The sequence below is a fragment of the Tachypleus tridentatus genome, chromosome 12, assembly GCF_004210375.1.
Source record: "Tachypleus tridentatus isolate NWPU-2018 chromosome 12, ASM421037v1, whole genome shotgun sequence".
In the NCBI taxonomy this organism is placed as follows: Eukaryota; Metazoa; Arthropoda; class Merostomata; order Xiphosura; family Limulidae; genus Tachypleus; species Tachypleus tridentatus.
The window spans coordinates 13623367-13682986 of record NC_134836.1 but is presented as its reverse complement, the minus strand read 5'-3'; the positions used below and the strand labels follow the sequence as shown (position 1 = coordinate 13682986).

Sequence of the window (59620 nt, the reverse complement as noted above, 5' to 3'; positions counted from 1 at the left end):
TAATTATTTTTTATTTTAACACAAAATGATTTAATGATATATTGTAATACGTTTTAAATGTTTGATGATCCATAGTTTTTTTGTTGTTGTTTTTTTTGTTACTTAAGTGATTTCAAGATTTTAGCTCAAGATGTCAAGATAAATTTTATTCCTGTAAGATATAGCAAATGATAATGATAAATCTGTAGAAGATGATATACGAAACTATGATATACAAAAAAATAATGCTCATAACTTTCATAATAAATCTTTTAATTAATAGACTCGTAGGCCCGGCATGGCCAAGCGTGTTAAGGCGTTCGACTCGTAATCCGAGGGTCGTGGGCTCGAATGCCGGTCGCACCAAACATGCTCGCCCTTTCAGCCGTGGGGGCATTATAATGTTACGATCAATCCCACTATTCGTTGGTAAAAGAGTAGCTCAAGATTTGGCGGTGGATGGTGATGACTAGCTGCCTTCCCTCTAGTCTTACACTACTAAATTAGGGACGGCTAGCACAGATAGCCCTCGTGTGGCTTTTGGCGAAATTCAAAAACAAACGAAACAAATACATCAAACTATATTTGTGTTTAAAAAAGGAAATTGTTTTGTCCAACATTGTTGGCAAATATAAATTTGATATATATCGACATTCAGGTCCTCCAATGGCACAACGGCATGTCTGGGAACTTACACTGCTAAAAACCGGGTTTCGATAGCCATAATGGGCAGAACACAAATAGTCCATTTGTGTAGCTTTGTGCATAATTCTAAAGAAACAAACAAATCGACATTCAGTTAACTTCTAAATTAAAGTTGAAATTGTAGCATGTAACCGTTTGTTTGTTTTTGAATTTCGCACAAAGCTACACGAGGGCTATCTGCGCTATCCATCCCTAATTTAGCAGTATAAGGTAGCTAGTCATCACTACCCACCGCCGACTTTTGAGCTACTCTTTTACCAACGATTAATGGGATTGACCGTCACATTATAACGCCCCCGCGGCTGAAAGGGCGAGCATGTTGGGTGTGAGCGGGATTCGAATCCGCGACCCTCAGATTACGAGTCGAACGCCTTAACCCACCTGGCTATGCCTGGCAGCGTGTAACGTACATAACATAATAAGTTAGAGACATGACCGAGATGAATTATAATATGCAACATAATAAGCTGGGGGCTTGTTTCCGAGACCTGAATCATTTAAAATACAAATTTTAATTAAATTTTCATTTATCAGTGCTAACAAAATGTTTTCATGTCTGATTATCAAAGATTCTTTATATCACTTTCCCTCGAACAACTAGAAAAATATAGCAAAAGTGAATTGCTAAAATTTTACGCTTACATGTTAATAAATCGATGAGGACAAATGAGCTAAAAATGTGTATTATTGAAAAACTAGTCGATGACGAATTGTTGACTGAGGAAGCATTAAGGAAATACTCTAGTGTTTCCACTATCGAATCAAAATTGAGTGATAAAGATAAGTTAGAAATCCAGCTACAACTCAAACAAATCGAGCTCGAACAAACCCGCATTAAAGCAAAAAAGAGAAAGAACAAGCCCGTATGGAAGCTGAGAAAGAAATAGAAATTAGACTCAATTCCGATCGACTACAGCAAAATTACATCTTTGAACTCAATCAATATATTAAAATAACACCATTTAATGAAATTGAAGTTGATAAGTATTTCCAACACTTTGAGAAGGTTGCCCAACAATCGATGGAACGGTATACTGAGAAATGGTCATTCGGTATACTGAGAAATGGTCATTATTGTTATTACAAAGTGTTTTTACTGGTAAAGCACATGAAGCTTATGCTGCTCTCTCTCTCTATGAGACTGTATAGATTATCATAATGTTAAAGAAGCTCTTCTCAAAACTTACGAGTTTGCACTGGAGCCTCATCACCAAACGTTTTGAGATTATCTTAAGCAAGATAGGCTCGGCATGGCCAGGTGGGTTAAAGTGTTCGACTCGTAATCTGAGGGTCGCGAGTTCGAATCGGTCGCGCCAAACATCCTCGCCCTCCCAGCCGTGGGGGTGTTATAATGTGACGGTCAATCCTACTATTCGTTTGTAAAAGAGTAGCCCAAGAGTTGGCGGTGGGTGGTGATGACTAACTGCCTTCCCTCTAGTCTTACACTGCTAAATTAGAGATGGCTAGCGCAGATAGCCCTCGTGTAGCTTTGCGCGAAATTCAAAACAAACACATAAAACCACTTTCAATGAAAAGAAATTCTTGTCATCTCAGCAAAAGCCTGTACCCGTTCAATCTACTAAAGTTGCGGATTCTTATAAAACATACAGTTTCTTCAATCCAAAATTTTCATAAAATTTGGATAAACTTCAGTCATACCTTCTGTCTGCTATTTTTGTAAAAAAGCTTGGTCATGTTATGTCTGATTTTTAGTGTTTGAAAACGAAAAGGAGGCAACACTGCAGTGCGTATATGTCCACATACGAACGTTGTTTCACCAGATCACCCAGTCCTCGATGATGAGAAACCCACTTGAAATAAAAATGTATCTCAAAACGGCTGGTATGGGTATTAACACTTTTATTAATAAGCAGAGAACAACTTTTTGAGCTTTCTAGGCCATCGTCAGGTTAACCTGAAATGTTTTTCCTCAGAGCACTAACGGTGGCTTTGTTAATGTTTCTTTTTGTAATATTTATTTACCATCAAATCTTGTTTCGGACCAATTCTGGTTAGAGTAAAACCTTTTCTGTCAGTTAAGGCTGTGTCATTATTGTTGGAAAACGATTTTGCTAGGTGAAAAGTTCTTACTGCACCCAGGAGAATTAGTGCGCTGATCTCTGTTTCATCTAAGATGTTGTTGTTGAGGAGAATCCATACGTTTTTTTCTGAGTGTTGTATAGTCTTCTTTACTTGTCTGTCGATTTCGATATTATTATATGCTCTTTATAACATGGTTTGTTTTATGTTGTCATTTTCATATCAGCATATTTTCTTTATTCTAAGAGCTTGAATGTATGTGATGTTTTATTTCTTTTTTTTTAACCATTTCTAAAGCAAGATGCCCCTGACATATTTTACATAAAGTTCCCGTCGCCGAGCACATTGAGGATAAACTCTTTCAATTGTCGCATAAGTTTTCGTAGTTATTGGAACTAGCAATGATTTCATATAATGAACGTCCAGCTTATCTGTAAACTCATCAAGATAATCCCCTAACGATGGATTATTATATTAATTTGAAATGTATCATAATACAATAAAAGCAAACCTAACCTTCTATATGACATAATTTCAGAAGAACGTGTGCTATTGTGAAAGTCGCCAGAAAGATGACTAATCTTTTTCGTGCTTATATTTCCAATAAGGAGCCTCTACTTCATCGTTAACTAGTGTAACATCTGTTATGTTATGTAGGTAAGTTGTGGTTTGTCCTCAGACGTAACCTCACATCCCTAAAAAGAATTAAGACATAATTTTGCAACTGTCATTTATTCTGGATTAAAGGCTATGTTCTTTGAGGTCAGTTCCACACCCTCATTTTGTTATACTGGGCAACATAATCTTGCTTTGCTTTCAATGTTACACAGTGAGAGGGCCAATCACAACTTTCACTTTTGAATTTAAGAAACATATCAGAAAAATTCTTAAAACGATCTGCAAACGTAACAGGAAACTGATAAATCTTGTATTTTTTATTACATGGTGCCCACACTCGACTGCTTTTTTAATTTTTTGGTAAAGAAACTGTCTTATCATTGCAGTGATTACATGGTGGTGGTACTCTGAATTCTACACATGATACACATAAAGGATAAGTTGTTTATCATTATTTCTAAATAGTAAAATTGGGTGACAGGGTTTTACATTTTATTAATCCAAAATATTTTTTTATTCAGAGAAATGTGTTGTTGTGGTGGCATTTACTTGTCCATGGATGTAGCAATGAAAAGTCCATGTACTTGATCTTTACTTCTTTATAATATTTATATTATATAAAAGCCTTATTGCATTGACTTTCTCTCCATAGAAGGCATCTTGTCTCGTACATCCAGACGATAAATTACTGTATATATGTATGAATCATCAAATTTCATTTTCTTAAAATTATGTTCCCATATTGTATGACCACGTACCCTAGTGCTTCTAGTTGGTGTTGTCTTTCTAATGTACACTTTCTAACAAACCACATGAATTTATTTAGAACTACATTCTGTGTACCATAGTAATAACATATAATGTACCCATAGTAGTTGGATCTTGACCCCCCTCAAATTACTGTATGTGGTTCAAGTATTGAATACTTACTAGTCTGTAATTGTTGGTCGAAAATAATTGTGGTTAGACACAAGAGCTATCAATCGTAGTGATAGAAACTTACGTATTTATACAGCCACGCATACAGAAAGAATGATCCTACACCTGAAAGGATCTATGTCACAGAATGCAAAAAACCTTCCTAAAATGTCTTATGTCTCATCGGCAGTATCTAAGTTTGGTTTCTTTTGAATTTTGCGCAAAGATACACGAGAGCTATCTGCGGTAGCCGTCCCTAATTTAGCAGTGTAAGACTAGAAGGAAGGCAGCTAGTCATCACCACTCACCGCCAACTCTTTGGCTATTCTTTTACCAACGAATATTTGGATTGACCGTCACATTATAACGCCCCCACGGATGAAAGGGCGAGCATGCTTGGTGTGACAAGGATTCGAACCCGCGACCCTCGGATTACTAGTCGCGTGCCTTAATTACATAGCCATGCTGGGCCGAATCATAAATAAATATAATTTAAACAAAACAAACAAAAATTTAAATAATAGTCAACAACAATAGTGTTATTTTCCTTACTTGTACATCTCTTCTTGAAAGTCGTTGGTTGTTTTGGAATTTCGCACAAAGCTACTCGAGGGCTATCTGTGCTAGCCGTCCCTAATTTTGCAGTGTAAGACTAGAGGGAAGGCAGCTAGTCATCACCACCCACCGCCAACTCTTGGGCTACTCTTTTACCAACGAATAGTGGGATTGACCGTCACGTTATAACACCCCCACGGCTGGGAGGGCGAGCATGTTTTGCGCGACTCGGGCGCGAACCCGCGACCCTCAGATTACGAAGCGCACGCCTTAACGCGCTAGGCCATGCCAGGTCTTGAAAGTCATAAATGTACTTTTTCTCTCGTTACTGACGGCGCCAATCCAGGAACTTTTGTCTTATGTTGTTGACGGTAGAGTAAAATCTGGCATCCAGTATATGTCCTCAATACTTTTGATTTTATTTTAAGATGAAAAATGCGGAAAGGGGTTGAGGGAACAATGATAATGCCATGGATATGAAATTATAACCGTCGATTATTCTAATGTCTAGACTTGTTTGTCATAACCATATTTTTCTACCATGTACAATAGTGTTAGACTTGATCCCTTAGCAAATAAGATAATGAAAGATAAATTGACAGTTAAAACCTTTCATGTTACGTACTATAGCTGTATAATTTTTATTCTCTTTTCAAAAATATAATTTAAAATCATTTATTATGTAAACTGTAACCTTTGAAAGCTGTATTCTTACCATTAAAATCATGTATCAAATCGTAGTTTACCTTATAAATTGTGGTTCTGAAGAAATCAGAAAAGGTTATTTGAAAATTAATGACTTACATTAGCTTGTAAACTCTGGTTTACTTTTCTTTGTCAGTAATGACAAAACGTTTTCTACTGTGGCAGAATCTTTCACATGAAGATACTGTTTGTTTTCCCTTCTTTGTTTTTGTCTGTTATAAAATTTTGCCGATTTACAAAACTTGATACATTTGGTACAAATTATGGATTCACCTTTTGAATACTCATTACTATAACAAAGTTACAATACCCTGAACGATGGTGTTGAAATGCCTTGTCGAACTCTGAACAATAAATAACAATTTACTCCTTTCATTGACGTACTAACGTCAAAATGATTATCATGGTATCATAAGAAAGTATTTTCAGGAGTTGAAGAGCTTTTACAAAATATGTGGTTGAAATTATCTGAAAAACACTACAATATGTACTTAGACGTTCAAATTTAGAAATTTCTTAAACTTCATTAAATGAGACACATAAGTCGTCTTACATATAAGAAGGGGTTGTTGTTGATTGCTCATACTATTATATTTTAAATCATTTCTAAATGGTGCTAAAGTTATTACCATTGCAAAGGTCAGCATTATTTTTCATATAAATATTTGACCGTTTTTAGGATTGATCAATATGAATGTTCGATAAAGCTTAGTTACTGGAGCTGCCTACAAATAATTCCAATGTAGTAACATCAGTTTTGAAAGACACATCTAAAGGTATGCCCATCTTACTTAGACTAACTTTTTAGATCTTGGTTAAGATCATTTCAGGAGGAAAGTTCATTTTGTAAATAAGTTCTTATATGTTTGTCCAAATGAGTTGAATAAATACATACGCAAACTTTATCTTTGTTGTTTAGTCCAGTATTTTTTAATGTTTTATTTGATTTGTACGTAATGTTTGTAAGTTCGTATGATTTAGGATTAAATGATATGTTTACATTGTAGCAGTTCTATTATACTTCTTAAGATTCTTATGCTCTGAGTTTCAAACAATAAAATGTCCATCTTTTTTGCGGGGATATCTGACAGATACCTGTAAAATGTGACGGATTAACCACCATTATATATATCTTTTAATATAGATACTTGTTTAAGTTAAATTTATATTAAGGAATGTACATAACTTATACTTTATTGCGAAATTCCTGCCTATTCACTAAAGTTGTATAATGTTCTAGAATGTGAGAATCAACAATATACGCATGTACGTAAACATAGTGTATTGTCAATGTTGTTGTGCAGGCTGAAAGTTTACGCTCCTTACGCCTACAAATATTACCAACGCGACGCGCCAAGAGAGAGTATATATACATTAGTGGTTTGCGACATTTGGTATACTATAAACCTTTGAAACTATAACAGTGCTTAACGCTTACTGATCGGAAACTTCAAATATTTGATCAAGAACGTTTATAAATTTCGAACAATACAAATAGTTAACTTCAACGAATTCACATCGGACATTACTATTTTTACGAAGACGTTATATAACCTCAGCGACGAAAAACTCGAGTGGGATCAGCAAGAAACACAAAGATAGCAAGATCCCTGCTTAGTGAATTGTACTTACATCAAATCGAAACCAGTTCACTCATCGTGAACCTTCGATAAAGCATTAAGGAAGTTCCAGACTAGAAAGAAGACTTCATATTGTTTGTAAGTTTGTACAACTTTTGAACACAGATCATTATTTCTAATAACTATTATTGTTGATGTTTATTATTAAGCACAAAGTTACTCAAAGGGTTATCCATGCTCTGCCCACTACAGGTATTGAAACCCAGTATCTAACAGTATAAGTTTGCGGACATATCAATGTGCCACTGGGGGGGGCAACTGTTATTTTAGATAGTAGTATTGTTTGCATAGTAAAATATATTTTATTAAAAAGAAACTGTGTGTATCAATCTTGTTGGCAAATATAATAAATTGTATGCATATCGACACTTAATTAACTTCTAAATTTAAATTATATTTTAACACAGTTTCAGGCTATTTCAAATTGAGGACTCGTGTTTCAGGTCTGAATGAGAGACAAAATTCGATCTAAATTCAAGTCATTATTTAATTTTTATTTATGACAAGATTTGATATTCCCTGATTCTCAAGATTTTCTTCCCTCAAATAGCTAGAAAGGTATAACAAAGTAAATTGTTCAAAACTGCCGAATTTTTAGAAAGAAAGGTTAAGAAATTAATGAGAAAAAATTAACTAAAAAGTGTATTATTGAAATGCTTGTAAAAAGTGATGTATTGTCTGAGAAAGGATCAGAAGAATGAATATTCTTATGTCTTCACTAGCCAATCTGGGTTGGGTAATAATGATAACGTAAGGATTCAGTCAAAACCTAAAGAAATTGACCATGAACAAGCTTGTCTTAAAGCCTAGAATGAACGAGCTTGTATCGAAGCTGAGAAAAAACAAGTACAGAAAATAGACATATCGATACTGAAAATGGTCACATTGAAGTTTAAAAGGAAAGTAAACTGAAAGAAATAGAAATTAGACAAAACTCCGATTGACAAAGCAAAATATGAAACTTAAACTTAATCAATATGTTAAACAACTACTATTCAATGAAAATGAAGTTCATAAATATTCCAACAAAGATTTCTCAAACCATGAAATGGCCCATCAAGAAATGGTCGTTATTATTACAAAGTGTTTGAACTGGTAAAGCACATGAATCTTATTCAATTCTCTCTCTAGAAGATTGTACGAATTCTGATGAGGTTAAAGCGACTATTCTCACTGCATACGAGCTAGTAGCAGAGGTTTATCGTCAAAGTTTCCAGTTTATCGGAAGCAAGATAATCAAACTTATAAGGGATTTGCCCAGGAAAAATATGTTTATTTTGATCTATGGTGTAATTCTAGTCATATTAGCAATAGTTTCAACAGATTATGTCTAATTAAGGAGTGCAAACTTTGTACACTTGACGACCTCAAATTTACTTGGACGAAAGTAAAGTTGAAACACTATAAGAAGCAACTGTTATTTCTGATGATTAAACTTCAACGCATAAAACCACTTTCCACAGGAAGATATTTCTACCATCTCATCAAAAACCTGTATTTTTTCAATCTACCAAAGTTGAGGATCCTTCTTAAAACTTCAGTTTTTCTAGTTCAAAATCTTCTGACAGTCTGGATAAAGCTTCACTAAACCATCAAGGCCTGTCTGTCATTTTTGTGAAAAATACCTGGTCATGTCATAGCCGATTGTTAGTGTTTGAAATAGAAAAAAAGAAAAGAAAACAACATCCATTGCATTTGTGTCCACATTTGGATGTAGTTTCACGAGGTCATCTGATGTTATTAATTCAGCCACTAATATAAAGTAGTTAGAGAGGAATTTAGCCCCTTTGTGTCTGTTGGTTCTGTGTCTGACAAATAACACTGCTGATCCTGTACCTATTTATATTATATGTGATACTGGGGTGGCTCAATCATTGTTGTTAAAGGTTATATTACTTTTAGATTTGAGTTCTGCCACTGATGAGTCTGTTACTGCTCAGGGCATTGAGGGTGGCTTTGTTAATGTTCCTCTTCATGACCTTTATTTAGTATCAGACTTAGTTTCGGGACCAGTTGGAGCTAGAGTAAGACCTACTTTGCTAATTAAGGCAAAGTTCATTAGTGTTGGGAAGCAGATTGGCTGAGGGAAGTCGTTGCTGAGTGAAAAATGTTTATTCACTGTTACTTTCATTTCTCAACACTAGTAATAATTTGACTTTGACAACAGACAATATTAACTCTTAGACGATTCAATATATTACTAACTTTAAAAGGCTGACAACAGCCCACGACGACAATCAAGACACAAATGAATGAATAATACAATACTACTTTAATAAAAATACACCAATTTAGAATTTAGATATATTACATTTAGTATTCATGTTTCACATACATACATCTTTCAACATTCCATATTATTCAATAGCAAACTGTAAGCAGAATATATATCAAAGAAAATGGTAATAATTTCGCAAAAATATAATAAGAATATCCATGTGACGTATCTGATTGGTTTAAAAAATATATATATTATTTATCATAATTTCCCTACATAGGGTGTCCAATCACATTAAGCAACAGAATATTATGAGACAGAGACCTTATAACTAGCATTCTTTGTTACTCTTCGCCATAATAAATAAACATACCATGAAGATTTTATGTGCTCCTTGAAATAAACTTTTATTATTTAATAAAGTTTCATGTAAATTGCTTTTGACGATGGTAATGTTAGCTAAGATTAGGTTTGTCAGTCTGCTCAGCTGTATTAAACGTCTTTCTCACTATAACCAATTATGTTATTGCCACCATTAACACAGTCCTCTCTCCCGCATCACACATTCGCCTTTCAACAGCAAAAAGGCGGGTGCTAGGCAAAAATGAAGAAAGGCTTAACCAATCAGTTTATTGCTCTAAATCCGACCACATACCCACATAGCGTTCACATCAGCCACGCGAACCTAGTTTATTAGGTGTCTATATGTCACAGAAGGAAATCAGCACGAGCTTTTGTATGATTTATGGCGATATAGCAAGAAAGCCACATATTCGTGATGGTTAAATATAATCAGAACATATTTAAGGCTTAAAGAAAATACCAATCGAATTCTTCACGATTTCAAAATACCATAAATATAAACCTGAATGTCATTCTAAAGAAAGAGCAGCATGTATGCCAGTATTCTAAACCATCCTGTCTACCCCACCTTACTGCGGTGTCCAATCGCAAGTGGGCCTTTGTCAGTCTCCATACATCCTCGATCTTTTTTCTCACCGACTTCAAATACTTCGTTCTTGGTTGAAAACCTTCTGCGAGACAGAGCCGTCATTGCCGCTGCCGAAGGCCGCCACGGGTCGTTCTTTGCTCGACCACTGCCGCACTCTCCTCGTACGGAAACGAAAGCAGAATTCTGCTCAACGTGTTCAGACTACATCGCGTGCGCACCTACTGCTATAGATGCTCTATCATCGCCAGAAAACATGCACAACACTCCGCAACAGCTAAAGTTTGGTGTTAGCGCTATCTTGTCTTCCTCTACGGGGAAACTTGCGGCCAATCGGTCCATACTCTCAACAGGTAGGCCGTTGAATATGATTGCAAAAGGTGTTCTACAATGTAAACAAAATAAGTATGGAAGAGAGGGAGAACGAATAAGGGATTAAAAGCTCCAAATATTTATAAAGCTGAAGCTATCCTGAAACAAATCTCAGTTGTTATACTTTTAATGTCTCATTTTAAAACGAAAGCTTTATTTTCCACATTTTTCTACTTAGTTAAGAAATGTGTTTTGTAACATTGTTATTTCATTTTTAAAGAAATGTGCTCAAGATAAGTTAAAGGAATACAATTATAGGGTAAGCATTTGTCTCAAATGGATAAACGTTCAGTAAATCAGTTACAATAACATTTATGGTAATAAGTAACCCAATGTGGTGTAAGTTTATATTTGAAAATAGCACGGAGAGTTGGTTAGGGCGCTTTGATCACAATATGAAATTCGTGGGTTCGAAATCCCGTATCACCAAACATCCTCGCCCTGTAAGCTGTGGTGGCATTATAATGCGACAGTCAATCCCACTCACTATTTGTTGGTAAAAGAGGAGCCCAACTACTATAATGCTATTATAATCTACAATAACAATCACTGTTGTAGTTACCCTTAGATAAATACTTTATGTTGTGAGAGTCCGAGGTTAATAATCAATGATGAGATCTTTATACAGACGAGGTGATGGTCAGCTGTTTCCTCTCTAGTCTTTCACCGCTAAGTTAGGGACGGCTAAGACGGATTACCCTCGTTTAACAACATAGTTTGTTTTCCATTTGTAAGTTTATGTTCCGTAAGTCATCTATAACAACGAAAACTAATATTTAATAGACACAATAGTGAAATAATGTATGTGAAGCCGAACAAGTTACATAGATCGAGATAATAACATTTTCAAAAATTTACTAATTTGATTGGTCCAATAGATGCTACTGATTCGGCAATTTCACTGTGTAATGGCCCGGCATGGCCAGGTAGTTAAGGTTCTCGACTCGTAATCTCAGGGTCGTGGGTTCGAATCTCTATCACACCAAACATATTAATCCTTTTAGCCGTGGGGTGTTATAATGGAACGGTCAATCCCATTATTCCGCATTATTCGTTAGTAAAAGAGTAGCCCAAAATTTGGCGGTGAGTGGTGATTACTAGCTACCGTTTCTCTAGTCTTATACTGCTAAATTAGGGATAGCTAGCGCAGATAGCCCTCGTGTAGCTTTGCGCGAAATTCCAAACAAACAGATTCTCTGTATTGATGTTGAATGCTCATAATTTCAATCTTCCTTTTTTACAATGTACGAAAACAACCATGAAGCATAAATTCCTAAATTGTTTGTAGATTTATTATTTTAAACTAAATTTTAAGGTAAATATATATGAATATTCGATGTATCCACTTTTCGTTGGTTAAATTACACTTTAAAAGTTTTAATTTTTCTTCCTTAAATAACATCTTAAAATGTTTTAAAGTAGATGATTTTTGTGTTTTGAAATTGTCACTGTTTAAAGTGATTTTGAATTTTAAATAGACAATATCAAAATTTTATAGAAATTGATTTGAAGTTTTACAGATGAGTTTACAATAAGCTGCATGTCCTTTTTATAAGATCACGAATTGTTCTTGAAGCTAGTAGACATGTTTGGTGTTACTCTCTCAATCTTTTATACATTAGTTTCTCATAAGTCAGTGGACTACCTGTATCAAAGTGCATAATGGTCCATTTATTAATGTGTTCAAGGTAGATAATGTTTTTAATTTTTTAAGAAAAGTGTAGCTTAGTTATCATTAAACTCTAAGAAAATGAAGAATTAATTTACACGAACAACACTAAGTTGTGATTATACCCCTAAATTATTGATAAAATACCCCTAAAATTATTGATAAAACAAACATTAAAGTTGACTAGGAAATATTTCTTTAAAACAAAGCATGTGTTACAAGAAATATTATAATCGATACTGTAGTTACCCTTATATAAGTTACAACAGCTGAGATGTTAACCACCACTGAAAGAATTACAAAAGGTGAGATTTGAATCACCATTCTTATCCTTACAACAGGTGAGATCGAAACAACTTTTGCACAAGTTACAAAAGAGAAAAGCGCAATGATATCTAAAACAATTACAATATAAATTTGATGAAATTATATTAATTTTTACAAGCGTTGATACAGATGAGACAATAATAACCTTTACATGAGTTGAAACAGATGAGATCATAACAACCTTTAAAAGGGTTGAAACAGATGAGATCATAACAACCTTTACAAGAGTTGAAACAGATGAGATCATAAAAATATTTACAGGAGTTTGAACATACGATATAAGAATAACCCTTACACGAGTTAAAACAGAAGAGATCATAACAACCTTCACAAATCAAAATTTAGACAACAGCTTTCGTTTCGATAAATGCTGACAAACACACAAGCGGCACTTGCCGTACTTTATGGTTGTAAGTCCATGTTTGACAGTTGTTTTTGTCGCATGTTCTTATGTTGAAGTTATGTGTAGGTAGTTTTAATTGACCAAACTATTCTCCTTTTTTCATCTCGATCAAAATTAATACAGTCTCAGTGGTTTCATATTGTCAATATACAGTTGTTTTTCTGCAGGTTCAGATGGTTGACCACTAGCAAACTCGCTTCCAAGCATTTTTCGCGTCCATAAATCTTTTATGAATATCGAATAAATTTTTGGTATTCATAACTCGTTTGATATCTGTTATGATTTTTCTGGTCTGAACAATTTCTAAAATTTACCAGAATTTTGCAAAGGCAAAAAACATGTATAGTGTGAGATAAGGCACTACCAAAACGTATTTCAATTCGTCAATCTCACTGTTTCACCAAGATCAAGCGTGACTCTCCAGTACATAGATCAAGTGTAAGATCAAAGGGAAACACTGTAAATCCTCCCGAGTATTCATCATATCATATATCAATTCCTCGATCTTGAAATAATGTTTCAAAGCTTCTTATGACTCGCCCGGCATGGCCAGGTGGGTTAAGGCGATCGACTCGTAATCTGTGGGTTGCGGGTTCGAATCCCCGTCGCACCAAATATGCTCGCTCTGTCAGCCGTGGGGGCGTTATAATATTACGGTCAATCCCATTATTCGTTGATAAAAGAATAGTCCAAGAGTTGGCGGTGGGTGGTGATGACTAGCTGCCTTTCCTCTAGGAACGGCTATCGCAGATAATCCTGGTGTAGCTTTGCGCGAAATTCTAAAAAACAAACAAAAAATCTTATGATTCGATGATTCCATATTCATTTTAATGGGTTATACATGAAAAGTCTTATGACGTAATTGCAACAGAATTATCATCTTTACTTTGGTTGGTTGGTTGGCTTGCGTTCATTGCCGCAAAGCAACTGAGTTATCTGCGTAAGTAAATGTAAAATCGTTATAAAATTCAAACATTAATGAAGGTAAAAACTAAAGAAACTTAAAAAAGCAAAAAAAAACAACAAACTTAAATAGAATTAGAAAGGCTAATGGCTCTTAAGAATTTTAAAATTATTATCATTAATGACACTTTCCAGCGTCAGGGATAGACCCATGAAAAAATCGTGTCTAAAATGACGTCGTTCAAAGTCGTAACGACGACACGACAGTAAAATTCAGACTGTCGTGTTACAAAGGGCATACATTGGTGCATCAGTCACAGATAAAAGACATAATGACATACGTACGATAGCTGGATCAATTTCCAAGAGATTTGTGAATGAGGACCAGATGAACTGGTCCAATTTCTATCGAGGCACATGAGTTGAGTACCATCGCCTACTACCAATCTCCCTCAAAATGATAGGAAAATGACCACTACCCCATTTATCACTGTCAACCCTCCAATAAAAGTGAAAAGGAGCAGATAGAGAAACCAATAGCAGTAAAATACTCACTATGTGCATGAAAATAAGTATAAGAACTAGTATTGAAGAAACAAAGGTTGTGAAAGCATACACTCTATGGAACAACTCTTCCAATCAATATCAGGACATCCTGGAGGGGATTACGTCCATTAAAGTTCACCAAGGTTACAAAGGGAGACGGAAACTCTTTAATGACAGCATCAAGGTCTGATTAATCATAAGTATCTCCAGGAGGCTGGTAGTGAAAACAAACAGTGATGGTATGACCCAAGGAAACATGGATGGCTATGGTCTACTAGGAAGTATCGTGTAGTAAAGAAAGGATGAGCATATTCTGGTCGACCAGTAGTGCCACCCCTCTAATCACTTGTCTATTACACCACCTGTTATTACAGTATAAATATAACTGCCTAAAGGGGTGACTGTATCATAAGGTTTTAGAAACGTTTTCTGGAAGGAATAACACACAAGATGATAGGAATCAGGTCAAGGCTCTAATATCATTCAGATTAGAATGGAAACTTCGACAGTTACACTGCATCAGTCTGGTCATTTTTATTTTGGTGGAAAATGACTGGGTGGAAGAACGCTTTGGTTTATAACTACATTGTTTTCCTTTGTTAAAAGAAAGTGTTTCGACATCCAGGGATTTTGCTGTGGCGTGAGAGGGCAGGTCTCTGTCAATAGATGTAGATTCCAGTGACTGAGGACAAGAATGGATAGTCGTTCTACATTTCAAGGGCAAAGAAAATGAATCTGAGGATTCGCCAGAATCTAAAGCCGAAGGAAGTGAACCCAAGCCGTCACTGGAAGAAATGGTGGAAACAGAGAAAGGAGTAGACGTCGACTTGTTAACATTTTTATCTGAGGACTCTGCATATGGTTGGAGAACAATTCTATTGGAGGCATGGAAATATCTGTCTATACTCCCATTGAAGCAGTGGAATGTAGTGCAGCAACATATGTCCAAGATGGAGGTGAGGACAATAACTTCAGAGCCTTGGGGTAAGAAATAGTGTGAATCATTTTCAAACGCTATATCTCTTTCTCCTCCTCCCACCTGGGTCAAGAATTAAAGAAAAAGCAGTGAGGGTTACTGCAATTTAACACAATGATGGTTCAATTTGCATTTGTAGGCTTCATGGTCTTTACAACCACAATAAGCACATGTTAAATAATCCTGACATGATGTTTTTGAGTGGCCATACTGTTGACACTGAAGGGTTAGAAATATATAGCCATACTTTACAGTTCAGGTAACCCACCAGGAGTATGTGGACGTGGTGACATAAACGTGAAAATCAAAACATTGGTAGATAGCATAATTTCGTTCTTGTGAGAGGAAATACGCCTCACTGCGGGAACTCCTTGGGTGGAGAAACTAGCGAAGGCCTCTGACACTGGAATGTTCTTCAAATACCTCTGGACAATAACTTCTCGTGAGGAATTCAAAGCAGCATGGGGCGGAACCTCAGTGAGTATATCCCCAATGACCTTTGAATGCAAGAGGAGTTTATTGTGTTTTGGGGCAGATGTTTCCACCAAGATGTCCCCAAAACATAGCTTCTTGACTGACTTAGGAGAACCAGCAAGCCCGTATAGTCTCTTCTGAATACAAAAGAGAGGCATGTGCTCTAAAGATTTGTCTGACAAAGAATGTAGTAGGAGAAATTGAGGTACAGGTGTAGAAGAGGGTGAAGACTGCTGTTCAGAGTGTTGAAGGTGTGGTCATTTACCAATGAGTGGTTTTTATTTCTATTTTAATTGAAATGAGGGATCCATAATGAGAAAAGAAATATTCAATGCCAACCGAACCCACACACCATGGAGCCTTACGAGGGAGTGTTTTATAATGTCAAACAAGGTCACTGCAGTAACGTCAAGGTTTCATGAGCGCTATATCCAAACATCAGTATCAGATACAAGGTTCCTAACACCTCTTGAGAACATCCAACACTGATACTCTTTTGACTCTAGCCCAACAGGACCAGCTGATCGAACCTGGGATGGCCGTCTTAAGGCCATCCGTCTGTGGGAATTCAAACCCTGACTGACTCAACCACCAGAATCTTTTCCTTCACCTTTATGAGTCACAATGCACGGCAAGTATGTGAGTGGATGTTTAGATCCCAGAGAAAGTAAACTGAAAGTTCAGAACTTTCTCTGGGAAGTCTTTTCACCACGTATAGGAATTCACATCAAGGGGATCTTTGTTGTTTACAGGTAACTTATTTTGTAAAAAAAATCATATCATTAGCTAAAGAGTTTAATACCTTATGTACTGGTCTTTCATAAACTTTGGGTTGATAAAGCGAGTGTACCAAATCTTCAAAAACATAAATTATACACATTTTGTTTCATATTTCAACTTTCTTTTCAATATTTGCAAAACGAAATGGCATGCTGTCAGTGAGGTAACTGATGAAATCCACGGTGATTTCATCCCAACTATGAGGGGCTGCGAGTTGCAGATAATGTAGCTGGTTTAAAGTCACGGTTAGCAATGTTCTACCCGACAATTCTTAGTGGGATTACATTATGGAAACTTTATTGGCCATAAAGATATTGTAACATTCCTTGACTTACAATGCTAGATATCGATAACCGTGGTAGTCATAGCACAGATAGTCTTTTGTGTACCTTTGTGCCTAATTGTAATTCAAAAAACGTTTTCCTGAGTTAAAATAATCCTGTACACAATACATGCACTATGAACAGTAGCACTGCCTTCCTGGGACAGAAATTTATCGCCAAAATGTACCCTAGCAAATGGCAAAAACGTCATCTGCATGTTATGTCTGTAATATGCACTATTTATGTTTACCTGAAGGATATGAAAAGCACTTTTCCGTCATGATGAACAGCTGGCCAAGCATATACTAATCCACTTCCTGTGTGTTCCTCGTGGGAAAAACAGTTTTTCCTCATCAATTCTCTTGGCAATGGACGAACACAAATCCTACCATCAGCTTTATCAGGCCGGAAACAGGACTTATCTGAAAAAAAAAATGGTATGTCACCGTTTTTCTACCTATAAACTGTCATACTGTCTTGTTCAAGTAAGACATTCACAGTGATGAATTCTAATTATTATCGATTTGAAGATAGCCCTTCTTCCGAAATGACCTTGTTTTGGCAGTCTCATATTCACTGTTTTTCTGGATATCCTGAAATATTCCCGTCGTAAGGTGTTGCAAAACTTCTTTCGATCTTGACGTTTTAACCTGGTCAAAACATGGTTATCTTGGGCAGTAGATTTTCGGCGTCTACTTGTAGACTCTTTTTGAAACGTTTCCTCTAATCCGTCCCCCAGTAGTACAGCGGTATGTCTGCGAACTTACAACAATAGAAACCGGGTTTCGATGCTCGTGATTCGCAGAGCACCGGTAGCCCATTGTGTAGTTTTGTGCTTAATTCAAAACAACAGTCCTCTAATCCGGTAACGTTTCAGGATTTTGGACGCAGCAAACTGGAAGTACCTTACTGTTCTGGCAATGACCATTTGTTTCGTACCATTTATATACAATCGAACAATTTGACAACCATAACCCAGAGCAAGTTACGAAACATGGGTATACACGAAGTACAGAGAAATTCTCTGAACAGCGTGTTGATTTGTTTCGAAAAAAATTATACCAAAAGCACACCCTTTTATACAAAACACGTGTGTGTGTGTGTTTTAACGAATAAGTAATGAAACTTACACAGACCACAATAATAACTCGTACATCTTTGTCCGATCATATGCTACCTTCTCTGTTGCTACTTGAGCATTTACTCAATAGATATTTTATGTATAAAACAACATCAATATAAAAAAGTATACAAACATTTTTTACAAAACTTTATTGAAAATAAAAAGCCAAGCTTCAGATGAAGTAAGATAAGAACAATCAATAACAGAATTTTATAATCTAGTAATTAAAAAAATGAATCTAAAGTTATCCCTCTAGAAGAATAATTAAAAGCATTAGAGTGTGTGCTTTCTTAGAGGAAAGCTACAGCGGACTATCTGCTGAGTCCAGCGAGGGGAATCGAACCGCTGATATTAGTGTTGTAACTCCGTAGACTTAGCACTGTAACAGCGGGGTACGAAAGCATTATATTTTGTAATGTATAATATCTAATTATTTCTAGGTTTGAGTTGAATGAAGATTGTTTTTCAATTTTAGAACAACAGTAGCTTGTATTCCTCTCCAAATCAATTAATGAATCAGTTTTAATTTAATACATAATTGAAAAAGAGAAATAGTAAATAAAACTTTATGTTGTAAAAAGTTAAAAGAAATTTTAAAACTGAGAAACAAAAAAAGAATAAATATCCAGGAGGAAGTGAATCACTCAAAATATAGAAACCAAAATTAGAAGATAAAAAGTCGAATGAAGAGGCAATAAATCATTTAAATTATGTATATCAAAAAATTAAATGTCTTGAGCGGAACACCTGAAGTTATTAAAATAACTGGTAAAGAATTATTCGATGAATAAGCGAACCTGATTGATAAGGAAGAATTAGACAACAAAAGTAAAACGTTACGTAATGAAACTGTAGATACACTAGACGCATTATACAAAAAGTAGTAATAACAGTTTGGTTTGGTTTGTATTTCATGCAAAGCTACACAAGAACTATCTGCGCTAGCCGCCCCTAATTTTTGGACTACTCTTTTACCAACAAATAGTGGGATTGACCGTCACATTATAACACCCCCACAGATGAAAGGGCGAGCATGTTTGGTGTGACGGGGATTCGAACCCGCAACCCTCAGATTACAAGTCGAACGCCATAACAGAGGATTAAATTGGAGAATTTTTCGGAAATTTTTAAAGTTCAACAAATGTCCATCGGCGGGACAGCGGTAAGTCCAAGACATTTTAACGCTAAAATCCGAGGTTCGATTCTTCAGAGTGGACAAAGCAAAGCAGAAAAGTATATAATAATGTGTTATATACTTACAATGATGTGTTTTTTAGTGACGGGTAAAAGTTTAAATTGGAAGCATCGTAGAAAAATCAGGAAACTGTTTCACTTCAAATATATAAAACTAAAAAGTCTAATCATCATATGTTTGAACAAAAACATAACTTAAATAAATTACAAAAGAAAAAAATATCGCAACATCTAAGACACAATTAAAACAAAATGGAGGATTTGTACTATTTATGGTTCGACGCTTGGGGTAAAACCATATTCTGGATAAGGTCAGCGGATATAGAGCTAAATGAATGTAAAATCCGTTGAAAGTGTAATTGTTAACTTAGATAAAAGTGAAGGGCCAAATACTCCTTGGTCATTGTTATTAGTATGATCCAAAATATAGTTTTGTTGAATATTTCAGTTCTTATGGATTAAACGCGGATATTATTCTATATAAAAAAGAAACACCAATCGTAGTCCATATGAAGTGTTACATACATTTATTCCAACTGAGAGTGATATTAAAGAGATCTATATTTTAATAAATCACAAGACTAACAGTTTGAGGCCCTAAAGATAGTGAACACGTAGAAGACTTTACAATATACCCTAAAACTCATATCAGTTTTTGTAACGGAAATTATTCTTTAGCTTTACAATCTACAGCAATTTGGGTATAATGAAAAACACTGACAAATAATTTAATAACAAAACTTTAAAAAATAACAATTTAAGTAATTGGAAAAGATGAAGAATACAGGTCAAAACGATCATCTAATTAACTTGAATAAACAGCGACTTCTATATAGATTACATTTAAACAATAATAATAGAGGAATTATAAGAAACATAATTGATTTGTAAAAGCCAAAAATATTATAGAAAATGTATTTTTCTGATATTTTAAACAAACCAAAAAATAAAACTCTAAAATTGTTGGTACAAAAACAGAACAATTCATATTAAGTAAAATGAGTAATATATTAAGGAAACCTACTGGTTTATACAAGAAGCTTTCAAAGTAATAAGGAACTGGATCTAAAATATTTTAATTCTAAATACATCGAAATAGTCTTGGATCTAGCGAATGAACTTAATTATTATCAAAACTTTACAAAACGTTCTGAATGCAATCAACGTTGCGAAGATAAATATATCAATGAAAAAATAATATGAAATATTCTACATTAAAAACAACATATTATATTCTAATGGTTATATTTCTTTGTAGTTACAAATTATGCAGCAAGATATTTCCTCAACTGGAGCAGGTAATGTACCATTCGTCAACACAAGAAATATTATTTCAAAAGCTAAATCACATATTGGCAAATTTTTGATTGACGAAATTGACTTATCCTGTTTCATTAACAAAGTTTAATAAATTTCATAAATGGTAATATCACAAGCGAAGCAGAGCTAGATTAAGGCTGGTGGAGCTATAGCTCTGGGCCTACCACGCTCGAAAGAAAAACAAAGACATGCATTACAAAATATACGCATTTCCACATCAATAGTGAACTTTAGCGTTTAATAGATAAGGTCTGCAAACACAGGCGGATCCAGTAATTTGTGACAAGCCTATATTTTTTATAAAAAAAAACGTATCTCTAACACATACACAATTTAAGATGATCCTTTAATAGAATATCATTGAGCCACTACAACTGCTCGTGACACGAGATACGCGGTCTATTTAAATATTACTGTAAAGTTATCATAAATTTTATAACTGTACTTACCAGTTTGACATCTAGTTTTAATTTAATTTACTTAGGTCACACACGCAATCCTTTTTCACTCAAACCTTTGTTTTTCACGCATAATGTGTTTTGGATTATATATCAAGACACTTTTTTTTTTCCCAACAAATCACAGCAAGTGAAAAAGTGACACTCGATAGTAACTAATATTAACTTTATGATCGCAACTTTTTTATTTAGAGCAGACTCAAGCAGATTCTTCAAAATGCATGTGGTAGTTTTCCAATCCAAAGTGCTGTCAATAAGTTCCTCTAACTAGATTACTAATAACTAATAACAATATTAACAGTTTCTTGTCATCACCCGCACGTACTCGGTACAGACTATTCAAACATCATTTTCCCACTGATATAACGTGATAATAAACGCTCTTTAATTAGTAAAACTTCATACGATTTAGCTCATTTGTGCTTAAGAATTGGTAATGAATAATAATTGTCTGCCACCTGTGATTGATTTATTATTATATATCTGTTTTAAAGTCGATGGTTCTTTCAGTCAAATATATATATTTAGATATACTAATAACTTGTTAAATGTGTAACACGAAATTCCCGCCTTTTTACTAAACTTATAGAAGATTTTCGATTGTGAAAATGAGCAATGTACTATGTTACGTTTTACGATTTCAAATAGCCGGACATTCTAATTTTAATTTAGATTTGCTTGTTTTCGTTGTTTTGAATTTCGTGCAAAGCTACATGAGGACTATCTGCGCTAATTGTCCCTAATTTAGCAGTATGAGATTAGAGAGAAGGCAGCTAGTCATCATCACCCTCCGCCAACTTTTGAGCTACTCTTTTACCAACGAATAATGAATTAACTCTCACATTATAATGCTCCCACGGCTTAAAGGACGAGCATGTTTGGTGTAACGAGAATTCGAATTCAAAACCTTCAGATTACGAGTCGAGCGCCCATGCGACCTGGCCATGTCAGGACTTACTGTAATGGATTCACTAATGTATAATTATTCTAAAATCGATCTTGTTTTAGTTTAATGTATATTTAGAAATGCATACGCGTATTGCAAAGGTCTCGCATGTTCTCTAACTTTGTAGAAGGTTCTTGAGCGTAAGAATCAACAATGTGCATATCTACCTTAAATATTAGTATTGTTGAGCGCAACTGCACTTTCGAGAACTTCACCTAAGGATTATAAATTGACGCACCAACAGATAGTTTTTATACTATTGTTGGTCTACTACTATAAACCTCAGACCTCATGATTGTAATAAACGTTTAATATTCGGAAAACGACAAATCTTTGACCAGGAACTTGTGTAGATTTTGGACATTACAAACACTTTAACGTGTAAATCAGACGTTAGTATTTCTACAAGGACATTAGATATCTTCGTCGGAGAAAAGTCAGCTTGTAAACACTGTGAGGCTAGCCATTAAGCAAAATGTAACAATATCAATATATAATTCACTCCTCGTGAACAATCTATAAAATATTCAGTTCCAAACCAGATAGAAGACTCAGTATAACATTCATTTAGTATTAGACCAAGTTTTGGGACCAGTTGTGGCTGGAGTAAGACCTCCTCTGCCAATCAAAGATGTAACATTATTGTTGGTAAATGATTTGGCTGGGGAAAAAATGTTACTGCACCCAAGACATTCAGGGAATCGATTACTGTTTCATCTAAGGATGATGTTTGAAGAATCCAGACGTGTTTCTCTCGTGTGCTCTGACTCGAACTCAGGCCAAGAAATTAAGCCAAAAACAAATAATAGAAACGCATTCAGAGGACATTATCTATACGTCTTATGTATATTTCTAGACCTGACAGGGAGCTTTTGAATAATTGTTCTACTGAAAATTCCTCAGTGAGTGACGATGATGGACGTAAGGGATCCGGCTAAGTTGGTGAAGCTCCTTTCGCTAGAAGTAAACTGATTGCTGAGCAAGAAAAGGATCCACACGTCTCTTTACTATTTAAATATACTCTTCAAAAAAAGAAACTCAAAAGGCAAAATTTGAGACATATCGTTTACAAGTTTATTCCGGGTCGTTCTGTATGACATGTGTGAAACTTTGCACATTCACTGCTGAACATCCAAAGTCTGCAAAGGCGAAGTCCACGCTCACTAGTTGAAGTTTAACGTCACTCAACGTCAATAACGAGTATGCCCCCCGTGAGCATCAATAACTGCTTGGCATCTCCTGCCCATGGAAGTGATGAGATGACGATTCACATCCTGTGGAATGGCTGTCCACTCAGCCTGCAAAGCTGCTGCAAGCTGAGGTAGAGTCTGCGGTTGAGGTTGTCACCGTCGCAGACGTCGGTCCAACTCGTCCCAAAGATGTTCGATGGGGTTTAAATATGGTGATCTGGAGGGCCAGGGAAGAACGTTTATGTTGTGGTGTCTCAAGAAGACAGTGGTGAGTCGGGCTGTGTGAGGACTGGCGTTGTCATGTTGAAAAACGTCGTTGACGTTCACCATGATGGGTTGCACATGGGGCCTAAGAATCTCGTAGACGGTTGCGTACGGTCTGATCGGAAATCCTACGCAGCCCTGGTATGGTTGAGGCAGTAGACATCGCAGTGGTGGTCCTATCTCGAAGGTGACATAACCGGATGTAGCGATCTTGTGCGGGCGTGGTCGCACGAGGTCTGCCAGATCGTGGACGGTCACAAGTTAATCCATGTTGTTGGTGACGATTCCATAGCCTTGTGATGGTGCTTGGGTGGACGTTCACAGCTCTGGCAACATCTGATCGAGATTCGCCTGCTTCCAAGTGACCAATGGCGTTGTGCTTCAGTCAGTCTTGGCGTAACTGTATTGCGTGTCGGTGGCTTAACACTGAGCTATGGAAACCGAGAACCCGTCACTTTTATAGGGGATTTTGCACATGTTGCACTTGCAGAACATGCAGATCTCTCAAACAAATTTATTGGACACGAATGCGTTTTGGCGAAAAATCCGATGTTTTCCTCCGTTTTCAAAGTGCACAACTTTTATTGTCATTTTGGTCTGACAATCAGAGCCTCAACACGTGTAACATCACATACTCTGAGCTTGAAACGTTATTACACATATTTCTCTTTAAAATAACAAAAATATCCCTTTTGCGTTTCTTTTTTTGAAGAGTATATGTTTCAGATATTACTCAGATTTGTCAGTCGTTGGGTTAAATAATAGCAGTACGGAAATTGAATGTTTGGTAAATTATGCCAATTAAAAAATATTGTATCCAGTATTTTGTTTCGGCTGAGTACTTATACCCCACTAAAATCATGTATAGATTATATTTTATTTTAGTTATAAACAGAAAGGAATAATGAATGTTTATAACAAAAGTTTTGAAACTGTGATAATTCTTTAATAATTATAAGTTCGTTTTTTGGTTTCCATAATGTAATCTATATATAGAAACATCTAATGGTCGTGTAGGTCCACCTTAAGATATTTTTGAATTAACTGATGATGATAATTATAATATTGAAAATAAGCAATTAAAAATAATTGATAATATTAATAAGTTATTACAAATGCTTAGAAAAACTAGAACTTATGACAAATCTGTGAATAGTGTTTTCATTGCCAATAACAATTAGTATCGAATGGATTGTTATTAGTCTTTGGTAATTTTGATTGTTATAAGAAAAATATAAAACATTGTGAATGAACAGATAGAATAAACTGATGCACTCAATAAAACTATATCAATGAAATAGATAAAACGTATTATCAAATTAAATAGTTTACATTCTATGCTATTGAACAGTTAATAATGTATTTTATTTAATAAAATGACTAATTACAATTGTGTTAATGAGTAATATCTGAATTCCAATTCTTTTTACCTAAAATATTTAATGACAAATTAACTGATAAAGATATTAAGGAAATTAATTTACTTTCAAGGGGATGGTAGATTGTACAAATAACTACAAACTCATAAATAAAACATAAAAAATATAATATTATATGCCGCTAGGGAGAAAAAATGGAGGTAAGACAACGAAGACGTTTCAATGATTTTAATTTTCGATGGGTTTTTTTAGGATTATAACTTATTTTGTAACGACCTTTGCTATATTTAATTATTTTTAATGGATTTTGGTTACTTTTTATTGTACTTAGCTTATCAACTAATGCTTCAGTAGTAGACAGAGCATAGGTAGCTGTTTATGTAACTCTTTGCTTAATAAAGAAAAACAACAACAACAAAATAGAGAAAACAGTTTTATATAAAGTTCGATATGAATGTAGTCATGCACAAATTTATCAGACTAGAAGAAACTTAAAGTTTAGAATAAATGAATATAAGAGAAATGTCAAAACAAATGTTAAAACTGTGTATTAGCTAAACATGTAGATTATACTGGACATATCATCTACTGGGGAAAAAAAAAACGGTTCTTTTGGTTCAACCGAATAATATGACTGCTATAAATATTAGATAAATCATTGAAATAAAACACGACAAAAACAATTTAAATTAAAATGGAAAGCTAAAGAAATCAGAAAATATGTAGGTGATATGATCTTCGTTTCTAAACTGTAATCTAATAGTCACATAACCATGGCTTTTATTCTTACATATCGCAGAGTAACTGTTTTTCACAGCCCGAAGATAGTGTGAAACCACAATGAAACATGTAGAGTGACTTTTACAATCGTTGATCGGTTTTAAAAAAATTTTAATTGTGCATTATAAAACATTGTTTGTTTGTGAATTTCATATTTTACGTAGGAGAACTGTTTATACAATTATGAACTATCCTTACTTATGAAATCATCACTTCTGTCAGTCTGTGTAGCTTTCTTTCTTAACATTTAGTTATAGCTTATTACATTTAGTAAAACAATCTAAACACTTATGAACTTTAACATTTTTTTATTAATTACCAGTTTTCTCAGTGTATGTGTAACTTTTTGAACAACGTGTACATAATACAACTTGTCAACTAAAACCTTAGTAATTAAGTATTAACTCTGTCGTTCTGGGTAATTTTTTAAACACTTAGTGTTTGTCATTTCTACCTGGTAAAACTGTTTAAACACTTGACAACTTTATCTTTACTTATTAATTACTATTTCTGTCATTATGTATTGCTCTATGAACATCTAGGGTTGTTCTTGTATATCTAGCAAAAACTGATTAATTAGTTATTAACTCTATGATTACTTATTAATTACCAGCGCTGCCAATCTTTATATCTGAACCCTTTGTTTGGTCTTGTTTAAACAATTATGTACACCATCCGCGCTTATTAACTACTAGAACTGCCAGTTTGAGAAACTTTCCGAACACATAGTAATGATCTTATATACATACTAGAGTTGTTTAAAGACTTATTGATTTTATACTTAGTTATTAACGATGTTAGTGTGTGTAACTTTCTGAACACCAAGTGTTGGTATTGCATATATAGTAAAACTGTTTAAACAATTATCAATTTTAACCGTACTTATTAATGACTATCTTTGTAACTTCCTGAACTTTGAAAACTAATCTCGCATATTCATAGAAACTGTTTAAACACTTGTCAAATCTCAACTTAGTCATTAATATTAACTACGTCAGCCTATGTAACATTTGAACAACTACCGTTATACTAACTGTCTCGTGAAACTTTAGACACTTATAATATCTGTATTTTCTTATTACTTACTATCTATGTCAGCCTGTGTGGATTTTGAAATATTTGGTATTGGTCTTTTTTATTTATTAATGGTTTAAACGCTTATGATCTATAAAATTGCACAGTAATTACCAGTTCTCTCAATCTGTTTATCTATTTAAACATTTAATTTTCTTCCGGTATATTCAGTCAAACTACATAAGCACTTATCAACTAGATTTTTTCTTATTAGCTACCAGATTTTTCAGTCTGCGTAACTTTCTAAACACTTACTGTTGGTCCTCTATATCTAGTAAATTGTTAATACAGTTATCAACTATAGACTTACTTACTTATTACCAACTCCGCCAGTCTCTTCCTGAACACTTACTGTCGGTTTTGTATACCTGTTTTGTTTTTGGAATTTCGCACAAAGCTACTCGAGGGCTATCTGTGCTAGCCGTCCCTAATTTAGCAGTGTAAGACTAGAGGGAAGGCAGCTAGTCATCACCACCCACCGCCAACTCTTGGGTTGCTCTTTTACCAACGAATAGTGGGATTGACCGTCACATTATAACGCCCCCACGGCTGGGAGGGCGAGCATGTTTGGCGCGACGCGGGCGCGAACCCGCTTCCCTCGGTTTATGAGCCATGCCAGGCCGCTGTTTTGTATACTTCGTAAAACTGTTTAAAATGCTTACCAACTATAACCATACTTATTAATTACCAGGTCGGTCATTCTTTGAAGTGTTTAGAACACTTGGTTTGGTCTTTTATATTTAGTAAACCTCTTTAAATAGTCATGAAAACTAACTTATTAATTACCAGGTTGGTCATTCTTTGAAGTGTTTAGAACACTTGGTTTGGTCTTTTATATTTAGTAAACTTGTTTAAATAGTCATAAAAACTAACTTATTAATTACCAGCTCTGTCAATCATTTTTGCTTTTTCAAAACTTATTGTTGGTCCAATGAGCCTATTTTTAGTGCTTAAACAAATATGATTTTTTATTTTACTTATACGTTTATCAACTATAAGCTTGTGTATTAATTTACTTATTAATTGTTAGTTTCAGCTGTGGCACAGCGGCATATCTGCGGACATGCATCGCTAAAAACCAGGTTTCGATACCCGTGGTTGGCAGAGCACAGATAGCCCATTGTGTAGCTTTGTGCTTAATTCTAAATAAACAAACAAACTATTTAGACAGTTGTATGATCAATTAATCTTGGTCTTTTTTATCAGTAGAACTGTTGAAAAATTTACAATCTCTATCTTTATTTATTAAGCACGTACTATTAGACTGTCCAGAAATAAATGTCAGAATTCTCACGATAAATTTTAGAAGCTAAATATTGAGTAACTTATCATTCGTTGGTTGTTTCATCTAACGTTTGTCCCTTACAAGGTGTCCTAATTATCTGCTGTTCCATCTCTACTCAGAGTAAGTTTCATAATCCCTAAGGTAGCATGGACAAAAAGGACATTCGTCTGATTCTCCTCTACGACTTCAAACTTGGACAAAAAATCTACCAAAACTACACGGAACATCAACCAGGCATTCGGTCATGGATCTGTCACTGAATGTACAGTTCAGCGTTGGTTCCAAAGGTTTCGACTTGAAGATCAAAGTCTTGAAGACCACGAAGGAAGCCATCCTTAGATGAAAACACATTAAAGGAAGCACTTGAGACAGACCCTCGCACAACAGCACGTGAGCTTGCACAACAACCAGGCACAAGCAAATCAAGTATTGCCAACCACCTGAGTGCGATTGGAAAACGAAAAAGCTAGATAAGTGGGTTCAGCATAATCTGACTGAAGATCAACAAAATCGACGTTATGAGACCTGTCAAGGATAATGCTCCAAAAATTGAACGAATTGGGAATCAAGGTCCTGCCTCATCCAACTTATTCCCCAGACCTTTTCCCGACGGATTTTCACTTTTTCAAGCAATTTGACAACATTTTTTAACAATAATCTCTTTCAAAAGCAGGCAGCTGCAGAAAAAGTTTTCAGGGAATTCATTGACCATAGAAACTCTTATTTCTACAGTAGGGATTAAACAGCATCATTATATGTTGGCAAAAGTGTGTTGAAGCAAATGGTGCTTACTTTCATTAAAGCATGTTTTACAACACTGGTTTATACTTTGCCAAACCTTGCAGTTCAAAAACTACATTTTCTTCTGAACAACCTAATACAATCTTGACCCAAATGTTTGCATGCTCTTCTATATTGATGTTATTTTAAACGTCCTTGGCACTTGTGTAAGATTCAATGTTTAAAACCTCACGATTATTTAAAACAACGACTATTTAATACAAACATTTAAAAATAAGACAGTTACCAGTCTCAAGAGTACAATAAAATACAATAACTTATTATACAAGATTAAAACAAAACTTCCATGAGAATGTTTAGTACTATCGTTTAACCAGGCTTAACCTGTCTAAAAATAATAAAAAACAAATTAAAATGTTATTTTTTCGATATAAAAACTGATAAATAAAGCTAAACAAATTCTTAATACAGTTAAAGATAAAATTGATTTAATGGAAAAAAATGTATATATAAAATATCACGTGGATTTAAAATAGGATAGACTAGAAGATATTTAAAATTCAGAATTAATCAACACAAAAGAAATGTTAAAAACAATAATATCACTGTTTCAGCTTTAGTAGAACACATTAGTAAAACCAAATGTATACAGTTCAATGGTAAAAATCTGTTATTTTAGCATAATCTGGAAATTTAATTAGTATGAATACACGTGAATTTATTGAGCTAATTAAAATTAAAAATATAAAAATAAGGATGATAGACCTTATGGAAATGTGGCCAGTAGATAGCTTGAAATTCTTTAATATGTTAATTAATCTTCTGGAAATTGTATGAATACAGGGTTACATTTTGCAAAACATCTTACTCCTGAAGATGACGTATTGATACGTTGAACCATGTAGAGTGTATAAGACTGTTTCTAGTTTAATGGCTTTGTGTGTTTTCTTATTGCAAAGCCACATCGGGCTATCTGCTCAGCCCATCGAGGGAATGGAGCTCCTGATTTTAGCGTTGTAAATCCGTAGACATACCACTGTCCTAGCAGGGGGATCATGGTTTTGTTTTTGATTTTAATCTCATATAGTAAGTTATTGGTATTTTATTGTACTTTTGAAACTGAAAACTGTTTTCTATATTTAAAGTTATGTATTGAATAATCGTTGTTTTAAAATAATCGTGAGTATTTGAACACTGATTTTATTGTGCACATGGAGTTGTTATTGAGTAAATGCCCGAGTAGTAACAGAGAAGATAGCGTATATCGGACAAACATGCACGATTTGTTATTCTACTCTGTATAAGTTGTTTTGATCATTTATTAATTAAAATATGCAAACACATCTGTTTTATATGATGATCTATGGTTCTGGTATCATCTTTTTTTGAAACAGATCAACACTTTGTTCAGAATATTTCTCTGTACTTCGTGTAGAATGTGTGTGTGTGTTTTTCTTTTAGCAAAGCCACTTCGAGCTATCTGCTGTCTCCACGAGGGGAATCGAACCCCTGATTTTAGAGTTGTAAATCTGTAGACTGTACCAATGGGGAAATCGTGTAGAGACATACCTTCTTATGTGTCAGAAGTTATAGGACGCCAAATTGTTCGATTGTTGGGAAATGGCATAAAGCAAATGGACATTACCATAACAGTAGGGTACCCTAGTATACTATATCCAGAATAATGAAACGTCATTGAACTACAGGAAACATTGTCCAACCAGGATTGTCTATTGATGTATGCTGAAAACCTACTGTTCGAGATCACCGTTTTTTGAGTAGGTTAACACATCAAGATCGAAAGAAGTTTTGCAATACCTTACGACAGAAATTAAATGAACACGTTCATTTCAGGATATCCAGAAGAAAAGTGAATAAGATACTAGTCAAACAAGGCTATTTTTTAAAGTTATCTGGCTTGTTCATGCTTATGGTAGGACTTGTATTCGTCGTTTCCCAAGAGAACAGATGACGGAAGAGTTTGTTTCCACAGGAACACATAGGAAACGGTTTAAAGTATGCTTTGGCAGCTGTTAAACATGGTGGAAACCCCTCTTCACTTCCTCCAGGAAAACGTCAATGACATCTCCTTCAGGCATCACATGGAGGTGACATCTGTGCCATATGCTAGGGCAACGTTTGACATTAAACTTTTGTTCCAGGAAAACAACGCTACTGCTCACAATTTTTATTTTGTATAGGATTATCTTGATCAAGAAGACGTTAGAAGAATTCCATAGCCAGGAATGTTTCCAGATTGTAATTCCATTTAGAACTGTTGGACAGAACTGAAGTCAAAAATAGTAAACCACGATCCTAAAACACCTACTGTATGTGCATTGTAGCACCTTCTAGTGACAAGTTGGGATGAAATCATGGTAGGTTACATCAATAACTGAACCAATAGAATGCCATGTCACCTTTCGGAAATTATTAGAATACGAGGAGAACTAACTAAGTACTGAATGTTTAATATGAAGTAATTTATCGTTGTAAACGCTGTTTACAGTGCCTTTCCTCCTTGCAATGTTTCCGTATGTTGTTGGTGTCTGAGCTTCTAACCACAAAACTTTCAAGTGGGATTTTATGTTTCGAATCTACACAATCTACTCCAAATTGTAAAAGTTAGAGAACGCTGGTATTATGTAAATACATTAAGTTTTAAAACAAAGTTATAGTTTTACAAGTGTATACGCATTCAGCCCCTTTGCTTATAGCAACTGTTAATCAGTTCTGGTGCAAAATATTATTTTGAAAGGTCACAAAATTGGCGTAACTGTTTCTGTTTGTGAGTAATCAAAGTGTTTTAATCTGACTTCAGAGCAAATGCACCTGTTAAAGGCACAAATCACATAGTGATACAACAAACCAGTCATGGAGGCCAAGGAGCTTTCGAAACATTTCGCAAATAAAGAGGTAGAGAAGCACAGAGCAGAGAAGGTTACAAGAAAATTTCAAAGTTGCTGATTATCCTTTTGAATACGGTAAAGTCCATCATTAAGAAGTAGAATGTGCTCATACCAACAAGTTACTACCCAGATCAGCCTGCTATTCCAAACTAAGCACCTGAGCAAGTAGAAAACTGGTTAGGGATGACAGTGTGAAACCAACAGTGATTTTGATAGATTTGCAAAGTTCCATGTCTGCAATAGGAATCAGTGTTCGTACATCGACAGTACCCTGTTCCCTACACAAAACTGGTCTGTATATGCGAGTGGCAAGAGATAATCCATTACTGAATAAAACAATAGCAAGTCATCTTCAATCTTGTATGGATTTGCAACAAAACATGTAAATGATAATGCAGAAATGTGCAGAAGGTTTTGTGGAGACACGAGACAAAAGTTTGCCGTTTTAGTTTAAATTAAAAGCGTTACGTCTGATACAAGCCCAATACAGCATATCATCTAGTCAACACCATATCAACTGTCAAGCATGGAAATGCAACATTATATTACGGGGATGCTTCTAATTAGCAGGGACTGGAAAGTTGGTCAGGATTGAGAGAAAAATGGATGATGCAAAATACAGGCAATCCCAGATGAAAACCTGCTTGAGTCAGCCAAGAATTTAAAACCGGGTCGAAAATTTACATTTAAGTTGCGCAAAGACACACAAGAATAGTTTTAATAGACGAAAGTGAATGTCGTAGAGTGGTCCAGTTAACGTCCTGATGGTATTCAATAGAAAGCTTATGGCGAGACTTGAAGATTGCAGTCCATCAACGATCCATAGCAATTCTGCAGGGAAGAATGAACAAAGGTTATTCCATTCCATTGTGCAAAGCTGGTAGAGACCTATCCCAAATGATGACAGCTGTAAGTGCTGTCAAAGGTGCTTTTATTAAGTACTGGCTTAGTCGGCAGAATATCTGTATAATTAACTTCTCGGTGGTCTGACCTACAACATTTTTTCTTTAATACCTTACTTAATGTCAATAACAGTATTGAGCTAAAAAGGTTTAGTAAACACTAGACTTGCTGATATTATTCTATTGCTACATATTCCTTGCTACATTAATTGATGTTTTTCTTTCTCCTTAGGTTCCTACACAACATCCTTTTCTGGTTATAATTTCACATCACCAATAGCAAAGCCAGCGCCACGATCGTTTATGGAGTCGCCCTTACAGTCGCTAATTGCATGCAGAACTCCATACATCACAGGTGAGTTACTTGCAAGTTTTTACTGCTATGTCATTTTCTTCACATCACAGCAGCACGCGTATTAAACGTACGAAATAGTGTGAAATGTTTTCCAATCAATTGAAAACATAAGATATTAGATAATGTTATTCTGACTGCATAAAACTTTACTCATAGCAATATATATTCAATGGTTTTATCAGCTGATGATATGCATGTTGCATTTATGGCTATTTTGATTTATACGCACAAAACTTCTTTTTGAACGTTAAATCAGTGTAGAAGGTAACTTATTACATCTAAGCCCATCCTGAAGAAAAACATCAAGAAACAGATGTTGCAAAGCTGAAAAAAATAAAGCACAGGAGTATTTTCTCTTCGATGTTTATGGCTACTTAAGCAAGTGATATATTAGGGTCTTTGAAATTTGATAAACCAGGTTTGTAAACATTAAATAAAACACTGCATTACATTCTACATCTGCTTTTTTAAAATCAAAATCGCAGTGTTATAGATTTTGAGTGTAGATGACCAATGGGCTTTCTGGATAATGCTTATTTTTATTACGACTAACATGATCAAGCTGAATTTAAAAAGCTTTCGGAAAAAGGTGTATATATATATATATATATTTTCTAAATTGATATAACATATGCATATATGGCGTTATTAAATTCTTCAGCTAAAGAAGAACAATGTTATATTCAGGTAAGTTTTACCCTATGCTGTGAGAAAAAAGTTAATGTTGTCAACGATATAACAGCATCACAAATTACAATAGGCTTATTTCCTTTCACGCTTTTTTTGTAATACTCAACAATATACATTGTCGCTTAGCAACAAAACTATAATCGGATTGATTTTAGGCCAATTATAGTATTTATGTTGAATGCACAATATTCATGTTGTTTGGTTAGAAAAGTTTGTTTTTATTCTATGCTATTTGATAACAACAGTAATATAACAGAAAAATGGTTTAATTCAGAAGTTTTATAACAATGAATTGTAGCCAAAAGCAAAATAAAATTTACCAAGTAGTGTTTCAGCTAAGTCTTACGTTACGTTTATGTACTAGATCTAATGCCTAAATTAGACTACAGATAGGCCTACTATTACTAACATTAAATATTAAAATAATAAATAAATAATACTGAGTTTATAGAGTTAGTGTTTTAAAGGTTTTTGGTATTTTAACACGTATATTATCTACTTGGCCTTAAAACATAAAGAAAGTTAGACGTTTTTCCATTGTAAGGTCGAAAAATTTAAATTTGTATCAGAATGTCCTCACTATGTTTTCTACTGCCTGACCTAGAACACAGTGAAAAGGTTAAAGAGTGGTATTTAAGTCTCTTTCAGAGTGCACACAGTAACATTTCATTTATCTCCGTAGTTTTTACTAAAATGTTATAATTGAAGAATTACTTCGTGACTGTAAAAATAATAAAGAGTAGATGCATTTTGTAGGTACAAACTCATTCTAATTAAATTTTATAATTTGCGTTAATAATTCAACAATGGTTCCCATCATTTGTTTTTATTCGGCTATTATACTGGTTAAAGATAAAAACGCTACTCTGCCACTCTGAGTAACAATTTAATATACACCTGAAGATAATATGTGCTGTTAACCCAACAATATAAAACTATAAAGGTAACAAAATTTTCTAAACCAATAATGTGAGACAATGAAGAAATTAGTGTCTCAAAATTGTTTGAGTATTTGTTTGCTTGTTTTTTTTTTAATTTTGCGCAAAACTACACGAGAGCTATTTGCGCTAGCCATTCCTAACTTATCAGTGTAAGATTAGAGGGAAGGCAGCTAGTCATCACCACCCACCGCCAACTCTTGGAATACTCTTTTACCAACTGTCCCATGGCTCAAAAGACGAGCATGTTTGATGTAACGAGGATTCGAATCCGCGACCTTCAGATTACGAATCGAACGCCTTAACGACCTAGCCATGCCAGGCCTATTTGTTTTTTGAATTTCGCGCAAAGCTACGCAATGGCTATCTGCACTAGCCATCCCTAAGTTAGTAGTGTAAAACTAAAGGGAAGGCAGCTAGTCATCACCACCCACCGCCGACTCTTGAACTACTCTTTTACCAACGAATAGTGGTATTGACCGTCACATTATTACGGACCCATGGCTTTAAAGGCGAGCATGTTTGGTGTAACGAAGATTCGAATCCCCAACCCTCAGATTACGAGTCGAACGCCTTAACACACCATGCCTAGCCTGTTGTTTGAGTAACCCACCCAGATTATCTCGTGTCTGACACCATAACTACAATGTCTCAACGTTATCTGTGTAACCCATAACCACAATGATTTAACATTGTTTGTTTACACATCACACAGCTTAACCCTTCTCTTTGTTAGTCTGAAGATGACCTATAAAGGTCGAAATGTTGTCCTGTACTTTATTTTAATTAAGGTTGTAATACTCATACCAGCCGTCTTTAGAATACATTTTTAGTTGAAGTGGGTTTTCGTCATCATGAATGGAGGTGAAAAATATTTCTAAATCACTAATGTGAGACATTGCAAACAAAATATCTTTAAATCAACAACGCTAAACCAGACCGTCCATTATGTAGCTTTGAGCTTAACAACAGAACAATCAAATAAACAAACTCACTAGGCTATCAATTTAAAACTATAGACGACTATGCACTGATAGCCCTATACATAGCTATGCACAAAAATTCTAAACGAAAGAAACGACAAATTAATCCAATCTTCGAGTTTATTAGCCAGTGGATGTAACCTTCCGAGTTCAGCGGCACTATTTCCAGCATGCATCTTTATATAATTATCTAAGTCACTTGAACATTTTTTATAATTGGACATATAATGACGTTTGGACTACTTTATGTGTGCAAGTATAATTAATATGATCTTCTGAATGTTAGTTAAATTAAAACAATTTCATCAATATCAGTGCTCATTTCGAAAGTAAGAAAGAATGGAGGTTGTAAATTATCAGCTTTTCAAATTTGTAACACGTTATTGATGTGACCTGAAGTAATTTGCAGGCCATTGTACCGTAAATTGACTCGTCTTTTTCACATTTTCTTTTCTTTCTGTTACAATAGTTTTTTTTTTACATTGCTAGCTTTTTAACACTAAAATATGTTTAAATCATCTAAAATAATTTCTAGTTATAATCAAATTTTAACTCAAGGTGTCGCAACTGTCAACGGAGTCAGTGGTCTCCATACCATCAATGGTGTCACTGGTTACTCCTCTGGGCCTGAAGTTAACTTTCCACTGTCGACGGCATTTCCTTGGGTTACAGCGCGTGGGAAACCCCGCCGAGGGATGATGAGACGAACGGTATTCTCGGATGCTCAGCGTCAGGGATTGGAAAAACGTTTCCAGATTCAGAAATATATAAGCAAACCTGACAGGAAAAAACTAGCTGAGAAATTGGGACTCAAAGATTCTCAGGTAACATGTATATGTTTAGATATTTTAGGAATAGGTTCAATGAATTTCAGAAAAACTGTATAAACTCAAATCTCAGATGAAGTGTGTAGAGTTAAATATTCTCAGGTAACGGGTATACACTCGAAAATTCCTTGCTAATGCGTAAACGTTTTATTAATAACTTTTAGTCTGTTTGTCTATATTACTTACATTAAAATGAGTTTATTGAGAAATGAAATAGATCTTAAGTTTCCAAATAATTAAAGTTTGCAGTATAAACTTAAAGAGCGGAGCCATTCTCATGGTAAAAAAATTAGGCCAGTGTTCTGGTTTGGCTACTTCATTATATGCGTTGTATTAAGAATTTGTAGGATCTATACAATTGTAACTCTATATTTTTTATTTTTAAGTCATCGACTTTGTTATATTTTATTGATTTCCTGAACAATAATTTTATTTTTTTGAAAAAAAGATTTTGTAATGCACTCGCCAATATTTTCAGGGGTAAATCTGCAACTTACGACACTAATCAATGAGTATTTTTGTGTTTAAAAACAACCAGTCGAATTATATGAAATTCTTCATTTTCATTTTAGCATGACAACTTGTTTTCTTCTCTGATAAGTATAACCTCATTATCAGTAACATTATCTATACTAACAGAAAAGGCCTAGCATGGCCTTTTTTTGTTAAAGTACCACCATTTAATGAAAATGAAGTTCATAAACATTTCCAACATTTTGAAATGGTTGGCAAACCAGAGAATGGCCCACCGAAAGATGATCATTATTATTAGAATGTATTTTAACAGCTAAAGCACATGAAGCTTACGCCATTCTCTGTCTCTCTCTCTCTCGGGGCCCTGCATGGCCAAGCGTATTAAGGCACTCGACTCCTAATCCTAGGGTCGCAGGTTCGAATTTCCGTCACACCAAACTTGCTCGCCTTTCAGCCATAAAGGCGTTATAATGTGATGATCAATCCCACTATTCGTTGGTAAAAGAGTAGCCCAAGAGTTGGTGGGGGTGGTGATGACTAGCTGCCTTCTCTCAAGTCTTACACTGCTAAATTATTGACGGCTAGCGTAGATATTCCTCGTGTAGCTTTGCTCGAAATTTTAAAAACAAACAAACCATCATAAAATCAAAGAATATTTAAGTTATGTGAAGTTGCAGCTGTAAAGAACTTCACTGTTACTGTAATAACCTCTGTACGAGTGTTCTGGTTACCTCCCTGGTACAGAGGTAAGTCTACGGATTCACAACGCTAAAGTCAGGGGCTCGATTCCCCTCGGTGGACTCAGCAGGTAGTCCGATGTGGTTTTGCTATAAGAAAACACACGAGTGTTCTGTGAGTGTAACGGTTTATTACGTTATTCTGTACATGTGTTCTGTAAGTATAATGGTTTATAACGTTTGTGCGAGTGTTTTGTGTCTCTAATGCAGTGGTTCTCAACCTTTTCTGACTTGCGTCACACTACGACAATCTAAAAATTTTCGCGGCACACCTGGAAAGCCTTAACGATTTTTTTAGGTACACGCTATACGGCAAGCGTTAAAAGCCTTAGAACGAAAATCACGGCCAAAGCAAGCGATAATAATGTCATTGTGCATCACGTTTAGATACACATAACACAGAAGCGTTAACTTAAAAGCCTTAGAACGAAAATCACGGCCAATCACGGTGATATTAATGTCATCTGCACATTGAAAATACTATCGCTTGCTTTGGCCGTGAGTGTCGTTCTAAGGCTTTTTAACGATTTTGTGGTATAGCAGAAAAATCAAAACTTTTTATTTTTAGATATGTTTTCAATGTGACGCTTGTGCCTGCTTCCGAGAGCAAATCAAATTAAAGCGAGGCTCTAACGTAGACAAACAAGCTCGCATTTCATCATCGACTGTAAGAAGCCTCTCTCTGTTTCTGGCTTTAATTTCAGTCAATGCTGAAAATCCAATTTCGCAAAACCACGAAGATGCAAATGAAAGCAGAACTTCAACTGCTTTTGAACTGATTGCAGGATATGAATTTTTAATGGAGAACCAAAGCTCATCCAAGCTCTTTTCGGGAAACAATGACTGATAAAATTTGTCGTTTTGTAAATCAATGAGCTGTTCTTCTTCCTCAGTTGTAAAATTTGTTATCTCGTTGATTCTGAATAGATAGGTCACCCAGTTATGTTCGTCGACAGCAAGTGACGGGAAGTAATGTTTAGTGCGGACTGTAGGTCGCTTAATGTGTTCAAAATATGAGGGACAATTTTCTTCTTTGACGGACAATCGTTAACAGAAGAAAAACAATCAAGGACTCCTTTCGAGATCTTATTTTTCCACAGCGTCACCTTTTCATCGAAGGCCTTCAGTTTGTACGTTGCAGTAATAATGTTTTCAGATGGTCCTTAGAGACTTAAGTTCAGCGATTTTAATTTGTCAAACAAGTCGGAAAGACATTGAACCTTCAGTCACCAGATCTCATCATGAAAAGAAAATTCAAAACCTGCTTCCTCAACCTCCAAGAAAGAAATTAGTTCAGTTTTTAGTTGGACAAGATGCTTTAACACTTTTTCTTTCAAAAGCCATCAAACTTCAGTATGATACAGTAGCTTTTCGTAGTCTGAATCCATCGCCTCACAGAGAAGAGAGAAAAGTCGAGATTGAAGTGGCCGAGTCTTGATGAAATTCACCACTTGAATAACTTGATTCATAACAGACTGCAAATCTTTCGGCAAAGATTTGGAGGCGAGCGCCTCTCTGTGAATCATGCAGTGAACAATCCTAATGTTTGGATTATGTTGGCGCACCAGAGTGACGAATCCCTTTTTTTTTTTCTTGCATTGAAGGACAGCCCTCGGTGCGATCGCTGACACAGTTATTCCAATGTAATTTGAAGAGCAAAATCTTTTCATTCACCAACTCGAAAATGTATTGCCCTTTTGCTGTACTTTTTAAATCTTTGCAAAATAAGTATTCGTTTACGATTTTTCCATCTTTTATGAATCGAACAAAAACCAGAACTTGAACTTTTCCACTAACGTCAGTAGATTCATCAACTTGAAGAGAGTATAGCAGAGACAATTCATCTTCAGGCGCTTCGAAGAGTTCGCAAACATGATCCTTCAAATCCAACGACAAGTTTACAATTCTGCGCGAAATTGTGTCATTGGACAGTGGAACTTGCTTAACCTTTTGGGCGGCATCTATTCCAAGCCCCCTCGGTGTGGATTCCTGTACGTGGTGAGGGGACTCCCCAGGGAAGGTTCTGTTCTATCTGGTTACCTTTTCTGGGATCTAAACATCCACCCACGTGTTTGCCGTGCGTGGCGACCCGTGAAGGAGAGGAGAGGATCCTGGTGGTTGAGGGGTCCAACCCTAACACACCACTTTGGCCTCGAATTCCTGTAGACGGGCGGCCTTTGGGTGGCCCCCCTTGGGTCAATCGGCTGGTCCACTTGGGCTAGAGTCAACCAAGTACCAGTGTTGGAAGTTCTCAACGGGTGTTGTGGGCATTGTGCCTGATGCTGGTGTTTGGGTATTGTGCTCACGAAACCCTGGCGTTGCTGCATTGTCCTTGCATGACTTTATAGTGCGTCCCCTTGTAGGGCTCCATGGTGGGTGGGGTCAGTGGGTACCGAAATGTTTTCTTTTTCCTATGGATCCTCCAAAAAATTTAAATAAAATTGTAAAAAAACAGTCAATGGGACAGTCAAACAGACCACGTCTTGAATACTCAGAACAGCAATCTTCAACATCAGTAACACTCGTACCTCATTTTCTTATATTACATTCTCTTTCGGAAAAACCTTTAGGGCAAATGTCCCCTTTTTTTTATTCAAAAGGGACTAGAGGGACTTGCTGGCTCTCCAAAGTCAGTAAAGAAACTTCGATCTGGTGACATATTGGTTGAAACATCCACATCCCAACACAGTGAACTCCTCTTGAATTCAAAGGCAATTGGGGATATACCTATTGAGGTTACACCCCATGCTACCTTGAATTCTTCACGAGGAGTTATTGTTGAAAGGGATTTGAAGAACGTTCCCGAGTCAGAGATTCTCGCTGGTCTCTCCACTCAAGAAGTTTCTGCAGTGAGGCGCATTTTCACTCGCAAAGATGGAGTTACACTGCCAACAAATACCCTTGTTTTAACATTTACTTCACCACGTGCACCTGCCACCATCAAGGCAGGTTATCTCATTTGCATGGTTCGTCCATACATACCAAACCCTCTTCGATGTTTCCAATGTCAGAGATTCGGCCACTCAAAGACATCTTGTCGTGGTTCCCTGACATGTGCTCGTTGTGGAGGCAAGGACCACGATGCCTATGACTGTGACATGAACCCACATTGCGTAAACAGCAATGGTTCTCACCCCTCTTACTTTCATTCTTGCCCAAAATGGTTGGAGGAAAAAGAGGTGCAGCGTTTGAAAACGACACATAACACTAGTTACCCTGAGGCTCGGAAATTGCTGTCCAGAACTCCATCTCGGACATATGCTGCTGCACTTCATTCCACAACTACAGTGGGAGTGCAGACAGATCTCTCTGTGCCTCCAAGAGAATCGTTTTCAGAACAAATGAAAAGCCTTTTGACCTCCGTGGTTAAAAAGGTTGATGAATCGACTTCCACACCCATCTCTGTTCCTCCCATACCTTCCAACAAATCTCAAGATCCACGTCCTTCAGTTTCAAATACAGGCATTTCTTCTGATACATCTTTTTCTCCCACCACAAGAGACAAAACAAATATTCCTTCGTGTTCTCAGTCACTGGATTCCCCTTACAATAACAAAAACCTGCCCACCCGACCCAGAGCAGGGTCCATGGAGGTTGATAGACCTCCTCCGACTAAAGACAGTAAAGAAAAAAGACGTGGTCATAAACCGAAGGGTTCTCCAGCCACTTCACCTACCCGTTCTTAAAAATGGCCACCTTGATACAATGGAACTGTCGAGGTTTACGTTCTAATCTGGATGATATCAAAACGCTGATTGCTTCCTACCATCCTGTTTGTCTTTCTTTACAAGAAACATTTCTCAAAACTGCTGATACTGTCTCCATTCGGCAGTTTTCTCTGTACAGAAATGACAGGTTGTGTGATGGTCGAGTACATGGAGAGGTGGCACTGTTGGTTGATCAACACGTGCCCACCCTGTCTTTGTCACTCAACACACCCTTGGAGGCTGTAGCCATCCGTGTTTCCTTGGGTCATACCATCACTGTTTTTCTCTGTACCTGTCCCCTGGAGAGACATACGATCAATCAGATCTTGATGCTCTCGTTGAACAATTGCCATCTCCATTTCTAATCCTAGGGGATTTTAATGGACATCATCCCCTCTGGGAAAGTGCTATTATTGATGGGAGGGGCCGATCTGTAGAGCGGATGCTCTCTGATCACAATCTTTCTCTTTTCAATACTAGTTCTTTCACTTACTTTCATGCACCTAGTCAGTCCTTTACCGCTATTGATCTCTCAGTTTGCTCCTCTTCATTATTCTCCCATTTTTCATGGAGGGTTGACAGTAATCCACTAGGCAGTGATCATTTTCCGATTCTTTTGAGAGAGACTGGCCGTGGTCGATGCCACCCTACCCGCGTGCCCCGATGGAAGCTGGATCAGGCAGACTGGTCCACTTTCACTGCTCTCGCAGAACTTGATCCTGCCATCGTAAATCAGCCATCAATAGACAACTGTGTAGCAGCGGTAACTGACTGTATTACACATGCAGCTGCTCAGTGTATTCCTAAAACCTCGACACGTTTTCCACGATATCCTCGTCCGTGGTGGAATCCTGCTTGCCACTTAGCAGGGAAGGCTCAAAAGCGGGCCTGGGATACTTTTCGTAGATATCCCACACTTTCAAACCGGGTTGCTTTCCAACGGGCCCGTGCACATGCTAGGTGGGTAAGACGTCAAGGCCAGAAGGAATCTTGGATTAAGTTCACAACCAGCATATCTTCTACCACCAGTTCCAAGATCATATGGGACAGGATTCGAAAGGTTAATGGGCACTACAATTCTGTCCCCCTCTCGATCTTACTCTCTGATGGTCAGGAGGTGACTGATGTTCGGAACATCGCTAACACTCTAGGTGAAAGCTTTTGCCGGGTATCTAGCACTTCTGCTTGTTCCTCCACCTTCCTTGCCATCAAGACTCGGGCAGAGCGATCACCTCTTTCCTTTCGAACTGACTGTTTCTTTGTCTATAATTGTCCCTTTACCCTGGTGGAACTAAAAATGGCCCTTCATCGGTCTGCCAGTACGTCTGTTGGACTTCATGATATTCATTATGACATGCTGCACCATCTATCTCCTGCTTCTCTTGATGTCCTTCTGATTGTTTTCAACCGGTTCTGGCAGGAGAATGTTTTTCCTGATGCCTGGCGCCAGGCTATTATTTTACCTTTCTCTAAGCCAGGGAAAGATCCCAAGATTCCTTCAAACTACCGTCCAATTTCTTTGACGAGCTGTCTCTGTAAGACATTAGAAAGGATGGTTAATGCTCGTCTTGTTTGGTTCCTTGAATCAAACAACCTCCTCTCGCCCACCCAGTGTGGGTTCCGTCGGCAGCACTCCACCACAGACCACCTAATTCGTCTTGAAACATCTATCAGAGAAGCCTTTCTCAACCGCCAACATCTTGTATCAATATTCTTTGACATAGAGAAGGCTTACGACACAACATGGAGGTATGGCATTTTGCGAGACCTCCATACATATGGGTTACGTGGCCATCTACCCATGTTTATTAAAATTTTTTTAATGGACAGGAGATTCCAAGTTCGTGTGGGTTCGACACTTTCCCGTTCTTTTGTACAGGAACTTGGAGTCCCTCAAGGCTGTGTATTGAGTGTTACACTCTTCAGTATAAAGATAAATGCCATCACTGAACAACTTCCTCTCACTGTTGCGAATGGGCTGTATGTCGACGACTTTCACATCTCATGTCAGTCGTCAAACATGAGATATATTGAGCGGCAACTACAAACCGCCCTCAATTGTGTACGGAAATGGACTCTGGCGAACGGCTTTAATTTCTCTCTCTCCAAAACTGTATGCATGCACTTTTGCCGTCGACGGGGTATTCACCCTGATCCTGAACTTCATATCGGTGAAGTTTTGCTGCCAGTGGTCCCGGAGACCAAGTTCTTGGGGCTTATCTTTGATCGTAAACTGACCTTTATACCACACTTAAAGCAGCTTCGGGTCAAATGCACAAGAGCACTGAACATCCTCCGTGTTGTCTCTTCTACCAGTTGGGGGGCAGATCACTGTTCAATGTTAAAGGTATATCGTGCTCTTATTAGATCGAAACTCGATTATGGATCAATGGTCTATGGCTCTGCCAAACCCTCGGCCTTAAAGATGCTGGACCCCATTCATCACCAAGGACTTCGACTCTGCACTGGGGCTTTCCGTACCTCTCCAGTTCAAAGTATATACATTGAACCTCATGAACCTTCTCTACACCTTCGCCGTTTGCAACTATCTTTACAATATACTTCGAAACTTCATTCCTTACCAAAGCATCCCACCTGGAAATGTGTTTTCCTTCCTCGGTGGGCAGTACTTTTTCAGAACAGACGATCTGTCATTGCTCCGTTTGGCCTTCGCATCCGGGCGCAATTGGATGAATTGGGTCTGTCCTTGAATAACATTGCAGATTCCACAGGTTGGCCCATCCCACCATGGCTTATTACAGCCCCCAAATATGACCTTTCTTTCAGTCACCTAAACAAGGCAGATACTCCAGATTGGAAATACCGTCTTTTATTCAATGAATATCTTTCAAACAATCATTCAGTTCCCATTTATACAGATGGTTCCAAATCAGGTAATTCAGTGGGCTCTGCTATGGTTTGCTATGGGTCAGTAGTTGCGCGCAGAATCCCTTCTTCAGCTTCTGTGTTCACTGCTGAACTGTATGCCATATCTCTTGCTCTGGATTATATTGCAGCTGAGCAGTACTCCAACTGCACTATTTATACTGATTCGCTTAGTTCTATACTTGCCTTGGAATCGCTACACGTTAGCTCACATCCTATTCTCGCTGATATTCGAAACCGACTGGCCCATTTCTCATTAGCAGCTACTTCAATCCAGTTTTTCTGGATATCAGGCCATGTTGGTATTCGCGTTGGTACTCGACACCAGGACTGGAAAGGCCAACTTCAGGTGACTAACGCTACTGTTTGAACTATCCGTTTGAACTACTCGTTAGTCGTCCTGGCGAGTTGTTGTTATACTTTTGCTGCATATCATTTCACACTTTTACTACTTTACTTTTTAGTACTGGCTATATTGACTCATAACCCGGAACCAGGACTGGAAAGACCAACTTCAGGTGACTGACGGTAGTTTTTATACTTACCTGTTAGACTTCCGGGCGGGTTATGATCATTACCATTCTGCTACAGGTAGTCCTTTACAACTTTGTTGACTGGATGTCAACATTGGTTTTTACGCCATTTTCTGTTTTAATTGCCGTTTTTCTTTTATCTTCAATTACTTTTACAAATTTTACTCCATTTACTTGACTTTTATCTTTTTACTGGACATTTGGCTACTCATTATTACGATTTTGCAGAGTGTCTTTTAGAACTTTTATTCTTTTACATTTTGATAATAGCTGCTTTGACACATAACCCGGAACCAGGACTGGAAAGGCCAACTTCAGGTGATTGACGGTGGTTCTTGAACTTACCTGTTAGTCTTCCTGGCGGGTTATGATCATTACCATTTTGCTAGAGTAAATATTTTACAACTTTGAAGACTGTATGTCACCATTGGTTTTTACACCATTTTCTGTTTTAATTGCTGTTTTGTTTTTACCTTCATTTACTTTTACAAATTTTACTCCATTTACTTGACTTTATCTTTTTACTGGACATTTGGCTACTCATTATTACGATTTTGCGGAGTGTCTTTTAGAACTTTTATTCTTTTACATTTTGATAATAGCTGCTTTGACACATAACCCGGAACCAGGACTGGAAAGACCAACTTCAGGTGACTGACGGTGGTTCTTGAACTTACCTGTTAGTTCTCCTGGCGGGTTATGATCATTACCTTTTTGTTAGAGTAAATACCTTACAACTTCTTATACTCTGCCTTCTATCTTAACATTGTAGACTAGGTGTCAACATTGGTTTTATACTTTTTTGTTTTACCTTTATTTCCATTTATGTCTATTACTACATTTATTTATTTTTTTACCGAATGTCTGGAGCAGATAGCCTCGCTGTTTTGTGCCATAAAACACTAAATCAATCAATCAATCAAACTATTCCAAGCATAGTTTCAACGATGATTGCTAACGCTGGCGCAATGACTGATTTGGCCTCCGTATGCGCTTTCTTGCATTTTGCCAATAATTGAACAACCTTTTAACTTGCAATCAATCCTTTTTCGGGCAGCTTCATGTAGTTCACAAGCTTCCTTGATTGTTCATGTTGTTGAGCCGCGAGATTCTCGAAGTATTCTTTTGGTTTATCCTTCACAGTTGAATGTTTTGTTTCCAAGTGTTTCTTCAGTTTGCTAGGAACAAGCGCCTCGTTTGATAAAGCTGCATTGCAGAGCAAGCAGAATGGTAATTGAGAATGTTATTCCAAAGCGATAAAATCGTATTCGATGTATTCGTTTTTGTACTTTCGTTTGATTCCTTGCTTTGATTCAACACATTCTCCTTTGAAGCACCAGACTTACTTGAATATTTTTCCATGGATAAATGATAAAACTAATTCATACACGATAAGCACGAAGTTCTGTAGTTGATATAAAATTCCTACCTACAGCGTAGTAGCTGTAGTTTACTGCAGAAAGAGAAAGTGTTCCAGAAAGCAGTTTGATTGTTTGATGCATCATTTATGACGTACGAAGCGATTGTTGTGCCACAATTAAACTAACAGTCGAACCGTTTCAGTCGAGGATGAAATTTAAGTATGAACTTCTCAGTGTTCGAGTTCAGTGAAAACCATCGAATGTTTTGGAAGGTTTTAGAGTGTCTCTATAGTAGCTTTTATTAACTGATGTGTTTGACTTGCTTGTAAAATCCCAAGAAAGTTGAATGTGTTTCAAAAATACCGCGGTACACCTGCTAATCTCTCGCGGCACACCAGTGTGCCGCAGCACACAGGTTGAAAATCACTGCTTTAATGGTTGATAATGTCTGTACGAGTGTTCTGTGAAAATAATTGTTGATAAGTCTAAAACCGCTTCCATTATACTCATAGAACACTGGTACAGGGCCTATCACTTTGAAAGTTACGTTCGTTAAAGCTGCAACATCACATACATTTAAATAATAATTATCACTTGATTTTCTGTAGAATATTCACTTTGAAGTACCTGCCCCCAGCTAGTACAGCGGTATGTCTCCGGATTTAAAACGCTAAACTCAGAGGTTCGATTCCCCTCGGTGGGCTCAGCAGATAGCCCGATGTGGCTTTGCTATAAGAAAACACACACTTGAAGTACGTAACTCTAAATTGTTGAGACAATTCGTGAATATAACTTTTTGATATAAAGAACGTAAGTGAAGCAAAATATATGACTAAAGCCTTTTTCAGTTAAGAAGAGATAGTAGGCACGTATGTATAGAAGAAATAAACAGGAAGGTGGATGGGGAAGAGAACAAATGAAGACTCCACGAAGTTGTTTAAATCGTTTTAACACATAGTTGATCACGGATGGAATGATTAGGAGCAGTCCTCGTATAGAGAAGAAATGTAAATAATCGCCTTCTTGATTACACATTATTAAAGAAATATAAATTTTGCAGTTCGAGACCAACTGGCCGTCCTGTTTGCCACAAATTGCTATATTGGTCACTTTGGCCTCAATTTACGAAATCAAAACGGGCTCTAAGGCTACGGTCACTTCGCATACTTACATAATCCCAGCATAAAATGATATATATTCACCGAGTTTAGTTTGTAGCTTTAAAGATGTGGCCGTGCATTAGGAACAGATCTACGGAGAGAGAGAGATATTCACGCCTGTATATACAATATTGTGTTAGGACAAAGGCAAAAATTAGATCTCAGGCTAATTTCGAAAAACAATGGAAGGTAAATCACAGGTTAAATGTCAATTATATTAATCTTCATATTTAGTACAACAGAAACTCAACACAAGTGTTTGAGTTCGGCAAACAGTTAATATTTTTGTCCCTTTGTAGTTTTTATAACTACAGAGATTTTTGCAACAAATTTAATCCAAGTGTCTCTGAAATACTCGCACAAAGTTTCTTTAAAAATATTTTAATTTGTCAAGTTTTTGATCTATCAAGTCCCGGATCTGCTCACTTGCATTGAGGTCGTGGTTTTATGGGGCCATTTGAATGGCTCCAGCAGCTTCTTTTTTAGCTTAGTAATTTCTACATAGGTTAGATCAGTGTTTGGGGTCGTTATCTTTTTGGTAATACAATTCTTTACCAATAATATACAAACCACTGGGTATAACATGACGGATCAGTACCTGATGGTACTTGCGCTGGACCACTATTCCATCTATTTTACATATATATCCCGTCGCCTCAGCAGAAAGACATCCCCAAACCATTACACTGCCTCCACCATGCTTTATGATAGGTGCTATGCATTGATGTACGTATATTTCACTTTTCTACCACCAGATGTACAACCTACGCTTTAGAACCGGGTATTTCAAATTTGGATTCATCACCAGTCCAGTTTTTGTACTATTTAGCAAATTTCAGTCTTTTGACGATATTTGTAGATTGAAGTGAAGGATTTTCAACTGCAATGCAACTGAATATTCTATTCTCGTTGAGTCTTCTTGATACTATAGATGCGAACACTTGTATCGTTTGATACATGGTTATTTATGTCATGCTTAAGATCAGCGACAGTCTTCCTTCTGTCCCAAAGGCTGCATAAACAGATACATAATATCAGTATCATTGAGTTTAAGTGTTCTTCCTCTTCCTTTCCTATTTTCAAGTTTACCTGTCTCAGTCTTATGATGTAGAGTGTACTTGATGGTGTTTGGGGACTAGTTAAGGTCTGCTGTAATTTGAGGAGAGTCTAATTACCATCAAGTAAAGCTTTTATGCTTTATGGACAAGAGACGATTAATGTAACTAATTCTAGACACTTCCAAAATTTATACTTTACTGTAGGATGTTGTATTCTATTGTTTTGAAACCTTCCCAAACATTTTGCCATGGATACTATTTACACTATTGGGAAGTGACATTACAATCGGACCAAAATCTTAAAAGTGTAATTTGCTATGTATACAATCATATTAGTTCTTTACAACTGCTCTTACATTTTCAGGTTAAAATATGGTTTCAAAACCGCAGAATGAAGTGGAGAAACTCCAAAGAGCGAGAGCTATTGTCTTCAGGCGGTTCGCGTGAAGACACATTACCAACAAAGGCAAACCCTAACCTGGACCTGAGTGACGTAAGAGTCGGAAGCGAAGATTCGTTTTTAACAGATGTCATAACTAAAGACGCTGACATCTCTCCCTCCAGTGGACGAACCAGTAGTTCAGTAGATTCTAAGGAAAGTAACAAATTTCACTTAGTGTTGGCGGCGAAAAGCCCCAAGGAATATAATGTGACCCACGTAAAAGTGTTTTAAAAACCCGTGAAATAAAGTAAACCTTTGTATGTATAGATATTCTATAGAAATGTTCATTTTTTCGTGTTTTCAAATATTTGATTAAGTTTTCTAGATAAAATCAAAATATCTAAATTCTGTTATGGAAATAAAACAAAAAGTACCTTAAGCAATATTTGTAAAAATCTGAGAAACCCGACACTTAAACAAGTACTTAGAAAACCTGGAGATGTTGTTTGAGATATGTTCCTGAAACCTATGCTTATTAAACATACAGAGACCTTAAGAAATAGTATCTTGAAACCTATAGCGTTTGTGTGGGGCCTGATCCTGAAGCCGCTTCTGAAAAAACATGCAGAGACCATGAGAAACCTAAAGATTAGACGTAGGAAGCCTGTAGTAAGTGTGAAAGTGTTGGACATAAATCTCTCTTTTAAGGGTCTGACTAAGAGATTTTATTGTATTTTAAACAAGACACTATGGGTTGTGATGTGGTTTCGAAAAAAAATGTAATTATTCATGGAATACGGTATTAATTTAACAGAAACCAGATTCTTGAACTGTGAAGCTATTTTCAAGAGATATTTAAATACTCAGATCTGTGATACTATTTAACAGCAACCAGATCCTTCTTGGATTGCAGTGTTGTTTAAATGAAAGTTCTGATATTTTATTTGTTACTATGTTCCCTAAATGGGTCTGCAAATATTTTAATTCTTTGTCATCTGTTAATTTGTTTGATCAAAGATTCAATTATTTGTGAAATAATTCTAATTCTAATCACTTACTCAAAAGATCCATCAGTCGTGTTATTTAAATTGTAGTGATAAGTCCTGTTTTTTCTAGCTAAAAAGTGGGGCATAAACATTTTAACAAAAGATATGCCATTTACTCGGTTTACACATGTTCTTTTTTACGTAACTAAAGAAAGAAGGACTGAAATTAATTAGGGTAGGTATAATAGTGTTTCAGTTGGATTATTTAGTTATGTCCCTTTGTTTTTTTTAAAGTTGAGCATAAAGCAACACAATAGGCTATCTATGCTCTGTCCACCACAGGTATCGAAACCGAGGTTCTAGCGTGTGAGTATGCAGACATACCGCTGTGCTTTATGTTATGATTTGGAATGATATATGCTAATTTCACCAGAAATACTTCTTAACTCCTATTTAAAAATAAGGAAAACGTCTAAAAACCTGCTGACTTTCCATTGCAGTATTACAATTTGTGTTTTAAGAAAACTATTTGTATCAGGTACGCTTAATATATATGTGTATATAAATTATTTCTTTAATTCATTGTTTGTGGTCGACCACACATCTTGGAAGGATGTTTTTATTCTCCTTCGGTCAACAACATCAACATTAAACATTTATCTATATGTAACCTTTCCAATGAAAAATAACGTTAAACTGGTAATAGAACAACTGAATAGCTGCCATCTGAACTGATGAATGAAATAAAATAACAAATCCTAAGCTTTTGGTAATCTCACTGGTCATCTTTTCAGAGTAACTTAATGCATATGTCGGAAAACATACAATTTTAAATCTTTAAATCAATAACAGAAAACTTGGTTATATATATATATATATATATGTATATATGTGTGTGTGTACATATTTTTTCTTCACTCGTTAATCATTAAACAATAGATCCACTATATATTATCGAATAATAAATTAGGATCAATGTTGTAACATTACTCACACTTGTTAATTAATTTATATTTTTGTATGGTGACTGAAAAGAACTAAAGAATTCCATAAGTATTACAAACAGAAAGAAGTCTTATTTTCTAAATCTGTCACATTTTTACAGTGACGAAACAACCCGGTGTACATAGAGGTCATCAAGTCCTTTCTTTTGGTCACTTTGCAGTGTCATAGCTTAGAAATGATTAAAATGATAAAATATCGTTATCAGCCATGGAAGGCAAGATGAACTGATAAAATATTAAGTGTTGACACCGGAAAACATAATTTACATTTTTAATCGAAGTGCACGAAATATTATAACAATATGACATCTCTCGGACGCTGGCTACCAGCACAAAACAAAACAAAAAGGACAAAGCAAAAGACAAATATATGTGTAAAAACGGCTCGTTTTGGTTTAGAAAATTTTTCGCTCCTCTACGTAACATATTTTCTCAACCCAAACGAGCCGTTTTTACATATATATTTTTCTCTACAAGTGGGTTTTCTCGACATCACTGAAAGCAAAAGACAGATCTCAACTCAGTAGATTATTATTGCGTACTTGCTGAAGTAAGCAAGTTTGCTTGGCTATAGGGCATGTTGGATTCATTAGTAACGCTTAGATTCTTTAGGATATGCTGGACGGATCGTTTTAAGTATTATTCTTGGATGGTATAGTTGGGAATGAAGGAGAAGAACATTTAGAAATATAAACTAAAATCATATTATATTTATTTCATTTTATTAACTCATCTACAACGTGCCGATTGATAATCACTGGTCACCGATTTTCATGTTCACACTTTTCCAAATATAAAACTGTGAAGTGACTAAAGAATTTCGTGATAAGACTTGTATAAATATTGCTTATTTCAATTTCTTCAGTATTGTGTTTAGTATTTGCTTTAAAAACAAATAAAATTAAAGTTTCTTAGTTTTATCTTTACACATATCTACATTCAGGTCTTTATGGACTCCTCCAGATAAGTTTGAATATAATGTTTGTATTCCTTGAGGATTCCAATAATAATAATAATAATAAAAACCTACATAGCTAAGATGCTTTAATCTATTTGTAACTTAGTATTATGATAGAAACATAACATAATGGAATTTCAATATGTATTTAAAAAGAAATAATGTTTTATTTGGTAAGAGATTACTTAAGTATGTTTTAATTCTAAAGTAACTTGCATGTTTAAAAATATGAAACAAGAATAACAAATTTGAATGGTTTTATGGTTATACAATTTGAAACTGCTTAAGTTACCACAGCAGCTAATGTCTTTTTAAACAAAGAAAATGAAAACTGTAGTATTTACTCCACTTTTGTCTTTTACTAAAGGTAAATATATTTATATTACACTTCAGGATTTTTATTGGAGGTTAAATCAATATGTGTACTTTACTTTAGGCTTCCTAATTGAAGAAGACAACAAAAACTGTTTCAAGATCAGGACAACACTTGTGTATGTTTTCACATTGATGTATTAAAGAAATAAGGTCAACGTTTAATAGTTTGCAATACATTTAGAATACGACTGTTTCCAGTGTAAAGATATAATGAAAATGGTTTTATTTAATACTTGTTAACTGTACAAAAATTCAATAAAATACTGCAAGACAAAAAACAGTCTCATACACTCTTTATCTTTCGACATCTTATTTTATCATCATTACAAGTGCAATATTTTGCTGGAACTAAGACCTTTACGAAATTTCTAAAATCACATAATCAAATATGCATACAGTTCAACTCATAGAAGTTCAGGCTACCTATTAATAACATTTTCCTTTGGCCCTTCATCTTTACTTAATATTTTAAAATTATTTTATTGCATTTGATTATCTCAGTGTATTCACTCATTTATCACCACTGATGTTTGCAGGTTGTGCTAAAGTATTTGTTTTTAACTACAGGATTAAGTGGTTAATTTCATTAAGATTTGCACCTAAAAACGAGATCTTTATACTATTATTTCTAATATTTCTTTTGTGTTCATTTATTCTGTATTCTAATTTTTATCAAATTTGTCCTAAATACATATTTCCACATTCGTATATTATTACAATTAATACCTCATAATCTCCTTTCTTCTGCAAGAGCTTTTCCTGTTTGACCATCTAACAAATTATAGTTTTTAGAATCCCTGTGTGTTTCTCAGCTTCAATATTAAATAAAGCTGAAGAGTAACTGATCTTCAATTGTTAACAAAACTGAGATGGTAACTTCAACTCAATTATAGTGTCTGTTTATTAATTATGAAAAGATATTTGCAAATTTCAAGTTCTATTTATGAAGATCTCCTTTCCGCGATTTCTTGATAGAAACGACATTTAAAGAAAAAACTATATCATCCATGAAAAATTCCAGAAAATAGGAACTTGTTAGGAATGTTTATAAAGTTGAAAGTTTAAATAAATTAAAGTAAGTGTTATTTCTTATTTTTCGAATATAATATAATATCAACTCAATTGAGCTAAACCCAAATAACTCCTGAACCAATTCACAAACAGCAAAGGATAAAAATTAATTCATTCATCTTGATATTTCTCGTTATCGAGACAGTAAGTCTTATATTTTTCAGAGTAAAATGGAATCTCACAAGAACACCTTAGGATTCTGGATGGTACGCTTTAAATTTGATTTGTTTGACACTGAACTGATAAATAATCTGTTGAAACAATTCCAAAATTAAATTTGTTTCCAATCAGACTGGAATTTTTTGAGTAAGCCAACAAAATTAAAGAAATTAATCATACCTTTAAAAATGTTTTGGGTTGAAATGTTTCTTGAAGGGATATCTTCAGGGAATCTAGTGGATACACACATGATAGTTTCCTGATTGAGTTTTTTGTACAGGTTGAACACAGTGCACAACCACACTACTTAGAGTCTCTTCGAAAGCTGAGATAAGTTACAAAGGAGCTACAAAAAATTTCTGGTTAGGTTTTCCGACCAAATGTGAGGTATGGAAAGTTTTAAAAACTGAGAAACCTCTTGCTCAATTTTTGGCTAAAATAAATGTCTCCTAATTTTGTCACATGTTTTGCTGACACCCATAAACCTTTCATGGGGATTTTATGGTCAACTTTTAATATTTTAGAAAGCTTTGATTTGGGAATAATGATTTGATAAACTATAGTTCAGTCCTCCGAGGCTGGCACATCTCTTTGTCTCTATTTTCTCATGAGCACATCATTCTTTAAAAAATAATCATTTGAAACTTTATCCAGTTCATCTAGTGAGAGTACATATTTAAATAGTGGAGAGATCTTTGGATCATTTTCTTATTCAGCGATCGGTTTACGTCCAGCAAACAGAGCTTCACTTGGCGAACCAAATTCTCACCTCCATCATTTTCACGCACTGATGAATTACCAGTAGAACAATTATTGACAAGATCCCTGTCGGACCCACAATATATCTGAGACAAATGTATAATATCTTCTTCTAAATTCATTTCTATAATTTGTTTTGGGCTTAATTTATTAGCCTGAGCTCGAATCGTAATGCACGAGGGAGACACATTTGGATTTTCTTCAACTACAACATCATCTTCAGACGACACAGTGATCAGCTCGCTAACCAGTTTAGGTTAGTGTTTCAACTTTCTTTTCGCCCAAGTAAATTTTGGGGTCGTCTCATGCGCAACGTGTAAACACATCAGTAAGTTTAATTGATTGTTTTGGAATTTCGCACAAAGATACTCGAGGGCTATCTGTGCTAGCCGTCCCTAATTTAGCAGTGTAAGACTAGAGGGAAGGCAGCTAGTCATCACCACCCACCGCCAACTCTTGGGCTACTCTTTTTCCAACGAAAAGTGGGATTGACCGTCACATTATAACGCCCCCACGGCTGGGAGGGCGAGCATGTTTTGGCACGACTCTGGCGTGAACCCGCGACCCTCAGATTACGAAGCGCACGCCTTAACGCGCTAGGCCATGCCAGGCCCTCTTCAGTAAGACGATCATGAATAGAATTACACCATCAATCAAAATAAGCCTCTTTTTAGTGGGCAAATTTCATATAAGTTTGGCTATCTAACTTGCAGTAACCTTGAAACGTTTGCTTTCAGAATAGCTGCTTCAACCATATCATAATTCGTACAACCTTCGAGAGAGAGTTTGTTTGTTTGTTTTTTAAATTTCACACAAAGCTACTCGAGGGCTATCTGTGCTAGCCGTCCCTAATTTAGCAGTGTAAGACTAGAGGGAAGGCAGCTAGTCATCACCACACACCACCAACTCTTGGGCTACTCTTTTACCAACGAATAGTGGGATTGACAGTCACATTATAACATTAGAAAATTTAAACTGTCTTAGCTGATTATGACTCCTACGCTGCCAAAATTCTTATTCGTATCCTTTAGTACTACTATTTTCACTATTAAGTATGAAAAAAATGATTCGTCAACGCTATCAATTCCACTTACGATCTTAAACATCTCAGTCAGATCCATCAATCTCTTCTTTTTCAAGAGAAAACAATTTGAAAAATTTCAACCTCTCCCTGTATGAAAACTCCTCTATCCCAGGCACCATTCTAGTAACCCTACTCTGAATCCTTTCCACTAATGCAATATCTTTCCTGAGGTGAAAAGTCCAAGACTAATCACAATACTCCAAATGTAGACTAACCGAAGATATTCTTTAGACATGTATTCAATATTTTTTAGATACAACCTAAAATCCCGTTCGCCCTATCAATAGCAACAGCACACTATATGGATAACTTTAGAGATGAATCAACTGTTACTCCAATCTACCTTTCTTTTCTGACTCTGTTATGGTTATTCCCATCCAAATAATAATCACCTATAATTAAAACCCACCTATCATTTATTTCACCAACTGAATAACTGATTAAAATTATTTTGTAAATCAGTAGTATCTTTTTCACGGTTAGCAACACTCAAGAGTTTAATATAATCTGCAAACTTAACTAATTTAAGTCAAAAAGAGCAAAGGTCCTAAGATTTACCTCTGAGATATCTCACTTGTGAATTAATCCAGTTTGACTGAACAACCCTCTGCTTTCCTCCATCATTTCACTCGTCTATCGAATTTGCTAACGTATCCATCACACTTTTTTGGGATAATTTTTACAAGTTATTTATGTGCCATATTGTCAAATGCTTCCTGAAAATCTAGATATACCAATTATTGCACTACGACCCTGATTTATATAGTAGTACTTTTACAAAATTTAAAGGATTTGGAAGACAAGATTTTCCCTTAGTGAAATCAAGTTGACTACCCAAAAATATTCTAAAATTTGTTAAATGATTTTGCAAAACATTTTTAACAGACTTTCCAAAACTTTTCTCATAACAGATGTAAGAATAATGGTTCTATAATTAGTGAGACAATTTTTATTATCTACCTTCAAAAGAGGAGTTACATTACCTAACTTATATATGTAAAAACGGCTAATATGCAGTAATTTTTCTAAAACAGCTCAAAATTAATGCATTCATCTTGTTCAGTCTCAGTTTCATCTATCAACTATTTAAGATGTGGAATACTGCTTAAATCTTCGTTACTAAAATTCAAAACAGCAAACTTTAATAACCCAGTCTTCTCATAATCATCAGATGTGATCCTTTTTTTATCATCCCTCAAGAGTTCTACCTCAATCCTAACATTTTGTTTATCCTTAATGAATTTAAGTAAACCTTGACTGCTCATTTTTAAATTTTCGGCCTATCTTTTCTTATACATTCTGTTTCTTGGTATTATATAATCTTCTAAATTTCCTGTCATACCAGTCGATTTATTTTTCTTACATTTTTTATGCTTTTCTTTAATTTTTTTCTCTTATTCTCTTTGTAAGCGGACCTGGTATTTTTTCCTACTACCATTTGCTTTCTCTTAAGAATATGTTTACCGTGAATATTTAAAAATTTGTCTTTAAACATTTTCTACATTTGATCACTATCTCCATATAATTCAGCTACCCAATTCATAACAGATAATTCTTGTCGCTTTTAGAATTTGCTTTTTTAAAAAAATTGTTTGTTTGTTTTGGAATTTCGCAGAAAGCTACTCGAGGGCTATCTGTGCTAGCCGTCCCTAATTTAGCAGTGTAAGACTAGAGGGAAGGCAGCTAGTCATCACCACTCACCGCCAACTCTTGGACTACTCTTTTACCAACGAATAGTGGGATTGACCGTCACATTAAACACCCTCACGGCTGGGAGGGCGAGCATGTTTTAGCGCGACGCGGGCTCGAACCCGCGACCCTCGGATTACGAGTCGCACGCCTTACGCGCTCGGGCATGCCAGGCCTAAAAAAAATTGTAAACAAAATATCATTATTCCTTATCTCTATATGAGCAAAACATTAAATCTAATATAAAAATGATCACATGCACCCAGATATTCCCCAATTTCCACCTCTCGATCATTTTTATATTTGAATTTAACAATAAATCTAAAATAGCATTTTTTCTAGTTTCTTGACTATTTAGTGAAGAAAACTATCTTCAACAGTTTTGAAAAACCTTTTGAAAAAAAACATTTCCTAGTCTATATGGCTGAAATTAAAATAATCTATAACTGTGATTTAATCAACAGCTGAAATATTAATCTCATCATAAACCTTTTGCCTTTACATCCACTAATAGAAACCTAAAATGCTTAAATCTTGTTGCTATTATCTTTGATATCCTCAATTCCAACAGGATGTAACCCACGTTTTACACTCCTCCTCCTCTTCAATACTCTATCCCTGTTAACTAGCCTGTAATCCTGTATATCAAAGAAACTTCTGGAAGGTACGGCCATATATTCCAAACCTATTTCCAGTGTCAGCAACTTTGTTATTCAAAAAAGTCTTGTCATGGCTCTTTGACGTGCACTCATTGTTATGGCAAATACCACGACGCCTATGAATGTGAACTCAAACCTCACTGTGTTAACTGTAGTGGCTCCCACCCCTCTTACTGTCTTAGAGAAGATGGTTAATGCTCGCCCATCCAACGTGGGTTCGTACGATAGTCCTTTCACCATGTTTCATTTGATTCGACTTGAAACTTTGATCAGAGAAGCCTTTCTCAAGTGACAATATCTTGTGTTTGTAATCTTTGACATTGATTAGACTTAGGATACTATGTGGAGGTACAGCATTTTGCGAGACCTCCACTCATGTTGCTTGTATCGCCCTTTAGTCAGTTTTATCAAAAATTTTAAATGGACTGGTGGTTCCAAGTTTGTGTAGAATTGGCGCCTTCCCATTCTTTTCTACTGGACAAGGTTTATCTTGAGTGCCACACTTTTCATTATAAAGATTGCCATCAGTACACAACATTTTCTTACTGTTACAAACTGCCCTCAATTTTTTACTGAAGTGGACCACAGCAAACGGTTTTACCTTTTCTTTCTCTAAAACAATTTGCATGAGTTTTGCAGCCAATGGTGTATTAATTTCAATTCCGAGCTCTGTTTTGGTGATGTTGTTCTTCTTGTAGTCCCTAATGCAAAGTTCTTGGGGTTTATCTCTGACCATAAGCTGACCTTTATTCCACATATGAAGCAGCTATGTGCCAAGTGTACAAGGACACTGAACATTTTCTGTGTCCTTTCTTCCACCTCTTTGGAAGTGGATCGATGTTCTATGCTAAAGATCTATCATGTTCTTATTTGATCCAAACTTGACTATGGGTCTGTAGTCTATGGTTCTGCCAGGACCTCAGCATTGAAGATGTTGGGCCCACTCACCATCTCGAAATTCAGCTCTACACGAGAACTTCCTGAACTTCCCCAGTCCAGAGTTTGTGTACTGAGTCTCACGAACCTCCTCTTCACTTCCACAGTTTGCAGCTTTCCTTACTATATACTTCAAAGCTTCGATCTTTTTTACCGCATCTCACCCAGTGTTTTGTCTTTCTTTCAAAGAGGGCCATATGTTTTTCAGAATAGATGGTCTGCCATTGTACCTTTTGGTCTTCATGTCCTGGCACAGCTGATTGAATTGGGTCTGTACTTGAACGACGTTGCTGTCTACACTGTTCAGCCCATCCTACTATGTATTATTACCATCCCAACTAGTGACCTTTCTTTGAGTCATCTGAGGAGGGCAGATATTCTCGATTAGATACTACCTTCTATTTGTTGAACATCTATTAAACCATTCCTTTATTCTCACTCATATAGATGGTTCAAAATCAGGTCACTCTGTGAGCTCTGCCATGGTTTCTTGCGGTTCAGTGGTTGCACACAGGATCCCCTCTACAGTTTCTGGGTTCACTGCCGAATTGTATGCCGTTTTTCTTACCCTAGATAACGTACAATCTAGGCATTATACCAATTTTACTATTTTTACCAACTCAAAAGCTTCACGTGAGTTCTCACCCTTTTCTCGTCGATATATAAAACCATTTCTCGTTATCTTCATTTCTATCCAGCTAAGTCCGTCTGCTCTGACGCAATCACTGCTGTGTCTGTTCCATACATGGACTATGGTCCTGTATTAAATGCTCGGCTTCGCGCCAGTTGATAGTCGACTTAGAGTAAGCAACATGATACCAAACTTTTCCAGATCAAACCGTCTGTTGTTCTTTGGCCATTTTGTTTCCGTAAGGTTTGAACTCATCGTTTTCGTTTATCTTGGACTGATGCACATATGTCTCTGTGACATTCAAGTCATAGTAGTCCACGTTTCACTCCCGTGCCGTCGTTCAGAGCAGTAACGACGGCACCATTTTAGACATGTTTTTACCATGGGTTTACCCGTGGTATCACCTCTGATGTTAATAATGACACTGTCGTCCTCACCTGGGTTTTTAATTTTTAAGGGCCATTAGCCTTTTCGATTGTATTTAAGGCTTTATCCGAAATTTGGCGATTGTTTTATTTTAACTTGATTTTTTATATATTTTAATAATTTTACT

The 59620-nt window shown here is 35.9% G+C and overlaps 1 protein-coding gene across 1 annotated transcript; it reads left to right on the top strand.

The window, feature by feature from the left end:
• Window positions 1–10098: 10098 nt before the first annotated feature.
• On the top strand, window positions 10099–49584 carry LOC143234949 (uncharacterized). The gene is made up of 7 exons (XM_076472647.1): window positions 10099–10680; window positions 15298–15531; window positions 17391–17537; window positions 32542–32727; window positions 32889–33020; window positions 36190–36455; window positions 48739–49584. Exons 1-7 carry the CDS (start codon window positions 10272–10274, stop codon window positions 49045–49047), a joined length of 1683 nt encoding a protein of 560 aa, XP_076328762.1. The 5' UTR covers window positions 10099–10271; the 3' UTR covers window positions 49048–49584.
• Window positions 49585–59620: the final 10036 nt, after the last annotated feature.

Excerpts from the sequence above, each read along its gene's own strand:
- LOC143234949 (XM_076472647.1), top strand. The coding sequence starts at position 10,272 with ATGTATGCCAGTATTCTAAACCATCCTGTCTACCCCACCTTACTGCGG. Across the intron at positions 10,681-15,297 it reads TCGGTCCATACTCTCAACAG|AATCTAAAGCCGAAGGAAGT; the intron begins GTAGGCCGTTGA and ends AGGATTCGCCAG. Across the intron at positions 33,021-36,189 it reads CAGAACTCCATACATCACAG|GTGTCGCAACTGTCAACGGA; the intron begins GTGAGTTACTTG and ends TTTTAACTCAAG.